General features: G+C 47.0%; 2 protein-coding genes and 1 long non-coding RNA gene across 6 annotated transcripts in view; 1 reads left to right on the plus strand and 2 right to left on the minus strand.

The window, feature by feature from the left end:
• Positions 1–3280, plus strand: part of LOC127033839 (tudor domain-containing protein 6-like) — a 6861-nt gene extending 3581 nt beyond the window's left edge. The window contains 2 exon segments of the mRNA XM_050922109.1: positions 506–551; positions 3121–3280. Coding sequence (XP_050778066.1) covers positions 506–551; positions 3121–3200 — 126 coding nt within the window. The 3' untranslated portion in view covers positions 3201–3280.
• Positions 3281–9430: 6150 nt separating this feature from the next.
• Positions 9431–19769, minus strand: LOC127033843 (uncharacterized). Its single transcript, XR_007769230.1, has 4 exons — positions 19171–19769; positions 11940–12023; positions 10271–10314; positions 9431–9640 (listed from the first exon to the last, which is right to left on the minus strand). It is a non-coding gene; the product is annotated as an uncharacterized LOC127033843 (long non-coding RNA).
• A 4506-nt stretch (positions 19770–24275) lies between these two features.
• On the minus strand, positions 24276–55026 carry LOC127033841 (gametocyte-specific factor 1-like). Of its 4 annotated transcripts, XM_050922115.1 has the most exons (8): positions 54988–55026; positions 54163–54277; positions 47765–47865; positions 44475–44601; positions 43014–43100; positions 42499–42562; positions 36905–36999; positions 24276–24638 (listed from the first exon to the last, which is right to left on the minus strand). In XM_050922115.1, exons 2-8 carry the CDS (start codon positions 54182–54184, stop codon positions 24535–24537), a joined length of 600 nt encoding a protein of 199 aa, XP_050778072.1. In that variant the 5' UTR covers positions 54185–54277; positions 54988–55026; the 3' UTR covers positions 24276–24534. The 4 variants fall into 4 exon arrangements, with proteins under 4 accessions (XP_050778072.1, XP_050778071.1, XP_050778074.1 ...); XM_050922114.1 differs by lacking the exons at positions 54163–54277; positions 54988–55026 and having other exon boundaries at positions 47765–48795; XM_050922116.1 differs by lacking the exons at positions 24276–24638; positions 54163–54277; positions 54988–55026 and adding an exon at positions 32798–32880 and having other exon boundaries at positions 47765–48795.
• Positions 55027–71142: the final 16116 nt, after the last annotated feature.

The following is a 71142-nucleotide window of genomic DNA, read 5'->3' on the forward strand; positions in this document are numbered from 1 at the left end:
GTCAGACTTGGCCATTTTGAATAATGCTATTGGTGCATCAGTTCTGACAATATAGTGCTAAGAAAGAACTTAAAGAAACATTGCACAAGGAACAATGTGAAATATTTCACAACTATTTAGTAATAGAAATGATCTTAAAGAGGTCTTGCATTTGTATTTTGCTTTGAGGACAGTGCTGTTATGGCATTACGTCCAGGAACCTAATCTTGAATTATGCCAGAGTCATTTGTCACAGATGCTGATTATTATGAAGACGGTGGTGGAATCAATTTTCTTCTTCTTCATTCCTGCAATAGAAGCCTGGCTTGAAGAAATAAGATGGACACAAAGCCAATTCTAGTGGGTTGAGATAGGAAAATAATTTTCATACCTCAGCATGAGTGAATACCTGAATGTTAATGTAAAAATGAGTCTTCTTTTAAATCAGATGCAGATACAAGAAGTCTTTCAGCAGTTGTGCTTTTGTTCCTTTCAACAGAACCTGTGTTTTTTGTTTTTGTTTTAGGCAGATAGCTTGCACTCCTTATCAGCGGAGGGCTCAGAGTTGAAAGGTAGAACTTCAATTTTACTTTCTAAACTCCTGCCATATGAAGAGTTCATTGTTAGTTGGATGTTAAGTACCTGTCTTTAGATTCAAAAGGCTAAAAGCATGATATTCTAGTATATTATAAACAGAATAATTTCCAGCTGTGAAGTGCAATTGGACTAACCGGTAACAATAGAATAATTTTTTGGGTTCTTCACTAGCAGGTACAGCACGGGCAGTAACAGTGCAAGACTCCCCATATTGCCTTGTCTGGAAGGACTATCCCTAAAGGGAAATAATAGTTCTGTTTTCATGCCTGGTCAAATCCTTGGCCTTTCTGCTGAGTTGTACCAGTTGTGACTTATCTCTTCAGTACTTTTCCACTTGGAGAGTTGAACTGTGATCACCAAGTCAGGTCTTGTAGGCCCCCAAATCTTTGTAAGGTGGTAGTGACTGTCACATGAAAGTCTTTGTATCCATTACTGATCACCTGAGGCATGTGGTCTCTTTGTAGCTCTTCTCTTATTTTTGTTCGTTCTTACAAAAAGACGTACAATAAAACTTATGTTCTGTTTTTTCTCTGAGATGATGGCGTTTAACTTGCTAACCTGTAGACTGATACTAGAAATTAAAAGCTTAGCTGGTGATACTTTCTTCCTGCCTTTTTACAGTTCCTGAAAAAGCTATTAGCTAATCTGCTTTTCGCATTTGAGTCAAAAGTAATAGACCTTCCTACAACAAGCACTGGTTTACTTAAGTTTGTCTGGTTTATTGCCAGGATTCTTTTTTTCAGTACTGTAATGTACACATAGAGGATGGCAACCTACTACTGCTATCAGGCACTCCATTAGTTCAAGTGACAGAGATCTGTGGTGGATTGAAAGGTTCCAACACTGCTTATTGACACCTAGATGGATCACATGCCATGTGAAGGCATTTCTGCTTTTTTTTTTTTTTTAGTTTGTTTTCTGAAAACCCAAGAAATTACACATACAGCTACATTGAAAAAATTATTGAGGCTGCAGTGTCAAGCCCCCAAAAGTGAGCAAATGCCACGATTAAGGTGCAACCTTAATTTGCCCCCCTTGTGCATATGCATTCTGACAGTCTTTAATTACATGATCACAAATTATTTTTTCCACAGGTCCTTTGCCTCATTCAGTGTACAGGATGGTGTTGCTCTGGGGATGAATTAGGATTTTGTAGTAAAGGAGACTGTTGTCTGTAAGGTCCTGCATTATTTGTTGCAGAAGTTGAAAGGTGTGTAGTGAGAAGCAATGCATTGCAGGAAGAGAAAGTGGGTCTGGTGATCGAGGGAAGTGAATGCTACCCTAAAGAACCGGATTCTATCTTTGCCTGTGCCATAGATTTCCTATGTGATGCTGGTATTACACTGGGATGCTCTTAAATCAAACTTTCTGCAGGTAGTCACTAATTGTGGTCCTCATTTTCTGGGTGCCCAAACTGAGGCCCTGGTTTCTCATGTGTTGATTTCAGTAGGAGATGTGAATGCTCAATAGGAGCTGTGCTTTCAACTTGTAGAGTGCTATATAATGCAAAGTATTCTGAAAAATCAGAACCTAGGTGGCTGAGGGCACCCAAAGCTAGCTGACACCTTTGACCTTATTTTCTGTCTCAACTCCCCATGTGTAAAATGGGGATATTACCACCTCCCCGAGAGTGCCATAGAGGAATTAATAATCCTGTCTTCGGAGCAGGATATGAATAGTGTGCATTATATAAGGATAAAATAAAATATTGAATATCCGATCTTTGAGCACCATCCATCCTGTGCATAGAAAGAAGCAAAGGTCCTGTTATCATGTAATTAGATGGTCGGAATGCGTATGCACAAGGCGTGCACAGGTAACCATCATGCTGGCATTTCCTGACTCTCGAGTGCTTGATTTTGTAACTGTAATATTCTATTAATCATTTTTCTGTGTTTACAAAAAAATTGTGTGTGTGCATATGAGAGAGCAAGCAAGCTCTCATCAGGATATCTTAGAGTCAGATGTGTATAAGTCTGCAAATGGTGGCCGATTCCCTTTCACTCAGTCCTGTTAATGACTGTTTTAACTTCAAAAAACCTTCACATACAAACTGATCAATCCACAGAGTGTCAGAGTATCTGCATGTCTGCTACAAACTGTACATGTTACCAGAATCAACATTTTATCGATAAAACACTATCTTAAACTACATTTTAAAAGATCCACTATGACTATCATGTTCCACCTGCAGGTGGAATGGATTAGCTCTTAAACTGAACAATACAACACAAAAGTGGAGACTGTCTTGTAAGCATTGCACACTTGCGTCCAGCTGAATCACTTCACCTTTGACTAAAGTTCCAGCTGCCTTAGTTAATAGTTATTCATTGTACACAATAGTCTTTCAAATGTGTAATCATTGGGGTAAACTTAGTACAGGACCATGAAGTAGACAAAGTTGGTCTGAAATTGTACTACAGTCTTTCAGACTACCAAAAAACATACAGGTCACACTCTTTAGTGACTGTTACTGCGAAAGTATATTTTTGGATCTTCATGGTGCTATTCTTACCTCTGTCTTTCTTTTTCCTCTTTTCCTAGAAAGAAGGGCTAGTTGTGGCTCTGATGTCATGGTTGATCCATATATGTTGTCCAGCAGTCCTGAAAATGCCACTGAGTAAGGCTTCTAGTTCACAAGCATCACGTGTTGGAGAAGCAAAGTCTTATGAACATGACTTTCCCGAGATTACGGAGTTGTACATTGTAGAAGTATTTTGAGCATGGTTTTCAAGCAGCTGAGCAAATAATGTCTAACTTGTATGCCATATTTCTATAATAGCACCTCACACTTGTGTAAGACAACAAAATACCTACATGGAATCTGTAGATGTTTTCATAGTGCTGGCATCTAGCTTCTTAAAATTGTGATACCTTCATGTCAGTGAGTATTTGGGCTGCCCTTGACCAGTGGAGTTTCTGGTATTGAATGTTTTAGTCTGTTGCACCAAGAGTTGTAATAACTAGATTGTTAAACTTTTTGCATATGTAGATTGCTTACGCTCTTTATTTCTATTGGAACTATACTTGATTTAAATTTTTGGGTTTGCTTAAATGAAGCTTATTCAGATGTATACAAACGGCTGTACATTGTGCAACCCTGCTTTCTGATGAACACTGAGATTTCTTTGTTAGGAAAGCTCTTCTAAAAAAAAAAATTAGAAGATATTTTGCACCAGTTGCTTTGAATGTTTTTTCCTCCTTTATGGTAAATAATATTTACTTCAGTTTGAACTCTGCATTTATACTACTATGCTAACTATGGAACAAGCTGGAATAAAGCTGATGCTGGTGCATTGTTATCTTGTTTTGATCTTTTAGATTTTTCCACTATATTACTCTAGTGTATAAGGGACACTTCCTTCATCTATAATTAATTGACTACAATCTGTTGGAGGAACACCCTTTTTAAAAACAGGGCCAATAAGTACAGAGCACCCCAGAAATATTAAACATAAGAGCATAAGAATGGCCATATACTGGGTCAGATGAATGGGTCCATCTATACTCCTGCGGCAATGCTGCACCACTGCGCGAATACAGAATTCATGTCCTCTGCAGATTTCTTTGCTTCCCCACAGAAAATGACAGGGAAGCCAAAAGAGTGGTCATGCAACCCTCCCCAGCAGTGCAGGCATGTTGTTTTGGGCACCTGGAGCAATTAGCGGAGAGGTAAATCACCTTGGGAAGGGGGTGGGCACACCCCAGCTGTTGGCTCCTACCTTGTGCCGGGCTCAGCTGCTAGTCCTGGCTGGGCTGAGGAGGGGAGGCCAGAACTTCCTCTTCCCTTACAAGGTGCCGCTGGGGCCAGGTCAGACTTACCCCCAGAAACTTCCTCTTACTGACTGCAGGAAATTCTGCACCCCCTCTTACTGCTTGGCCCTATTGCTCATCCCACATGCATGCAGACCCATCCCTACCTAGAATCCCCCTCCCCAGAATCCCCTGCACTCAACCCCCCACCTGTTGAGCCTCATCCCCTGCATCTAGAGCCCTCTTGCACCAGAACCCTCTTTCGCCTCTACTGAGCCTCACTCCCTACACTTGGACCCTGCCATCAAGGTCCCTCCCCCCTGCATCCAGACCCCCACGCTCTGCATCCAGACTATCTTCATTTTCCCCCTGCACCCAGATTATCTCCATTTCCCCCCTGCACCCAGATGCCCACCCCATTGAGCCCAACCAGCTGCACCTGGACCTCCACCACACTAAACCCCACTCCTCCAGCATCACCTGCAGAGTCCCATTCCCCTTGCACTCAGAACCGCTCAACAAGCCCCTGTGTATCCAGATCCCCCACCAAGCCACCCACACCCAGATTACCCCGCACCTGCATCCTCTCACACTAAACCCCTCCATATTTGGATCCTGCCAGACTGAGCCTGCTTGCCCCACACCTGGATCAGGGGCCAGGGCTGGGCATGTGTGAGAGACTCTCCCTCTTACTTACTATTTTGGTGCACCTGGCTTGGAGGGACAGGGCCCTAGGGTGTTTGTGGGGCAGGCCTGGCCCCTGCACTGTCAGAGTTGGGTCAACCTCATGGCCAAATCTGTGTTGGGGGTGGGGTGGAGGCAGCACTGCAGGTTGATCTTCTACTTCCATGCAGCACAGTGGACTGTGCTCTGCACTGCCATGCTGGAGCCTCCATGAATGTTTGTTCACAAATAAAATATGCAGAATTTTAAAATATTGTGCACAGAATTTTTAACTTTTTGGCGCAGAATTCCTTCAGTATATCTAGCTCAGTATCCTCTTCCAACAGTGGCCGGTGCCAGATGCTGCAGAGGGAGTGAACAGAACAGGACAATTTGGGTGATCCATCCCCCATTATCCAGTTCCAACATCTGGCACTGTTCTAAATGTTTCCAAACACTGCAAATGTGTATGCAAAAGTACTGACTTGCTTGTTCTCACTTTACAAGTAGGAACAAAACCTTCAAATAGAATTGTAAGCACAGTGAGTGAAATAAACTTTTTCTGTTGCATGTGTGGAAATTGCTATGGAACAGAGCAAGTTTCATTAGATATTACCATTTTCTCCTAAAGGCAAAGGCATGCTGCCATGCTATGAGTAATTTGTCAGAATTCTCACAAGTTTGGTAAGATTAAGATGAAAACATGTTTTGTGCCATAATCAGGTAAGGTAGATTCTCCACAAAGCTGTTGGATTTTTCCATGGAATTGTGATTTAGGAACACAAATCCCATTGACAGTCACATGATACTGGTATCCATTTTAAACCTGGTGCTTTTCCATTTAGGAGGAGGGGTGGGAACCCAGAAAGACAAAGGATTCCCGCCTTGGGCCAATGCTATAAAAGAGAGTGGTGGAGAACAAGGGAAGCTGCCAGTCATGAGAAATCCCCTAGTTACCACCTGAGCAGAAACTAACAAGAACTGTGCCTGGGGAAAGGATTGTGCCCAGACTAGGAAGGAGTCTAGTCTATTAGAGAATCTTATTGGAACATCTTTAAGGGTGAGATTTACCTGTATTCAGTTTCCAAATGTATTAGGCTTTGATTTGTGTGTTTTTGTTTTATATTTCTTGGTAACTTACTTTGTTCTATTAATACTTGAAACCACTTAAATCCTATTTTTATACTTAATAAAATCACTTTTGTTTATTAATTAACCCAGCATCAGTGATTAATACTTTGCAGGGAGCAAACAGCTGTGCATATCTATCAGTGGTATAGAGAGTGGACAATTTATGCATTTACCCTGTATAAGCTTTAGACAGAGTAAAACAGATTTATTTGGGGTTTGGATCACATTGGGAGCTGGGTGTCTGCATGCTGGAGACAAGAGTACCTGCTGAGCTGTTTCCAGTTCAGTCTGCAGCTTTGAGGTGTGTTGCAGCAGGGCAGTGTGTCTGACTCAACAAGACAGGGTTCTGGAGTCCCAAGCCATCAGGGAAAACTGGCTCAAAGGCAGTTTCAGCACATCAGTTGACAGTTCCAAGGGGGTCTCTGTGACCGAACCCATCACACTCTCCTACTAGCAAAGAGCAGCTTCATGGGAGACCTTACAGCAACACAGCTGTAGCGGTACAGCAGTGCTGCTGTAAGGTCTGTAGTGTGGACATAGCCTATGAGTACTATAGCTACTCCTTGCCACAGCTATGAAAACAAATCTGTCAGATGATGCCTTCTAGAGAAGATAGAAGGGAAAGGACAGATGGTATTATAGCTATAGCTATCATAACTCTAGTCCCAGATTTGGACCTTAGTGTCCAAAATATGGGGGTTAGCATGAAAACCTCCAAGCTTAGTTACCAGCTTGGACCTGGTAAAGCTGCCACCACCCAAAAAATTAGAGTGTTTTGGGGCACTCTGGTCCCCACAAAAAAACCTTCCCTGGGGACCCCAAGACCCAAATCCCTTGAGTCTCACAACAAAGGGAAATAAACCTTTTCCCTTCCCCCCCTCCAGGTGTTCCTGGAGAGATACACAGAAGCAACCTCCGTGAATCTAAGCCGAGGGATTTCACCCTCCCCCGTTTCCAGCCTGGAAACACAAGCACTTCCCTCTTCACCCAGAGGGAATGCAAAGTCAGGCTAGTAAATCTAACACACACAGATTTCCCCCTGACTTCTTCCTCCCACCAATTCCCTGATGAGCTGCAGACTCAATTTCCTGGAGTTCCCCACTAAAGAAAAACTCCAACAGGTCTTAAAAAGAAAGCTTTATATAAAAAGAAAGAAAAATACATAAAAATGGTCTCTCTGTATCAAGGTGACAAATACAGGGTCAATTGCTTAAAAGAAATATGAATAAACAGCCTTATTCAACAAGAATACAATTCAAAGCACTCCAGCAACTATAGACATGTAAATACAAAACAACAAACCATTTTTGTACGCACAACTTGGAAACAGAAGATTAGAAAGCAGGAAATAGAAATCCCCTCATAGCTGAGAGAGCATATAGGCAGAAGAACCAGAACAAAAGACTCACACCCAAACTTCCCTCCACCCAGAGTTGAAAAAATCCTGTTTCCTGATTGGTCCTCTGGTCAGGTGCTTCAGATACTTATTTCCAGGTGAAAGAGACGTTAACCCTTAGCTATCTGTTTATGACATAGCATTCTAAATGTATCAACCAGGAAGTATGTGGGCCAATTACTTGTGCCAAATAGCAGGGTGGGAGCAAGGGGAAGGTGACAATGCCATGGGCAGAACTGGGAATAGACCATCTCTAGTAGGTGGTAATGTAGCTGGGGAACTCGTGTACATAACAAAAATAATGACTGCTTGGCAGTCTCAAAAATGAAATTTTATCACAGCAGCAGGGCTAATGGCCTACCCTAGGTCACTCCACAGATTCTCTACTGAGGGGGAACAGTACTCTATCTGTGCAATAGACATGGTCTTAAAGCTCTCTTCCTCTGACTGCTAACGTCTCTATGAAAGGAGTTCAGTTGTCCTTTGCCAGAATAGTGATTCTGTGAGGGGGGAAGATGTTTATTTGGAGGGAATTAAAAAGGAGAGCTCTTTAGGTCTAACAGACACAGAATAACCCCTTGAGGGGAAGGAAGCACACTTTTAAGTTGGAGATAAAGTAGCTTAAAAATAAACTTTTCTATTTTCCTTTGTACAGCAAATTCCAATTCAAGAGCTTGTTTATGGTTGAAAACAGATTTGTATTGGAGTGGCGTGCACAATATCAGAAAACTGCAACTTGTCCTGAAACTAGGCTACAGTTTTCTTATAACATGTAAAAAACCATCCCTAATAGTAATAGTGCATGTCACAATATGGTGAGATGACATTTTTACAAAGCAGGAAAATGTATATAAACACAAAAGAATTACTCTTAAAAATGAAGAGTATGCTGCCTCGAGAGTTGAGTTTTCTCTCCAGGATCAGCCTCATCCCCAAATGATGATTACAAAGGAGGCAAAAGCTGGATGGAGAAGGTGCACAAGTCCCATTGACTTTTAGAGGACTTGTGCTCGTGTCACTAAGCTGCTTTGGAAAATCCAACCCAAGTGCTCCATGTGCTTTGTAATCTTGACAAGAAATTCTACTAGTCTTCCATTGTCCCTCATTGAGGGAAAACATTTCAGCTAATTTGTGTGCAGTTTTGGTTTCCTAGATCATGGCAGGAATGCTTAAGCATGTGCAGTGTGGCTTCTAAAAAACAGAATCAGTTATTAAAGTATATAATTACTAAACATACCATATGTGGCACCTACAATCCAAACTGGTTTGAATTTTGGGAGGCAGGACTGTGATTCATGTCCCTAGATCCCAATCTGTCCTGGCAATTTTGGTTCTGGGTCAAATCCAAAACTAGAAAGAGCCTTCCTTCAGTTTGCAGTTCAGATGGAACTGAAACTTCACAAGAAGAGCCAAACTTCCAAAAATCTTACAGGAACTCTCCCAGGAACAATTGCTCTCAGGAGGCATCCAGTGGTGCTGGTGGCCGGTGGAAATGGATTTTACAACGTATCTCCATTTGGGATCAGAATCTTAAGAAACTGAATCTGGGCTTCCCATTTGATATTCTTGAAGTCAAGTTAACGTAGGCCTACTAATTTTTTTTTTCAGTATTTATGTAGCACTCTACAGCTGGAGAGCTCAGAGCATTTGATATGCTGGTTAGGCATTGCCTCCATGTTAAAGATGGAGATGCTGAAGAGCAGAGAGGTTAAACATTTTGCCCAAACTCTTGCCAGAACAAAAGTTGCCTGATGTAAACACTAGGTAGCACTGCTTCTTTCCTAATTTAGAGCCAGACATCCATCCAATAGCTGATTTAATATTTAATGGGTAGAAAGCAAAAGTTTATTACAGTATTTTAAAGAATAAGTTTATAGGCTGGTATGAACTTAACCCCCTGCAACACTTTTATCAATGTGCAACGAGACTGCCAAGAGAAAGAAAAACGCTAGAGCTGTGGGAAGTAGATGACCAGCAGTACTACTAAGGCACAGTATTATCAGTTTCTTCATTCTAGTGATTCAGGCTGAGTTGAGGGTAGATCAGTGTTGGTTCCAGGAATGACATTATGTCCTTCGCCATCTACAAGAGCGTCCCACTGATCAAAATCTTTCTTCAGACCTGTAGAATGTAGAAGCAAAACAAATGTGACCAAAACAACTACTGTCGGAAGGAGACAAATGCAAAAATGATTAATTAAAATTAAACTACCAGATAATGAGCTAAATCCTTTCCAATTTCATCTTTTAAATCAAACTGGTTTGGAAGATGTTGGAACAAAATGAAGTAGGAAGTGGGGAAACCTTAAATGATTTACATATCTCAAATTAGAAATGAACAAAATGAAAAAAAATTAAATGTTCCTAACTTGAGGCACTTTAACCCAATCTTGCAGCTGGGAGAAACTTTTTACAGTCATGTTACAAATCCAGGAAAAAAAAGTCAACTATCGAAGTATTCACACATTTTCAGCAAGAGGCAGGTCAGCAAATACTGAGATAATTCACATTTTGATTTTTGGCTTAAAGGAAATAGTGGGTTAGTTTGAGGAGCTGCATAGGAATAAAGAGTTAACACTTATTCGTACAGAACTTAATAGTCACCCGAGCCTTTTCAACAAAACTACTTTTTAATACTGCTACTTACCTAAATGTTTCTGCATGAAGGCTAAGGAAGCTCTGTTGCTAATATCTATAGCTATGTTTGGGTCTATTTCTCCCTCTCATTTGAAAATCTTTCCAACAAACTTACCACTCAGGAAAGTAAAATCTGGAAAACTCTGATGTACTGATCCCCTGTAACATAAAAGAGACAGTTTTAAATAAGTTAATAGGAAGGCAGTTTTGCAATAAAAGGTAATGCGTGTAAATCAAGTGATTTGCAAAGATAATCATGGATTATATATTTAATTGGGATAGGAGACTTCTATTCCTCTATTGCTACTGCTGCTTCAGAGCTTATCTATACTCTGTTATTTGGGAATAGCTATTGTGTGTTAAATTCAAATCCTGCCTTAATCGGAATAACTTTCAAATGTAGAAAAATCCAAAGGGTAAATTCTGTCTTGAAGTACGTATCTACATGAGCAGCCTTGAAGTCAAGGACAGCAATTCTGTCTATAAATCTAATATCCTTAGGGCTGCAATAATCCTTTGCCCCTAACAGCTCTTGCCTAGTTGGTTGGGATGTGTTATCAAATGGATCCAAATAAATAATCATATTCATTGGATTTGCTCCCCACACTCTCCAAATGCCCCTGAAGGACCCTTGAAACTGTTAATAAAGTCACAGATTCCTGGGCCAGAAGGGATCATATAGTCTGACCTCCAGTATAACACAGGCCATAGAACTTCCCGCCAAAATATCCTAGAGCATATCTTTAGAAAAAACACCCAATCTTGATTTAAATGCTAGTGATGGAGTATCCATGACCCGTAGTAAATTGTTCCAAAGGTTAATTACCCCTGTTGAAAATGTATGCCTTATTTCCAGTCCAAATTTGTCTAGCTTCAACTTCCAGCCACTGGATCATGTTTTATCTTTCTCTGCTGGACTGAAGATCCCATTATCAAATATTTGTTCTGCATGTAGATATTTATAGACTGTGATCAAGTTACCTCTTAGCCTTTGTTACGCTAAACAGATTGAGCTCCTTGAGTAGTGGTGGGCAACCTCCAGCCCATCAGCATAAGCTGATTGTGGGCTGTGAGACATTTTCCAGATGTTGACTGTCCGCAGGCACAGCCCCCTGCAGCTCTTAGTGGCCACGGTTTGCCGTTCACTACTTACTGTCCTTGAGCCTATCGCTATAAGGCATGTTTTCTAATCTAATCAGTCTTGTGGATCTTCTTTGAACCCTCTCCAGTTTATCAACATCCTTGTTGTGTGTGTCACTGAAGGAATACAAACCCCTTGTGTGGGCTTCTTATGTTCTTCTCCACCCCATCACATTCAGGGCCTTCTGTGCGAGTGGATGGGTCAGGAATTTTTAGAATTTGTCCTAACTACTGGCTACAGAGGTGTTCTCTGCTTAGGAGAGATGAAGTTCTCAAAAAGGACTCTCTTTTTATGGTCTTGGGCAAGTCACATGACTCAGCTCCACAGAAGTATTTAAGCACCTATCTTCAATTGAAATGATTTGTTAGTAGTCCGGGGAAGTGGCTGGGGTATGCAGATCCACTGGTCACAAATCCCACCGGGGTGTTGCATAGTGGGCTGCAGTTGTTACTCTAGCTCCCAGTCTCACAGCCAGGTTACACAGATACTATGGTGATGGCCACAGCATAAGAACCTGAATACAATAGAATAAATATCTTGCATCTTTGGTTGGATTACATGGGAAGTCTGTATTGATTCTGTGCACAAAGCCCTTTGCTATGAGGCCAGACTTTTATATGAAGAGATTTGAAAACGAAAATACCTTGCATGGTAAATACTTCTGGTGAAGTTGTAATAACTGGCACCGCTAGATTCCTACAGGTAAATGACCAACTCTGGTTAGAAGCTGTCATAAACAGATAGTTAAGAGTTAATAGAACAGAAGTACTTTATATCTCTTTTGCCTGTAAAGGGTTAACAAGATCAGTGAGCCTGGCTGTCACCTGACCATAGGACCAATCAGGGAAAAAGGATACTTTCAAATCTTGAGGGAGGGAAGTTTTTGTGCGTGCTGTTAGATTTTGGTTGTTGTTCTCTCTGGGTTCTGAGAGTGACCAGACGTGCAACCAGGTTTCTCTCCAATCTCTCCAATACAGGCTCTTATAAGTTCAGAATAGTGAGTACTAGGTAGGTAAGGCAAGTTAGGCTTATGTTTCTTTTCTTTATTTGCAAATGTGTATTTGGCTGGGAGGAGGTCAAATTGGTATTTTGCTGAAAAGATTTTAATTTGTACTTGTATACTTAGGCTGGGAGGGTGTTCCCAGTGTCTATAGCTGAAAGACCCCGTACCTATTCAATTTTAAATTTCCAAAGATAATTTTTACTGTTTTTTGCTCTTTAATTAAAAGTTTTTCTGGTTTAAGAACCTGATTGTTTTTGTATTCTGGTGTGAGACCTCAGGGGACGGGGTCTGGATTCACCAGGGAATTGGTGGGGAGAAAGGAGGGAAGGGGGAGAGAGAGAGGCTAATTTCTCTCTGTGTCAGGATTACTTTCTCTCTCAGGAAGAGTCTGGGAGGGGGAAAGAGAAGCGGGGGGGAAGATGCATTTTCCTCTCTGTTTTGTGATTCAAGGAGTTTGAATCACACACTGATCTTCCAGGGTAACCCAGGGAGGGGAAGCCTGGAAGAGGCAACGGTGGGGGAAAGGGTTTACTTTCCTTGTGTTGAGATCCAGAGGGTCTGGGTCTTGGGGGTCCCCAGGCAAGGTTTTGGGGGGACCAGAGTGTACCAGGCACTGGAATTCCTGGTTGGTGGCAGCGCTACAGGTTCTAAGCTGGGATTGAGCTTAGAGGAATTCATGCTGGTACCCCATCTTTTGGACGCTAAGGTTCAGAGTGGGGATTGTACCATGACATGTTAGGCAGCGTGTGGGATAATATAGAATCCAAAAGCCAGTGAGGTTTTTATTTCTCTCCCTGCTAGCTATCTGCAGGCAGACTGAGAGGTTTGGGTTTAAAAGCAAAAGTCGGTAGGATTTTTTCTTTCTCTTCCCCTGCTAGCTGTGTGTAAAGCAGGCTAGAGGAGATTGTGTTAAAAGCAAAGGTCTGCAAGTTTTTTTGGTCTCTCCCTTCTGAGTACTCTGAAGGCAGAGGCACTAGGGTTTAACAAGGATCTTTTTTTAAACAAAGGGTCTCCAGTTGTGAGTCACCATATACCAGCAAATCACATTTGCAAATGAATGGTTTTTTTTCTTTCTAACTCTGTCGAGAATAGCTAGGTGGAAGGAGTTTAAAAACGACTCTGTTGCTAAGCAACCCTGAGGCAACGGAGAAGCAGCATTTCAGGCAGTAAACAGCAGAGGGACCCCAATACAAGAAAACAGAAACCATGACTACCAAGAATGCCCTGAAACAGGAACGAGCAAGACTAGAGGCAGAAGAACAAATCAAAGATGCAGACCACAGGCGAGACATGGAAAAAAAACTACAAGAGATGGAGCTGAGAGAAAGAGAAAGAGAGGCCACCCATAGGAGACAGCTGGAGATAAAAGAGAAAGAGTTGGAACTCCAGAGGGAGGCCCACCGGCAGGCCCTGGAATTAGCGCAGGCTAGGCAGCATGCTCCAGCCAACCCTAACAACCCTTCGCCAGTTATTGTTCCATATCCCAAGAGATTTCCCACCTACAAGTCAGGTGATGACACTGAAGCCTTCTTAGAGAATTCTGAAAGAGCCTGCCTTGGGTACAACATCCCTGAAGACCAGTACATGATAGAACTGAGGCCACAGCTCATTGGACCCTTAGCAGAGGTGGCGGCTGAAATGCCTAAGGAGAAAATGAACGATTATAAACTTTTTCAAACCAAGGCCAGATACAGAATGGGGATAACACCTGAACATGCCCGTCGGCGGTTCAGAGCCCTAAAATGGAAACCAGATGTGTCATTCCCCCGACACGCCTACCACATTGCAAAGAATTATGAAGCCTGGATATCAGGAACAAAGGTTAACAATCTGAACGAGCTGCACCTCCTGATACAAATGGAGCAGTTCTTAGATGGTGTTCCTGAAGAAATAGAAAGGTACATCCTAGATGGGAAGCCCAAAACGGTAACTGAGGCGGGGGAGATTGGAGCCAAATGGATGGAAGTGGCAGAGAAGAAAAAAGCTACTGTCAAGGGGAGCGACTACCCCAGGGGGCACACCGACAACAAACCCTATCACAGAGGGCAACCCAGGACCCCACTTACAACCCAAGGAAAGCCGCTGATGCCCTATTCTCTCACCTCACCAATCTCCAGTAACCCACCTCGGCCCAGTGACCAGTCAGCTGGGCGATGCTTCAAGTGTAATGAACTGGGACATATAAAGGCCAACTGCCCCAAGAACCCCAACTGAGTGCAGTTCATTGTATCTCCATCACTCCAAAGATTCCCAGGCCCAGATGCCTCTCAAATACCCTGAGAGCGAAGGTAAATTTTGGGAGTGGGCGGAAAGAATGTTATCGCGTGAAGAGACACGGGGGCACAAGTGTCAGCTATCCACCAGTCCTTGGTGGACCCCAAATTCATCAACCCAAAGGCTCAAGTGACAATTTTCCCCTTCATGTCACAAGCGGTAAACTTGCCTACAGCTAAACTACCTGTCCAATACAAAGGCTGGTTAGGAATGTGGAATTTGCAGTCTACGACAATTATCACATCCCCATGCTACTGGGGGAAGACTTGGCCAACCAGGTAAAGTGGGCCAAGACGGTGGGAATGATTACATGCGGCCAAGCCCGGCAAGCTTCCAGATCCATCCCTGTTCCTGAACCGTCCACAGAGGCCCCGTCTGTGTTGGCAGAGACCCAGACAAAGGTAGTGGACCCGGATTCCCTGCCAACGACTGCAACAGCCACATTACTTCCAGACCCAGACCCAGACCTGGAAACGCAACCAGCACCAGAACTATTGCCAGCACTGATGCCAGCGCTTGCAAACACATCTTCAACCCCAACGCCAGAGGGCGCCAGCGAGCCTGAACTGGCAGAAGCAGCAAACAACCAGACCCAAGAGGCTCAGCCAGAGCCTGAAATACCACCTGGTGCACCAGCGGAGAGCGGTTCACCAGCGACGAAAACAACCCGATCACCTACATCGCTTCCCGAAGGACCAAGCCGAAGTCCACAGTCTGAGGAGGAACTGGTGTCTCCAGCCTCCAGGAAACAGTTCCAGACTGAGCAGGAAGCAGATGACAGCCTTCAGAAAGCTTGGGCGGCGGCATGGAGCACCTCACCGCCTCTCAGTTCTTCTAACAGATCTCGGTTTGTTATAGAACAAGGACTTTTATATAGGGAGACTCTTTCTGGTGGACACCGGGAAGACTGGCATCCACAAAAACAGTTGCTGGTTCCAACTAAGTACCGGGGGAAGCTCTTAAGCTTAGCCCATGATCATCCCAGTGGCCATGCTGGGGTGAACAGTACCAAGGACAGGTTGGGGAAGTCCTTCCACTGGGAGGGGATGGGCAAGGATGTTGCCAAGTATGTCCGGTCTTGTGAGGTATGCCAAAGAGTGGGAAAGCCCCAAGACTAGGTCAAGGCCCCTCTCCAGCCACTCCCCATAATAGAGGTCCCATTTCAGGAAGTAGCTGTGGATATTGTGGGTCCTTTCCCTAAAAAGACCCCCAGAGGAAAGCAGTACATATTAACTTTCATGGACTTTGCTACCCGATGGCCGGAAGCAGTAGCTCTAGGCAACATTAGGGCTAAAACTGTGTGCCAGGCTCTAATAGACATTTTTGCCAGAGTAGGTTGGCCCTCCGATATCCTTACGAATTCAGGGACAAATTTCCTGGCAGGGACCATGAAAGAACTTGGGAAACTCATGGGGTGAATCACTTGGTTGCCACCCCGTACCACCATCAAACCAATGGCCTGGCAGAAAGGTTTAATGGAACTTTGGGGGCCATGATCCGTAAATTCGTGAATGAACATTCCAATGACCGGGACCTATTGTTGCAGCAGTTGCTGTTTGCTTACAGGGCTGTACCACATCCCGGTTTAGGGTTCTCACCATTTGAACTTGTGTATGGCCACGAGGTTAAGGAGCCATTACAGTTGGTGAAGCAGCAATGGGAGGGGTTTACACCCTCTCCAGGAACTAACATTTTGGACTTTGTAAGCAACCTACAAAACATCCTTCGACACTCTTTAGCCCTCGCTAAAGAAAACCTAAAAGATGCTCAAAAAGAGCAAAAGGCCTGGTATGATAGACATACCAGAGAGCGTTCCTTCAATGTAGGAGACCAGGTTATGGTCTGAAAGGCGCAACAGGCCCATAAAACGGAAGCATCATGGGAAGGGCCATTCAAGGTCCAAGAGCGCCTGGGAGCTGTTAACTACCTCATAGCATTTCCCAATTCCTCCCTAAAGCCCAGAGTGTACCACATTAATTCTCTCAAGCCCTTTTATTACAGAGACTTCCAGGTTTGTCAGTTTACAGCCCAGGAAGGAGATGATGCTGAGTGGCCTGACGGTGTCTACAATGAAGGGAAAAGCGACGGTGGCGTGGAAGAGGTGAACCTCTCCGCAACCCGGAAACGTCTGCAGCGGCAACAGATCAAGAAGTTGATGCACTCTCCTGTAAAAGTTCCCTAACATCAACTGGTTAAAAATTGTCCTTGCAATGTGAAGAATCTTGTAGTTTTACATAATTAGTGGCATATGTAAGGATGCATGTGTTTATTGATCTATTTTAAAGTTCTACGGAGAAATCACTGCCAGTGTGGTTCCACACTGTCAGCGATTTGGGGGGCGTGTCATAAACAGATAAGAAAAGTTAATAGCACAGAAGTACTTTATATCTCTTTGACTATAAAGGGTTAACAAGTTCAGTAAGCCTGGCTGTCACCTGACCAGAGGACCAATCAGGAGACAGGATACTTTCAAATCTTGAGGGAGGGAAGTTTTTGTGCTGTGCTGTTAGTGTTTGGTTGTTGTTCACTCTGGGGGCTCAGAGTGACCAGATGTGTAACCAGGTTTCTCTCCAATCTCCCTGATACAGGCTCTTATAAGTTCAAAGTAGTGAGTACTAGATAGATAAAGCAAGTTAGGCTTATGTTTGATTTCTTTATTTGCAAATGTGCATTTGGCTGGAAGGAGTTCAGATTGGTATTTTGCTGAAAAGATTTTAATTTGTACTTATATACTTAGGCTGGGAGGGTGTTCCCAGTGTCTATAGCTGAAAAACCCTGTACCTATTCCATCTTAAATTTACAAGATCATTTTTACTGTTTTTCTCTCTTTAATTAAAAGTTTCTTGTTTAAGAACCTGATTGCTTTTTTATTCTGGTGTGAGACACCAGGGGACGGGGTCTGGATTCACCAGGGAATTGGTGGGGAGAAAGGAGGGAAGGGGGAGAGAGAGGCTAATTTCTCTCTGTGTCAGGATTACTTTCTCTCTCAGGAAGAGTCTGGGAGGGGGAAAGAGAAGGAGGGAGGAAGGTGAATTGTCCTCTCTGTTTTGTGATTCAAGGAGTTTGAATCACACAGTGATCTTCCAGGGTAACCCAGGGAGGGGAAGCCTGGGAGAGGCAACGGTGGGGGAAAGGGTTTACTTTCCTTGTGTTGAGATCCAGAGGGTCTGGGTCTTGGGGGTCCCCAGGCAAGGTTTTGGGGGGACCAGAGTGTACCAGGCACTGGAATTCCTGGTTGGTGGCAGCGCTACAGGTTCTAAGCTGGGATTGAGCTTGGAGGAATTCATGCTGGTACCCCATCTTTTGGACGCTAAGGTTCAGAGTGGGGATTGTACCATGACAGGTTTCCTCCCTCATGCACATGGGGAGAAGTTAACAGGAACAGAGAAGTGTATTTCTAACAGGATTGCTGCCTCTAGAGCACCTGCTTCTGGCATGGCCAGCTTCCATTTCCCTGTCCTCAGGGCTCCTCAGTGGTTTCACAGAGGCTCTCACAGCCTGTTATGCCCTTACTAAGGCTGACTTAGCACAAACGGCTCCAAAACAGAGTCCTCCAAGTCCCAATCAAGAGTGTATATATTTTAAGATTTGTATCTTCATTCTTTCCACTCAGAGGCCTGCCTGCCTGGAGCCTTACCTGCCTTGGCAGGCCACTCCCAGTCCTACCCAGCTAGAGCCGCCTTCTTCTCTGCAGCTTCCCCAGGACTTTTCCTTACCTATCACAGAGACCTGACTGGGGGCTGGGGCACATAATCCTGTCATGTGATCTTCATTTTCCCCATTTGGGGAAAAACAGGTCACAGATGGGACCAAGACCTATGGGGCCAGCTGCCCTGTGACAGTATCCACATTATCTGAGAGACCGGGGCACATCAGTTCTTTCCTACCTCTGCAAACTCAGGCAGGAGTCTCCAAGTAGCTCTCTTGGCTCCATTTATGCCCTGCAGACCCATGTACTGACCCAGTTCTGACCTCGGTTATACCCATGCAATCTGCAGCCCTTAGTCAGGCTGTACAGGTGTAACATGAGCAGGAGCAGGCCTTTACAGCTTTGGGTACTGCAGGGGTGTGTCTAGGGAAGTTCCGTTAGATTTCTGGCTGCCCAACTAGAACAGCATCTTCCAAGAGTGACTCTTGCAGGAGTGCACAGAGCTGTTGGAGGGGCAAGAGCCCAGCTGGCCAGAAGGTGAGGCCAGCCCCAAGTGTCAAACATAAACCAACCTAAAAGTCAGGCCCCAAAACCCCATGAAATCTTAGGAGTTGGTTTCTTTTTGCCTGATGGTTACAGAGCATATAGGATTACACAGTCCATGTTTTCAACCTTTCCTCTCAACCAGGGGAGGGCACATCTAGACACGTGTTTGAAATCATTCTTAGCTTCCCAGCTGCTCGGGCTTTACAAAAAACGCCACCAAGGATCATGAGACTTGCACTAAAGTTACCAGTGCCATAGCTCTTGACAATAACACAGCTACCCCTCTGATAGTAGAGCTGGGACATTCACACCAGTGGGGGACCCAGCCTGATCTGTGGCCCTCTTTTCCCAAAGGGGTGCAGAGTGGCTGCTAGAAGACGCGAGAGGAGAGTTAGCTCTTACCTTTGACTTGCGCTTAAGGTACAGTTTGCCTTGAAGCCAAGAACAAAAGGAGAAGTGGCAGCAGGCTCATCTGCATCTCAGGAGGAAAAGCCTAGTGTGAGTGCACAATGAAAGGCTTCTGGACCGATTTGAACACACCAAGACTCTACACTCTCAGATCACATGAACAGGAGGCCATTGGCCCTGCTCTTTCCCCAGACCACTTACTTGAAACAGATCCCATTCCAGAGTTCTCCTGAGCTGTGTTTCAGAAGGAAGATGGAACTCCATGCTCTGGGTGTCCTAAGCCTCTAACTGCTAGAAGCTGGGAGTGGACCACTTGGAAGTTGACCTGTTCTGTCCACTCCCTCTAAAGCAGCTAGTGCTGGCCGCTGTCAGAAGACCAGATACTGGACTAGACGGACCAATGGTCTGACCCAGTATGGCCATTCTTATGGGTGCTCACTGTGCTAGCCCTGCTCCTGCTGCCCTCCCGGGTTATATGGGGCATGGGCCTGCAGAGGAATCACAATGCCCGGGGTGCTAGCCGGTCTGTTGGAAGGGGTTCTCTCTTGGGATTTGGGAGCACTGCCAACACCCTGTGCGGTACATGCTCAGGCCCTCAGTAACAGCCCAGAGGTTTTATACCTGCACAACAGTTAAGCTTGTAATTGACAGGCAGGGGCCTGGCACAGAGGGTTGGAGCAGGATATAGACTTGCAAGAGACTTCTTGCCCACACTGCTGACAACTCATGAGATGTTTGCAGTGTTGGTGCAGCAGCGCCCATCCCAGGAGGAGAGAGGCAGGGTAAGGGAGGCCAGATCTTTTATTGGATCAAAGCCAGTTGGAGATGCAAGCTTTGGAGCCATGAAGAGCTGATCTTCAGGGCTGGGAAAGGAACTCAGAGCATCACAGCTAAAGAGAAGGTGGAGCAGATTTGCCAGCACATATTCTAAACACTGACAGGAAGGGACCATGGAAGGTGAAGTGACTTGTTAAAACCCCTCCAGTCAGAGGGGAAAAGCAGCTGATGTACTTAATGGGTTTTTTGCCCATCTTCATGAACAAGGTCAGCTCCCAGACTACAGCACTGGGCAGCACGGTAGGGGAAGGAGGTGACCAGTCCTCTGTGCAGAAAGAAGTGGTTCGAGACTATTTAGAAAAGCTGGACGAGCACAAGTCCCTGGGGCCGGATGTGCTGCATCCGAGGGTGCTAAAGGAGCTGAAAGATGTGATTGCAGAGCCATTGGCCATTATCTTTGAAAACTCATGGCGATCGAGGGAGGTCCCGGATGACTGGAAAAAGACTAATGTAGTGCTCATCTTTAAGATAAGGGCAGGAGAAGGATCTGGGGAATTACAGGCCAATCAGCCTCACCTCAGTCCCTGGAAAAATTCTGAAGCATGGAACAGTCAGCATGGATTCACTAAGGGCAAGTCATGCCTGACTAACCTAATCGCCTTCTATGAAGAGGGAACTGGCTCTCTGAATGAGGGGAAAGTAGTAATCTGTTATTCCTTGACCTTAGCAAAGCTTCTGATACAGTCTCCCACAGTATTCTTGCCATAAGGTGGCTAGAAAGCAGGCTAGATTGTCAGGCTCAATGGCTCCATGTCCAGTTAGCAGCTGGTATCAAGCGGAGTGCCCCAAAGGTCAGTCCTGGTGCTGATTTCGTTCAATATCTTCATTAATGATCTGCAGGACTGCACCCTCAGCAAGTTTGCAGACGACATTAAACTGGGAGGAGTGGTAGATACACTGGAGCGTAGGGATAGTATAGAGGGACCTAAACAAATTAGAGGATTGGACCAGAAGAAATCTGATGAGGTTCAACAAGGACAAGCGCACAGAGTCCTGCACTTAGGATGGAAGAATCCCATACACTGTTACAGACTGAGACTGAATGGCTAGGCAGCAGTTCTGCAGAAAAGGACCTAGAGGTTACTGGACAAGAAGCTGGATAGGAGCCAGCGTGCCCTTATTGCCAGGAAGGCTAACAGCATTTTGGGCTATATAGGTAGAGGCACTGCCAGCAAATCGAGGGATGTGATCATTCACCTCTATCCGGCCGGCATTGGTGAGGCCTCATCTGGAGTACTGTGTCCAGTTTTGGACCCCACACTACAAAAAGGATGTGGAAAAATTGGAAAGAATCTAGCAGATGGCAACAAAAATTATTAGGGGGCTGGAGTACATGACTTATGGGGAGAGGCTGAGGGAACTGGGATTATTTAGTCTGCAGAGGAGAAGAGTGAGCGGGGATTTGATAGCTGCTTTCAACTACCTGAAAGAGGGTTCCAAAAAGGATGCATCTAGACTGTTCTCAGTGGTACCAGATGACAGAACAAGGAGTAATGGTCTCAAGTTGCAGTGGGGGGAGGTTTAGGTTGGATATTGGGGAAAAAACTTTCACTAGGAGTGTGGTGAAGCACTGGAATGAGTTACGTAGGGAGGTGGTGGAATCTCCTTCCTTAGAGGTTTTTAAGGTCGAGCTTCTCAAAGCTCTGGCTGGGATGATTTAGTTGGGAATCGGTCCTGCTTTGAGCAGGGGGTTGGACTAGATACCTCCTGAGGTCCCTTCCAACCCTGATATTCTAGGATAAGAAGCAATGGGCTGAAATAGCAGTAAGGGAGATTTAGGTTAGCCATACGGAGAGAACTTCCTGTCAGGGCAGTTAAGCACTGGAATAAATTGTCCAATGAGGTTGTGGACTCCCCATCATTGGACATTCTTAAAAGCAAGTTAGACAAATACCTGTCAGGGATGGTCTACATCAGAGGTGGCCAATCTGTGGCTCCAGAGCCACATGCGGCTCTTCAGAAGTTAATATGTGGTTCCTTGTATAGGCACCAACTCTGGGGCTGAGCTACAGGCACCAACTTTCCAATGTGCCGGGAGGTGCTCACTGCTCAACAGCTGGCTCTGCCACACAGGGCTGGCGCCAGCATTTTTTGCCACCCCATGTGGCAAAGAAACACACACCAACACCTGATTGAGCTGCCGCCGAATTCGAGGAGAGGGAGCAAAAGGTCCCTGCTGAATTGCCTAAGTTCCCAGACATGCCGCCCCTTTCTATTGGCCACGGCAGGTAACTGCTTCCTTCTCTGGTGCCTGGAGCCAGCCCTGCTGCTCCTACTTCACTCCTTCCAAGCCCCTTGCTCCTCCCCCCAACCCCGAGAGCCTCCTGCATGCCACTAAACAGCTCATTGGGAAGTGTGTGGAAGGAGGGGGAGGCCCTGATCAGCAGGGCTGCTGATTTATTACTGGTTTCTGAGTAGCAGCCATGTTAGTCTGTATCCACAAAAAGAACAGGAGTACTTGTGGCACCTCAGAGATTATTACTGTGGCTCTTTGGCAATGTACATTGGTAGATTCTGGCTCCTTTTCTGGCTCAGTCTGGCCACCCCTAGTCTAGATAATACTTACTCCTGCCTTGAATGCAAGGGACTGCACTAGAGGACCTTGAGGTCTCTTCCACTCCTGCAATTCTATGGGTTGTAGTTAGACTCACACTCAGTGGGGACCTCGCCAGGAAAGATTTTTCCTGAACTCACTTTTCTCATCTTCACTCCCCAGCCTCTCCAAGATCATCAGAAGCAAGCTCCTCACAGACCAGGACACCAACTCAAAGCAGCACCGCACCCTGCCCAAACAGTTGCAAACCCCACCCCCCCACAGCCCCGCTTTCGAGATCCATGGGTCCTAGATGTGCGCAGGATCTGATAGGCATTAAACACCACCACCACCAACGTGGGTGAAGCCAGCCAGCCAGTCATGAGGCTGTCAAATGAACTCGCAGGAAAATAAGCTAAGAACACTCTGGGCTGGTCTACACTGGCACTTCACAGCACTGCAACTTTCTTGCTTGGAGTGTGAAAAAACACTTCTCCCCTCCCCTTTCCTCCCCCCGGGCACTGCATGGGTCAGCACCGTAACATGCTAGTACAGCCTATGCACCAGCACTGGTAGCCACACCCCTCAGGGAGGTGGGTTTTTTTAGAGCATTGGGAGAGCTCTCTCCCAGCGCTCTTCTGTGACTACACAAGCTGTAGACAAGTCCTCGGTATCCAGCCTCTCAGTCCTTGTCCTCAGAGGAAGCCTGCACAACCCCTGCAAAAGATGAGCCTGAAAGCTGAAATTCCTAACTCTGCTAGACACCAAAAATCATGGACTGGAGAGAGAGACTGGAGCTATAATCCACTAACAACTCTCCCTGCCCCACAGCTGCCTTCCCCCTTATGATTGGAGGGGTGTTAACAGGCCACTTCACCATGAATGGTCCCTTGAAATGCGTTAACTACTTATGCAAGATCCAGCAGGAAGGCTCAGTCCTGTCCCGGAGGAGCCAGTGGTTGCTCTCACTGATTTGAGTAGCAGGGGATCTGGCCTTGTCCATGCTATGGGGGTTCAGGGAAGAGATTCCCACTGCTTTGGATAAGCCAACAGGCACAGGAGAAACCTCAGCTCCTGGAACAAAGTGCCACCATATTAAACCTGCAGCCCCAAAGCCCTGATGTCAAATTCCAACAATATTGAATCTGTGGGAGCTCAGTGGGACAAAGGAGCTCAGCAGGGGGTAAGCCTGCCAGTGTCCCCCAAGTGCACACACAGCCTTGCCAGCTACAGCATACTTTGGCCATAGTAGGATTTGACATGTTAACCACACCTCCTCAGACCCCTGCCCACTGGACACCAAGTTTAGAATTTAAAGCTGGTAAGTGTTGCATTATACAGCTTAGTTTAATAAACGAGTCAAGACAAAGCAGTCATACTCTAGCATGTGTTAAACTGGTCGAGTGAAACACTAGCCACCACAAACACCAAACCTTTAATCCTATTTAAAACAAAAGCCCACAGTGGTCTAAACGGAGTTATCTACAGGGGGAGTTGACCAGAGTAGCTATTCTGGGATAGTGGCCCAATGAGGTGGGGGCTATTTCAGAACAAGCATCATTGTATTCCAGGATTTCTTCACTTATGAAGCACATGAATTATTCTGGAATTGAAGTCACGGATTCTGAAGTACTCAGGGAAGGATCACTGAATGCCAGTCAGCTTCCATGTGTAGACAAGGTATAGTAGTGACAGGTAACGCTAAAGGCAGCATGGTGTGTGTTTTCACACTCTAAGGCCTGGTCTACACTAAAACTTATGCCGACCTCACAATGTCCCTTCGGAATGTGAAACATTCATCCCTCGAGAGATGTAGTTAAGCCAATTTAAGCCCTGGTATAGACACTGGCAGGTCAATGAAAGACCTCTTCCACTGACCTAGCTACATCCTCGAGGGGGTGGATTACACCTACACTATAGTACCACAGCTTCAGTCAAGTCCTGTAAGCCATAGGTGCCACATGCCAGTGACCGAGACAAGAGTTTCTTCATGGATACTCATCTGCTTCCCAGTTCTCCTGGCAGGGGGGACACTGCCAGGATCTTGGGGTCTCTTTCACTTCCATCTTGGGACTGAAGGTCATTGATGTCCCTGCAAGCAAGCAGAGATGACACGTTACAGGATTTGGAAGGAAGAGGAGAAGCAGGGTAGCGTGTCTAGGAGTGAAACATAGTTGTCTACATGGATCAGGGCTCAGTTCTGTTAGCCAGAGGCCCAGAATTACAAGGGGTCAGAGGCCACATTTAATTGGAGATGCTCCTTAGTGGAGCAGATTTTAGCCAGACTCAGGTCAGACTGAAGTGTGTCCAGGGTCTTTGCTCTCCTGCGCTGGGCGCACCTCACTCCAGCCAGCTGGACAGCCTTCATTCCCCAGGGCACAAGCTCATCTTCCCCCAAGTTCCTTCCATGCACAGAATGGAGAAGCTTTTTAAAACCAAACAGCTTGACATGCTGAGAAGCATTTGCTCCTACAGCCCTAGCTTGGAAGACCAGAGAACTTCCCACAATCACCCTGACCTTACACAATGGGGCCAATATGGTTCCACTGCTATAAATGGGTCTCACGCAGAGCTGATGCCATCAGTCCTACAGTGCTCAGTACAGACACTGATGTCCAGAGTTCTCAGTACAGCCGTGGGGCCAGATTCTCATCACAGCCAATTCCTGCCCAAGGAAATGTGAGTTTCCTGTCCCAAAGCAGGACAAAATAAAAGCCAAACAAAAACAAAAAATCCACCAGGTTTATCAACCCTCTCCCAATTTGGTTCAGGTGAAAATGTTTTGTTTGACTATTTTGTTTAACTATGGATTAGTTTCAAACAGTCATTTTGAACAAGCCCCCGAACAAAAAAGAAGAGTTCCACCCCACCGTCCCACCACCATGCCACCTGAAGCCCCCGCCCCCCCATCCGAGCGCCACACCTCCCAAAGACTCCACCTCCCTCGAGTGCCGCACCAAGCTCCCGCCCCCCCCCCCAAGCACCGTGCGGCACAAGCGCCCCCCCTCCGAGCGCTGTACAGCCCAAAGCCCCTGCCCCTCCAAGCGACACACTGCCGAAAAAACAAAAAAAACCTGAACACCGCCCCTCCCCAAGGTGCTGCTCCAAGCATGTGCTTGGTTGTCTGGTGTCTGGAGCTGACCTTGATTTTGAACCAGAAAACTGGATTTTCTGGTTTCAAGAGCCAAAAGGATGGGACTCAGATTTTCCAAGTTGCCGTGTGTGTCAAAGCCCAAAGAACCCTTTCCCATGAGGTGTTCACGGAGATCAGCGTTTTGACAAAAATGTTTCACTGACGTTCCCCACTGGCTTTGCTCAGTACCTACTTAGCCATTCAGCAGAGCCCGACATCCTGAGCCCAGCAGCAGCCTCAGGCTCTAGGTGGCAGAACCCTTCCTTCTTCCCAGCATCACCCCCAATCAGGGCCAGCTTTAGGCCGATTCAGCCGATTCCCGGGAATCGGGCCCCACGGCTAAGAGGGCCCCGTGCCTTAGGCGCCTTTTTAATTTTTTTTTTTTTACTGACCCTGGCTGAGGTCTGCTCCGGGGTCTTCCATGGCCCCGCTCCTCTGACCAAAGCGCTTGCTGGAGCACGGCTGCCCCGCAGCCCCGCTCTCTCGGCTTGAGCTCCGGTCGGAGCACGGAAAGCTGCCCCGCAGCCCCGCTCTCCTGGCTGGAGCTCCAGTCGGAGCGCAGCAAGCCCCATTCTCCCAGTTGGAGCTCTGGCCAGAGCGGGGCAAGCCCCGCTCTCCTGGCTGGAGCTCCAACTGGAGTACGGCAAGCCCCGCTCTCCCAGCTGGAGCTCCAGCTGGAGTGCGGCAAGCCCTACCCTGCAGCCCCACTCTCCCAGCTGGAGCTCCAGGTCCTTTAAATAGCCCCCAGAGCCCTGGGATAGTGGGGGGCTCCGGGGGCTATTTAAAGGGCCAGGGCTCCAGCTGCCTCTGCCACCCTGTCCTTTAAATAGCCACTGGAGACCCGCCGCCCCCATGCATTCCCCAGAGCTCCCATGGCTATTTAAAAGGTCCGAGGCGGGGCAGAAGCAGGGGAGCCCCGGGCCCTTTAAATAGCCCCCAGAGCCCTGGGATAGCGGGAGGCTTGGGGGCAATTTAAAGGGCCGGGGCTCCAGCTGCCTCTGCTGCACCCCCTGCCCTGCCCGCATCAGCCGCCCCCCCACCCCGCCTGCAGCCACCTCTGCACCCCGTGCCCACAGCCAGCCCCTGCCAAACCCCCTGCCCTGTCTCCAACCCCCCAACCTGTCAGGGTTACAATCCCCCTACAAGTCTGGCCTGCAGAGCCTCTTGGCTGAGGCATCTCCCTGTGCAGGGCAAACTGCCCAGAGTCCCCCCTTGCTCTCCCCAGCTGCACACCACACCTGGCTCCAGACTGCTCCAGCCCCAGCTCCATCACTCTGCCTCAGCCTGGCTGCTGCTCTGCCTCCAGCTCCCTAGGCTGCTTTTCTGGCCTCTGTGCAGGGCTAGCTCTACATTTTTTGCTGCCCCAAGCAAAGAAAATATTTAGCTGCCCTCCTTCCCCGTTTTTTTATTTTATTTTGGTGGCTTTTACACATGTTTACACAGCATGTACACATACTTGTTTCACACCGTTGGTGATGTTGAAGGGGGCTGATGTGACTCCATCAGACAACACTTCGCCTGTCATGAAAAAGGAGTATAAACTGCTTGTGTACAGAGCTATTCTCTCATCTTTTGTACAGGTGCGTAAAAGGGACAGTATATCGGTGCCACATCAAGCAGCTCAAAGCATTCCACATGCGCTGCGTCCACTACATCATGAAGACCTGCGGCAAGACAAAGTGCCCAATCTCGAGGTTCTCAAGAGAGCCCAGATGATAAGCATCGAAATGATGATCATGAAGTCGCAGCTACGTTGGACCGGTCATGTCAGCCACAGGGATGCCAACAGATTTCCCCGTCAGCTTCTGTATGGTGAGCTCTCCCAGGGCATCTGGCATATAGGTCATTCACAGAAATATTACAAGGACTCCATCAAAGCCAATCTGCAGTACAGCAGTATCAAACCTAGGGACACTGTGTTCTGTCGCTGGTGGCATCCTCAGTGTCGTGCAACAGTCAGAAATACCTGCATCGCCTTTGAGGAAGGCCGCTGCCGGCGTCTACAAGAGGCACACGAACGACGTCACAGAGCATCAGCAGTGCACAATCCACTGACTGCAAACTTCCCATGCACCATCTGCAGCAAAATATGCACCTCTAGAATTGGCTTGCACAGTCATCAGAGGGCACACCATGAGACCAACAATAGATGATCTGCACAGATTTGTCACCATCGGGTGAATGGACTACCAAGTACACAGCACGTAATTTGTGTTGTTTTCCACTCTGCTCAGCAATGGCTGCTGAAAGCTCTTTAACCTCTTTCCGGCTGCCCAGAGAATCCAGGGGGCCTGGGGCCAAGCAATTTCGGGGGCCCCTTCCATAAAAAAGTTGCAATACTATAGAATACTATACTCTTGTGGGGGCCCCTGCAGGACCCAGGGCAAATTGCCCCACTTGCCCCACCTCTGGGTGGCCCTGCCTCATTCCAGGACATCTCTTAGATTCAAGAGGAAGATGGGGCTTGTATTCATCACTTAGTTTACTGGGGGCATCTTGTCTTATTAAAGAGGACTCTCTTTTGCATTTGCTCTTCTTTCAGTGCAGAACTTCACTTCCCACCCAGACTGGAAGCGAGATCAGAGAGTTTCACTCCTTAAAGTCTAAACACCAAGCGTGTTTCTTTCCCCCACTTTTCTCCTTTTGGTAAAAGGCTCCTGGTGTCTTTCTCTTTCACCTTAATTGGAAGGAATGTCCCCTGACCCCCACCCCTGCCCGGTCCCCGCTTTCCCATCACCACCCTCCTTCCAGTGACCTGCTCCTGTAGCAAATGCCTCACATGTCTAGGGTCGGAAAATATCCTCCAGATCAAAAAGGAAGTGTGTGTGAGGGGAGGGAATTAGGACAACGGGGTCTGGGGGTGCCATTCAGTCTGTCCCAGGGCCATGAAAAACCTCACCTGGACAGTTTAGCTCCTAAATCTCTCTCTCCTCTTCCCCAACACTAGCAGGGTTTGCATCCAAGCAGCTGTGAATTACACTTACTGATGGGGATGGTTTCCTGTTTGTTGTTTTACTGCAGCTAGACAATCTGCACGAGTTACTGGATGCTCTTTTGCAAGCAGGGCTGCACTTTAAGGCACTTGGGTTTGGGAACCCCCCGACCCTTTGCAGCTCAGATCGCTCTGCAAAAAGACCAAAGGAAAGCAGTGGTCGATCCTCAGCTGCTGTGAATTGACACTGATTTCAGCTCTGATCATTCCCACCATCTGAGGAGCTGCCCCCAAAGGTGTTTCTCAGCTACGTCTAGCAAGAGTGACACGGGTCCGGGACTCTTTCCACCACCTGAGGCCCCAATCCTGCTCTCATGAGAGAGAAATCAGCACAGATCCTTGTCGATCCCTGCATGACACTGTCGGACTGGGTTCCTGAGCACGACTGGCTAGCCGGGGGAGCAATAACAGTTGTAAACAGCAGCCTGCGCCAGGACAACACTGAGTTTTCTCTCCTTTGACCTCCAATCAGCTCTTCCCACGGTGACATCCCCGCTGGGTGAGCTGCGGTTGCTTCGCACACCACTTCCATAATGGTGAACAGGGCAATTGTTTGCAGGATCAAATGACCTGCTCCTGAAACCCCCATAGACCACATTCAATTACACAACCTGCCTTCCCTAGACTCTGCCCTGTGGATGCACAGGGGAGGACAAAACCCTGCATTAGCGGAGTCGGTAATTGTGAGAATGGGAAATGTGACCATGGGTGTCTGTTGCCCTGGAAAGTTATGATGACGGCTCATATCCATATCAACTGCACTGATGGCAAGGAGCAGAACAGAGATATCCACAGCCATGCACCCGGACATCTCCTATCCCAAATGGGACAACTCTGAGCAGGTGGAACTGACAGTGCAGGGAGTGAGCAGCACACCTGGGAAACGCAGTAAAGGTGAGCTGGCCTGAGGAAGGGTGGGCTTGTGATTAAGGAGCTGCCCTGGGAGTCAGGAGGCCTGTGTCCGATTCCTGGCTTCGCTAATTTGAAGTTGGTCGGTGCCAACAATCAGGACTGTTTCTTTCTCTCTCCCAAGTAGTGTCTTGGTTAAGTCTGGATATTTCAGTCATTCATATAAACTCCTTTCTTATCATGGGGCAAACTCATCGCTGGGTCAGTCCAGTGTCTTTAGTGTTGCCATTCGAGGGATGAAACTGGTCCTGTGGGTAGGGTGACCAGACAGCAAGTGTGAAAAATCGGGATGGGTTGGGGATAATAGGAACCTATATAAGAGAGACACAAAAATTGGGTCTGTCCCTATAAAATCAGGACATCTGGTCACCCTACCACCTGTGAGCCTGCCCATATCTTCCCGTTAGAGCCTGAGAGGATTCTCATGCTCCCTTGAAGGCAGGGGCTTCTCAATTTGGGGGTCACACTCACTTTCCCTCCCCATATTGCCAAAAGCGAGAAGGACTCCCAACATGGAAAATGGAACACAGACAAGGCTGAGAACTACCTCAAGGTATTTACCCTACTGTGAATCCCTCACCTCCCTTTGTCCAGTCATCTTCTCTTGTAGGGAACTATGTTCAGTCTCTCCGAAAAGGGAATGTAGAAGGGGATGATCCCGCATTGAGAGATCTAACCAGTGTTGCTCCCCACAACTCTTTGCCTCTCCAGCTCCACCCAAGGAAAGGCCATTGCGATCCTGTATATCCTGCTGGTGATTTGCATTGCAGTGGCCACAGTTTTCATCGTGGTGAACCTTGGGAAATGTAAGTCTCCTGTTCATTTCTACCTCGGCCTCAGATCTCACCTGCCAAGAATGAGGCTGTTTTGACTAGTTTTTGGTGGATTTTAGCAGTAGGGCACAAAATTGGGCAGAGAATGGAGGCTCAGCTGTGATGTTAATTATGGAGCACTTGCCCGTGCTAGGTAACTTTCACCCAACTCTGAGATAAGGTGACAGGATTCTCAAAGGGATGGGATGTCTTTAGAATAACTCCCGCTAGCTTTCCATAAGATTTGTGCTTCGAAATCTCAGAAAAATACCACCCAAAATCAGTAACTAGGCCATGTTTGTGGTAACAATTTCAAGGTTGTTAAAATATTCATACAACATTTTTCTTTTTTCAACTGTGTGCTGGGACCAGTGCAAAGGATTGGCTGCGGCTCCTGCTAGCAGAGAGGGAATGTAGGGAGTGAGAACAATGCAATGTGGGCAAGGCACAGTGCACTGCCACAGTTGCCTCTTCCACATTAACACAAGGAGAGCTTGGGCCTGACAAATGCATTCCTTTCCTTTTTAACTTTGCAACGAGCTAACCACACACAAACCGAGGCAGGCTCCTCGTAGAAGTAGCCAACTTTCTGCTCTGCACAGCAGTCAGAGCCCTGCACTGCTCTGCGAAGGCTGAACCTTTCCACTCTCGGCTTTGTTATGCTCCTTTGAGCTCTCTAGTCACATTCCGCACCCGTGTGTAACAGTGGCAGCTGCACTGCACATCTTGGGGCCACTGGCAGCTCAGTGTAACATAGAGCAGCCCTAATACACCTCTACATTGTACCAAGCTGATATCCAGAATAATGAATCCCTGTGTTGAGCACAGTGCGCCTGTAGCGGAGGATCACAGCTGGCATAAGGGAATGGACATCAGCAATCTTGGGTGGTAACTGGGAGGAAAATGCACTTTACAGCAGCACTAATATCCCCACAGATATGGGTTTCCCTTGCTCACACATTTTAATCTGCTATCAAAAGTTTCATGTTTACAGTGTCCCAGGGTCTTGCTGAAGCCCAGCTGGATCGAGATACGATTAGAAGAGATTCCAAGAGAAATCTGTCACATCACCAGGATTATCTAGGTGAGAGGATAAAGCAAATGTTTCTATTCCTCGTTGGACTTGGTGAATCTTTTTTGTTCTCTACATCTCAAGGGTGCGGAGAGTCTGACCCAAGGGGTCTGTTGCATGGCTGGTGGAAGTTGATGTAGCTTATTCAAATTTAGCAGAGCTGAGCAGACATACATCTGCTGGGGATCTGACCATAGCTCAGACAGGTCTGTAGATTATTGTTGGGAATAGGACAACCAGACGAGTTGGAAGCAGCTCTTAGAAGTTGTTGGATAACATTGTTCTCTTCCTAGGATCACTGATTGTCCAATGAGATTTTGTTCTGATGAAGTCACATTTCTCCCAATGTCTCATTGGCTGAGATATTGATGCTGCTGGGCAAGCCTTGGCGTAGATGCAATTGGTCCGTCCCAGGAGTAGGCATGTGCCTGGGGCTCCCATAAACAGCCACTGATTGGATGAATGGGAAGCGAGACCTCTGTCCTCCAGCACAGACCCCAACTCAAACAAAGTATGGAAGCAGTCATCTGAACAGGGGAGAAGTGTGGTGGTGAGTCTCCACTCATCCAGCAGGTGGTCCATGCCAATCCACCTAAGCTTGGGACCATTGTACAGGGGCAGGACCTGATGCCCCTGGATTGCCTCAATGCAGTCCTGGGTCTGACCTGTTCTTTCCACCACAATCCCCCTCAGGGGGTCATTGGCTGGATCTCCCTGAATAAACATTGTTGTTAACTTCCCAATTTTCCTCTGGGAGCCTCAACACTGTAACAAGCCTGCACCCACCTGGACTGCGTGGGTGTCACTGTGCATGACATCATGGGCACTGAGAACATCACAGTAACAGTGAGTTGGTACTCAGACCCTGCTCCTCCAAATGGAGTCTGAGCCCCAGCTGATAGGTGTTGGCTGGTGTTGGCTAGTGTTGTGGCTAAGGCATGGGCTAGACCTCAGGAGATCTGGCTTCAATTCCCAGTTTTGCTGCTGACTTGAAAGAGTCACTTCATTTCCCTGTGCCTCAGTTTCATTACCTGTGAAATGGGTAACATTCCTTGTCTAATTGTATTGTAAGATCTTCAGCACAGAGACAAGTGCGTGTCTCTCATTTTGTCACTGTGCAGTGCCCAGAACAACAGGGAGTCAGTATCAGTTGGGGTCTGTGCAGCATCTGGAACAAGAAGGCCTCAATCTCATCTGGGGCTTCTAGGCAATAAATATTGAAATAGTAGTAAGTGAAACCCATTTACAACCTTACCACTTGCTGCCTGTAATGGGGGGACAATCACCTCTTGACTGACTCCTGCTGCTGCATCTGGTACTGAAGTACTTCCTGCTCCTGGCACCCCCTGTAGGTTGTCACCTTCAGCGGCTCTGCCCTCTGGCCAAGTCACACAGTCAAAAATGGATGAACACCTTCTGAAGTAGGAAAGAGTTCAACAACTGTCACCCCCCTCTAGATGCTTCAATCCCATCTCTGGGCCCTTTGAATCCTGCTCTTCGGAACAAGCCTTGTCCCCTTCCTGGGGCTTAGTCTACTTTGTTAGTGAAAGCGGGGACAACAGCCTGCCCACTGCTCTAGATCCCATCCCATGAACCCTATAAACAGCAACTCTGTATGGCCTCCTTTAATTGGTTGTTGCTGCATTCGCTGGGCCTCTTCCCACCTGGTCTCTCTATCTCCGTCCGTTGACTTAGTCCTAGAGCTGTGAGCTCCTAGGTTTCGCAGATGCAGCATGTTGAGCAACTTTGGCCAGAGCACAGTCCTCCTCCTCACCACTCTGGCCCCAGCCAGGGACTGACCTGCAGTCTGCCTCTGCACCTTCTTGTATCTGAGCCTGCTGGGCTCTGATTGGCTGGTTCTCTGCAGCCTTACTAGGCAGACCTGCAGGACCCACCTTTGCTGCTCCTTTTTGGGTTGTGATATAGTAGGACCTCAGGGCCTCAAGCAGGGGGCCACAAAGTGCCAGGTACACCTTGTCAACCTGCCATTGCTGCATAATTTTCACACACTTCTGGATGAATGACCATGATTCAGGGCTCCCCATGGGCAGGCATAGGGGAGAGGCAGCATGAGGGCCTGTGTTGTTGTTGTTTAAAATTGAAACTCCCCATTCTTTCATCTTCCTTTTAGAGTTGAAGATGTCAAAAGAATTCAGCACATTTACCAGACAACTGGTTCTGCTGGTGTTTCTCAAGAGATCGTGGCATAACCGAAGAGTATCGCCAACCCCGATGTTCAAAAATCAGGAGTCAGGCCCATGAGATTGGCTTAATAATCATGAGCTTTTTAAAAATATTGACCGTATGTTATTCATCTGCTGGTTTCTGAGATGTTAGGGTCTTGGTCAGATCTCATTTTAAAGCTTTTCTCCACAACCATGAGGGCCATAGACTTACCTTTTTTAAATGAAAGCTGAGATTCTTTCCTAGTGACCTGCATCTATGAACTGCCACTTGAAGAAACTGATCAAATATTGTGAGAACTGTCAAAAAATCATGGGAGTTGGCAACATTGCATGGCCCCATGCATTGAGGTGGGCATAGGCGCTGCCTCCATGGGTGCTCTGGGGCTGGAGTCCCTGGTCTTACATTTTTCTTGTTGACCAGCCATGATCTAAACCACACTCTTTGAATTCTATCAAGAGGAGGTTACAAAACGAGGGGGTTAGTTAAACAAAAGTTAAAAGGTACAGTGATTGAAGTGAAATCCCTGCAAGTTGCATGGGCCCTTTTTAAAAGACACTATAATGGAGGCCCAACTTCAATGTATACCCCAAATTAAGAAACACAGTAAAAGAACTAAAAGAGCCACTGTGGCTTAACCACCATGTAAAAGAAGCAGTGAGATAGAAAGACTTCCTTTAAAAAGTGGAAGTCAAATCCTAGTGAGGCAAATAGAAAGGAGCACAAACACTGCCAGCTTAAGTGCAAGAGCGTAATAAGAAAAGCCAAAAAGGAGTTTGAAGAACGGCTAGCCAAAAACTCAAAAGGTAATAACAAAATGTTTTTTTAAGTACATCAGAAGCAGGAAGCCTGCTAAACACCCAGTGGGGCCCTGTCATAAACAGATAGCTAAGGGTTAATGTCTCTTTCACCTGGAAAGAAGTAATCTGAACCACCTGACCAGAGGACCAATCAGGAAACAAGACTTTTTCAAATCGGGGTGGAGGGTTTGTTGTGTGTGAAGTCTTTGTCTGCCTGCCTGTACGCTCTCTCGGATGAGGAGTGATTTCTATTTTTTGCTTTCTAATCTTCTGTTTCCAAGTTGTGAGTACCAAAGGGTTTGTTGTTTTTGTATTTACATGTCTATAGTTTCTGGAGTGCTTTGAATTGTATTCTTTTGAATAAGGCTGTTTATTCAATATTCTTTTAAGCAATTGACCCTGTATTTGTCACCTTAATACAGAGAGACCATTTTTATGTATTTTTCTTTTTATATAAAGCTTTCTTTTTAAGACCTGTTGGAGTTTTTCTTTAGTGGGAAATTCCAGGGAATTGGGTCTGCAGCTCACCAGGGAATTGGTGGGAGGAAGAAGTCAGAGGGAGATCTGTGTGTGTTAGATTGACTAGCCTGAATTTGCATTCCCTCTGGGTGAAGAGGGAGGTAATTCTGTTTTCCAGGACTGGGAACGGGGAGGGGGAGTCCCTCTGTTTAGACTCACGGAGTTTGCTTCTGTTTAGCTCTCCAGGAGCACCTGGAGGGGGGAAGGGAAAAAGAATTATTTCCCTTTGTTGTGAGACTCAAGGGATTTGGGTCTTTGGGTCCCAAGAGAAGGTTTTTGGGGGGACCAGAGTGCACCAAAACACTCTAATTTTTTGGGTGGTGGCAGCAGTACCAGGTCCAAGCTGGTAACTAAGCTTGGAGGTTTTCATGCTAACCCCCATATTTTGGACGCTAAGGTCCAAATCTGGGATTAGGTTATTTGACAGGCCCCTTGACGATCGAAATACAAAAGGAGAGCTTAAAGACGATAAAGTCATTGTGGAGAAACTAAATGGATCTTTGCTTCAGTCTTCATGGCTGAGGATGTCAGGGAGATTCCCAAACCTGAACTGGCTTTTGTAGGTGACAAATCTGAGGAACTGTCACAGACTGAAGTATCACTAGAGGAGGTTTTGGAATTAATTGATAAACTCAACATTAACAAGTCACCAGGACCCGATGGCATTCACCCAAAAGTTCTGAAAGAACTCAAATATGAAGTTGCGGAACTATTAACTAAGATTTGTAATCTGTCCTTTAAATCAGCTTCGGTACCCAATGACTGGAAGTTAGCTAATGTAACACCAATATTTAAAAAGGGGTCTAGAAGTGATCCCGGCAATTACAGACCAGTAAGTCTAACATCGGTACTGGGCAAATTAGTCGAAACAATAGTTAAGAATAAAATTGTCAAACACATAGAAAAACAAACTGTTGAGCAATAGTCAACATGGTTTCTGTAAAGGAAAATCGTGTCTTACTAATCTATTAGAGTTCTTTGAAGGGGTCAACAAACATGTTGACAAGGGGGATCCAGTGGACATAGTATACTTAGATTTCCAGAAAGCCTTGACAAGGTCCCTCACCAAAGGCTCTTACATAAATTAAGCTGTCATGGGATAAAAGGGAAGGTCCTTTCATGGACTGAGAACTGGCTAAAAGACAGGGAACAAAGGGTAGGAATTAATGGTACATTCTCAGAACGGAGAGGGGTAACTAGTGGTGTTCCCCAGGGGTCAGTCCTAGGACCAATCCTATTCAATTTATTCATAAATGATCTGGAGAAAGGGGTAAACAGTGAGGTGGCAAAGTTTGCAGATGATACTAAACTACTCAAGATAGTTAAGACCAAAGCAGACTGTGAAGCACTTCAAAAAGATTTCACAAAACTAAGTGATTGGGCAACAAAATGGCAAACGACATTTAATGTGTATAAATTGTGACAAAGTTCCTCCTCTACCTTGGTGGGTCCTGCGCTTATTTGGCAGATTTGCTCACCTCAGTGAGCCCTGCTCCCGTAGCAGCTATACCTGAAGAACTAGAACTGTGTTGAGCTCCACTGTGCCAAACTCAGACCTGTTTTTAAGCCTTGACTTTTGTTCAACCAATAGCAGTGAATAATAATCTAACATTTAGATGTCAGATGCCATAGTAATGGGGGCAATACAGGGAGCCAGACAACCTTTGCCACAATACCGCCTACAGTGAAATAAAACCTGGACACAGAGGATACTCCACCCATCACAGAAATGCACCTGCTTCTAGGGAGGACCGTGTTACAGAGCTCTCCATCTCCACTTGCTGATGGTAGGAATAAGAGCATTTCGGTTTATGTAGGAGAATGCTGACACACAGAATACAAACACAGAGAAAAAAGTTAGCCCGTTCCACTTTCAGCTAACATGTAGGCCAGGCCCCAGCTTACAGAATGGGGAGACCACCTGCCTTTACACTTACTGCTTTTCCAGGATAGGCTATATGGCAAGGACCTGGGTGCTCTCATGCCTGGCATTAGCTTATTCTTTGGTTCCATCATTACGCTGGACCCAGGGCTGAAAGAGATCAAATAAGAATTATCCTACACACGTGTACTACTTCTAGCCAAGTATCTTTTACTATAAATATGAGTATTTTTCTAACACTGAAGAAGACAGAGTATGTCACTTTAAACAAACCTTCATGCAATCAGAACAGTTACTTCTCCTCACAAAGGCTAGACAAAAGAGTGTAGAATATGTTGATGCCATTTACTTTTTGACTAAAATCCCCAATGAATCAGTTATCCAAACAAGAAATAAATAAGTCAAAGACAGCAAGAAAAATCAGAGTTAAAGCTTGATTATAAATATTGCACTGCCCTCAACTGTAAATGGCATCTCAGCACACATGCCCTAGTAGTCTCTATATACGCAGACTTCATGCAGATGTCGAACAGTAAATGCCAGTGAAAATGAGGTAGGATCAGAGGCTAAAATAGGGAAAGAAAAAGTTAAAAATTACTTAGACAAGTTGAATGTCTTCAAGTTGGCAGGGCTTGATGAAATACATCCTAAAATACACAAGGTGCTGACTGAGGAGATATCTGAGCCACAAGCGATTATCTTTGAAAAGTCATGGAAGACAGGAGAGATTCCAGAGGATTGGAAAAGGGGCAAATATAGTGCCAATCTAGAAAAATGGGAATAAGGACAATCTGGGGAATTACAGACCAGTCATCTTAACATCAGTACTTGGGAAGATAATGGAGAAAATAATTACGCAATCAAATTGCAGAATACTAGAAAATAAAGCGATAAGTAACAGTCAGCATGGATTTGCCAAGAACAAACCATGTCAAACCAACCTAATAGCTTTCTTTGACAGGGTAACAAGCCTTGTGGATGGGGGAGGGGAGTGGTAGATGTGGTGCATCTTAAGTTTAATAAGGCTTTTGATTCTGACTTGCATGACCTCCTCGTAAACAAACTAGGGAAATACAACCTAGATTGAGCTACTATAAGGTGGGTGAATAACTGGTTGGAAAATCATTCACAGAGAGTAGGTGGTTCACTGTCAAGCTAGAAGGGCATATTGAGTGGGGTCCCACAGGTATCTGTCCTGGGTTCAGTTCTGTTCAATATCTTCATCAGTGATTTAGATAATGGCACAGAGCACATTCATAAAATTTGCAGACGATACCAAGCTGCAAGGGGTTGAAAGTGCCTTGGAGAATACGATTAAAATTCAAAGTTATCTGGACAAACTGGAGAAATGGTCTGAAGTAAATAGGATGTGACACACTACACTCCATATTCATCATAGTAATATTATTAGGATATGATCATGGCATAATTATGAAGCATTTTGTACAAGATGGGTCATGTAAGGAGTCATTGGGAAAATTATGATTTGCTGAATACAATTATCCTATTTGTATGTATGTATCATTTTTGTATCTGAAGTTATGAATATTGACTAGGTATCTATATTTCAAATGGGCTTACTCTAGAAAACACCCACAGCCAGCCTTTCAGATACAACAATGAAAAAGCCAAAGAGAGCTACTGGCTCATCAACAACGACAATGGGCTGTGGAATAGCTTAGCCTTCCTGGAAGGCCAGCCTGTAAGTTATGGCTGCTACGATTCCACAAGGGCGTGTGACCAGATCACATGTCTCTGGACTCCATTTTGGATACCTGAATTTTTCCAAAAACTGGTCTGGAAACCAAGTTTGAAACAGAGTTCCTGCCATATGAAAAAGCTATATAAGGCAGAGTGTGACATCATCGGTTGTTCTTCATTCCCCTACAACTCAACAGACAGAAGCTCTGAAAGAAAAAGTCTTGGAATGGAGTACGAGACCCCAAGCTCTAAAACAAATGCAACTTGTCCCTTAAGGATCTGCAAGCCTGCTTATATTGTCAGCCAGTGTGAGAATTTGCTAATTCATATCCAATCTTCCTAGAATTTTAGGCTTAGTTTTCAGTTCTGTTTATTTACTAGGTAATCCGCTTTGGTCTGTGTTCTATCATTTATAATCACTTAAAGCAAAAAACAAGTTTATTAACTACACAAGATGGATTTTATCTAAACCCGTGTGCCTGTGACCAAAGTGTCTTGGGAAAAATCTCAGCCTGGTTAACACGAGTATGCATGGTCCTCTCCACATTGAGGGAGTGGCAAACTGGGTAATAAATTCATACTGGTCAATGTTTTGATCGGGGCAGGATGGTACAACTCTGGGGTCTCAGGCTGGGGGTTATTTTGGCTGTAGCTTCTCTATTGTTGGTTCATGCAGTGGCTGTCCAAAGCCTGTATGCAACTGCAGCTGGGTGTGCCTTGCCTCTGTGAATGCTGGTGGGAGTGGTCTATACCCTGTCACAGCAGTGCAGTGCAGTGCTAAGAGAGATCCCAGGCTGGTGAGCCATAGTGGAACCCCAGTTCCAGGTGGCACCCCCAAGGGAACCCATGACAGGATGAAATTCAGTAAGGACAAATCCAGAATACTCCACTATCAATTGAACACATACAAAATGGGAAATGACTGCCCAGGACGGAGTACTGAAGAACGAGATCTGGGGATCATAGTGGATCATAAGCTAAATATGAGTCAACATAATTTTGAGATGCATTAGCAGGAGTGTTGTAAGCAAGATCCGAGAAATAATTCTTCAGTTGACATGTAAGCAGCATGGAGTAGAGCAGGGGAATTCAGTCCAATTCTGGATGCCACATTTCAGGAAAGATGTGGACAAATTGAAAAAAGTCCAGAGAAAAGCAACAAAAATGATTCAAGGCCTAGAAAACATGACCTATGAGGAAAGATTGAAAAAAATGGGCTTGTTTAGTCTGGAGAAGAGCAGCTAAAGAGAAGAGAAGACTGAGAAGGGACGTGATAACAGTTTTCAAGTAGATAAAAGGTTGTTACAAGGAAAAGGGAGAAAAATTGTTCTCTTTAACATCTGAGAATAGGTCAAGAAACAATGGGCTTAAATTTCAGCATGGTTTAGGTTGGACATTAGGAAAACCTTCCTGTCAGGGTGGTTAAGCACTGGACTAAATTGCCTAGGAAGGTTGTGGAATCTCCATCACTGGAGATTTTTAAGAGCAGGTTAGACAGACAGCTGTGAGGGATGGCCTAGATCAGTGATTTTCAAACTTTTTTTCTGGCGAATAGTTGATCCAAGAGAGCTGGGGATGAGGGATTCAAGGTGTGGGGGTGTCATAAACAAAGAGTTAAGGGTTAATGTCTCTTTTACCTGTAAAGGGTTAACAAACAGGGACCCAAACACCTGACCAGAGGACCAATCAGGAAACAAGATACTTTCAAATCTAGATGGGGGAAGCCTTTGTTTGTGGGTTTTGTTTTTGTGCGTTGTTCTCTCTGGGTCCTGGACGGGACTAGAGGTGCAATCAGGTTTCTGCCAATCTCCCTGCTACAGTCTCTTATCTATTCAGAATAGTGAGTAAGTAAAAAGGCGGTTATAGTCTTTTAACTTGCTTTTCTTTATTTGCAGATGTGTACTTGCTGGAAGTAGCTTAAATTGTGTTTCTGCTGGAGAAAGCTTCTTTCTATTGTCTATAAGCTATAAAAACCCTGTATACTTACCATCTTGATTACAGAGACAATTTTTATGTTTTTCCTTCTTTATTAAAGTTTTCCTCTTTATTTTAGAATCTAATTAATTTTTTGGTTATCTTTTGTAAGACTCCAGGGAAGGGAGTCTGCACTCACCACGGAATTGGTGGGAGAAAGGAAAGGGAGGAGGAAAGAAAAACCTACTCTCTGCATTTCTCTCTCTCTCTCCAGGGAAGAAGGGAGGGGGGAGGTAACATTCCTCTTGGTGTAGTGATTCAAGGAATTGAATCATGGTGGTCTCGTAGTGTACCCAGAGATGGAAAGAGCTGGGAGCAAGAAAGGAGGGGGAAGGGAAATGGTTTATTCCCCTTTGTTGTGAGACTCAAGGAATCTGGGTCTTGGGGGTCCCCAGGGAAGGGTTTGGGGGGATCATAGGGTATCAGGCCCTGAAATTCCTGATTGGTGGCAGCGCTACAGAATCTAAGCTGGTAATTAAGCTTAGAAGACTTTAGGCTAGTACCCATATCCTGGACGCTAAGGTCCCGAGTTGGAAATTATACTATGATGGGAGGGGGGCTCTGGGCTGGGACAGAGAGTTGGGGTGTGGGGGTTAGGGCTGCGGGTTAGGGCCAGGAATGAGAGATTCAGGGTGTGGGAGCGGGCTCTGGGCTAGGGCAAGAGGTTGGGGTGCAGGAGGGGGGGTCAAGGCTCTGGGCTGGGGCCAGGGATAAGGAGTTGGGGTGCAAGAGAGCTCTGAGTTTGGGGGGCTCAGGCGGAGGAACGGGGTTACCTCCGGTGGCTCCCAGTCAGTGGCACAGCAGTGGGTGAAGAGGAAGGCTTCCTTCATGTCCTGGCACCACGGACCACACTGTGCCCCGGAGGCAGACAGCAGCAGGTCTGGCTCCTAGGCAGAGGCATGCAAGTGACTCCATGTGGCTGTCGCCCACAGGCACTGTCCCCCACCAGCACCCAGCGCAGAGCCAGTGCTCGGGGCAGGGGTAGCACATGGTGCCCCGTGCCTCCCCCTCATCCCGCCACCTAGGAGACAGGCCTGCTGCTGGGCGCTTCGAGGGTGCAGCACAATGTCGGAACACGTAGAGACTAGCCTGCTTTAGCTGCGCAGCACCGCTGACAGGACTTTTAACAGCCCGGTCAGCAGTGCTGACCAGAGTCACCACAACCCAGTGCCTTCTGTTTCGTGATCCACTTCTGGGCCACAACCTCCAGATTGAAAAGCACTTGTCTAGATAATACTTAGTCCTGCCATGGGTGCACGGGCCCGGACTAAATGACCTCTCGAGGTTACTTTCAGTCCTTCACTTCTGTGTCACTGTTACAGGCTGTAGAAGGCCGAACGTTGATGACCTTTGATTAGACAGGTAAGGCATAGTACAATGATTTGGTTGTTCAGGGGTGAGACAGATAATGACCAGACACATTATGCTTTATTTTCCAAACCTGCACTGTGATTACACTTCAAAAATAAAATTATTTCTGACTCAGGGCTCTAACTGCCTGTAAAATCTCCTGGCTGTTAAAAGTTACTTGTAGCAGGTCATGAAAGATCAGATTAGTGTCAGAAGTTTAAGCCTAAATTGCCTAAGAGTTGACATCAGTCTGCATTTCTATCATGCCCAGCATAACAGTTTAGTGTTTAGTAACCCCCCAATAAATATATAACCAGTGGGGATTGAATCCAGGACCATCAGCACTAATAGTACTACAGCAGAACTAGAAGAGTAACCATTATCTGGTAGCAATAATATGTTCTTATACTCTCATATGGATCTCCAACTAAAAGGAGACAGAAAACACTGACCAAGAGGCATAGGAATGTTGATTCATGCCAGTGGCAACTTCCCCACCATCACTCCAAAAGTAGGATTCATAAAGTGAACTGCACCTGCCCATCAACATAGCAGCATGAGTTAAAAGTAGTTTGAAAGCACATCTATGAAAAGCATTGTCACAAGAAATACACCTTTTGTTACCTGTTGTTTATGCCACTATTGAACGTGCCCCAAACGAACACAGAATTTGATTGCTCCTGTAGCTCTGCCGAAGGAAACAGACATCATTGTGGCTCAGTATTGAGTAACTTCTGCAAGCACCATAGCAACACAAAATGAGAAATATGGCACAGATGCTGCTAGGTTTACAAAATGGAATGAGAATTGAGCTAAGACTTGGCATAAGTGACAGCAAAGCAGGCATTTAATTGAGAAACGTAAAGCGTAAAGATCATCATCATTTTCATCAAAGCACAGATGGTGCAACAGACTACATGGAAAACAACAGATGTTTTGTAGCGAATAGCAGGCATGTGGTAGAGCCTGTGAAGCAGGAGAACTTAATTTGTTCAGAGACAGTATAATTGGATGTCCCAACATATGATCTGTGCAGAAGGATCTATGGGACCTCTCTCTCAGTCCATGTCACTTCTTTGGGGGCAAGAAGAAGGGAATAGCAGGGGCTGAGAGCCACCTTGTGTCATCAACCTCCTCACCTTCATCCCAGTCTTCGTCGCATGGGGGCGGCTGCCACATGCTGACAGTATTCATCATCTCTCTGTGGCAGGTATTTGACTGACTCACTTAAAGCAAAGAAAATGCTTAGTGAGAAAATCTTTTCGGATAAAATACAATCCTATTTTAGGGACATTAATCATTTTTTGAACTAGCTGAAGAACAGCTCTAAGCTTTGGAGAGGAGCAGCATATGCTGGAAGCTGATCAGTACTCCCCTATTCTTAGGAGCAAAAAACTCTTTAGGCCAGGGATGGGCACCTTGAAGGTAGCACAGGGACACAAAATCCATGAGACCCTTTTGGTGGGCCATACCTTAAGAGGCTATATACTGACTAACTCTGAAAGTTTGCTACAACTAACTCTGAATGTTTGGCAGGCCAAATCAAATCTGGCAGGACTGTTGCAGCCCCTGCATTTGCCAATCCCTGTTTTAAGCCTTTTCTAATGCAAAACAATTCTGCACACATTTTTCAGCAATGGTGCAACTGCTCCGACATACACATTGGGAGAGGGTTCAGGTGTGTTTCTATTGTCACGTCACAAAAATCTGCTGAGGGTTTTTTCACTACTGTCATGCTCTAAGCCCTGTCTACATTAACATGCGCATCATTGCTACCTTCAGTACAACTCTACTTTTGCCAGAGAACAGATACGTTTTCCAGTGTAGTGATAGACACATAGATATCAGTGGGGGGAGACACTGGAACATGACCCACATAACCAAGTGATTTAGGTGCTGGGGTGACAGACCTGGACAGTGAACTCCTCATCAGAGCCGACAGCATGGGCAGTGGTAGGAAAGCTTCCCCATAGTCCCCTCCCCAAATTCCCCCACTCTGAACTGGAGGAACCCACCTTCAACTGGGAAAGTTATTCAGCCGCCCTGGCCCAGTCACGGCTCTTCTGCTAAGACAGTCAAGTAGGATGTAACAGAAGTGAGGATTGTTATGATCTAGACACTTGTCCATTAAGAACTGAACTGAGACCAATTTATTTCACATAAGCCACTAGACAGGCTATGAAGATTTTTGGTCACTATCAGATCAGATCTGCATTGGAGACATACCTATCTCATGGCCGCTATCTTTCTCCTCTAAGCGGTCCAGATTACCAACTTGATCTCATTTCCACGCACACAGTTTAGGGCACAATGTACAGTTCCCATTTTAATGCTAAAATCTCTGGCAGATAACACATGTAATGCAAGCCAGTTGCCTCTCAGATGCTTAGGAGAATTTGCATGGACACAGAATGAATGAAACTCAAGTCTCCAAGGGCTCCTGCTGCTTCTGTATCACATAGCACTACAGGTAAAGGGTTGCTTATGGAATAATAGAGTATTAAAACAATCTTTAACAGCAAAAATTAAGTTAGAATGCTGTTAGCCCAAGAGTTCCAGCAGTGACTTTACACAGCCAAAGGAGTCTAATATTTTCTCACCAATCTCTTGCTCAATGCAGCTTTTGTCATCACAGCTTGATATGTGATGGCTGATCTCAGCTCTGGGAACCTGATGGCGGGCATTAAAGGGGCATGTGGCTAGCTGCTCGGCAATATCAGGGTGGTTCTAGAGAAACAGAAAAAGTACTCTCTCACTGAATTCATCCTAACCCTTGTATTTTCTAGTCACTAGTGGAGGGTTTGTGCAATCTGCATCCTGAAATAGATTGAAAACATTTAAACCAGGGGTCAGCTATCTTTCAGAAGCGGTGTGCCGAGTCTTCATTTATTCACTCTAATTTAAGGTTTCGCGTGCCAGTAATACATTTTAATGTTTTTTAGAAGATCTCTCTCTATAAGTCTATATATTATATAACTAAACTAGTGTTGTATTGTAAAATAAACAATGTTTTCAAAACGTTTAAGAAGCTTCATTTAAAATGAAATTAAAATGTTGATCTTACGCTGCCGGCCCGCTCAGCCCGCTGCTGGTCTGGGGCTCTGTTCACATAGGTCAGCAGCGGGCTGAGCGAGGCCTGCGGCCAGGACCCCGGCTGGCAAGGGTCCATCAGCCAGAACCCTAGACAAGCAGCGGGTTGTGCAGGGCTGGCGGCCAGGACCCAGAGGGCTGGAGTCAGGGCTAGAGGCTGGGCATGGGGGTGTGTTTAGGTGTCAGGGCAGGGGGGGGCTGGGTATGGGTGGGTGTGCCAGAGTCAGGGCTATGGTTCGGGGAGGATGAAGGAGTCAAGCAGGGGGCTGGGTGTGTATGAAGGAGGTACAGGGCTCAGGGCAGGGGCCTGGGGGGTGTGCGGGTCTCAGCACAGAGGGCATGGTGTGTGTGTGTGGGGAGGTCAGGGCTCAGGGGAGAGGGCTGGGTGACTGCCCCCCAAAGAACTCCCAACCCTGCTGCTTCTTGTCCCCTGACTAACCCCTCCTGGGACCTCTCCCCCTCAGGATCCCACACACTATCTAAGCCTCCGTGTTCCTTGTCCCCCGACCAGACCCTACCTGTCCCCTGACTGCCCCAACCCTTATTCACACCCCCGTCCCCAGCCAGACCCCAGGGAGGCCCATGCCCCATCCAACCACTCCTCGCCTCCTGACAGGACTCCCAGAACTCCCAACCCATCCAAACCACCCCCAACTCCCTGCCTGCTCCAACCCCTCTCCACACCCCTGCCTCCTGACAGGACCCCCAGAATCCCAACTCATACAACCCTGAGTTCCTTGTCCCCTGACCTCCCCCTCCAGAGACCCCCCCACTCTAACTGCCTCCCCAGGACCCTCCTTGCTCCTGGTCCCCTGACTCCTATCCACCCCCTGCCCCCTCACAAACCCTGGGACTCCCATGCCCCATCCAACCCCCCCTGCTCCTTGACTGGCCCTTCCAGAGACCTCTACCCCTAGCCACCCCCCGGGATCCCACCCTGCTCCCTGTCCACTGACTGCTCCCACCCCTTATCCAACCCCTCCAGCCCTGGGCCCCTTACCATGAGGCCCCATGCACAGCCAGAGTCGCTGCCTCGCAGCAGCACACAGTCCTGCCCCTCAGAGCACTGCGCGCGCGTCAGCAGAGCTCCGGGTGAGTGGGAGGCGTGTCTGCCTCCCCGCGGAGCCAAACGCTGCCCCATGGCAGTGCGCAGCCCCGACCCCCAGAGTGCTGCGTGCAGCGGCAGGGCTCCACGGGAAGGGAGAAGGCGGGGGAGGGGCCGGCAGCTTGCTGAGCTCGGCCCGGTGCTCCGGCCCAGAAGCGTGGACCCCACAGCTTGCTGTGCAGGGAGAGTGGGGCCATTTGCCCTCCCCATGTGCACGGCTATGCTTCTGCTTCCTGCCCCCGTCGGGGGAGCAAAGGGCAGAGGAGAACGGGTCGGGCTGGCCAGGATTTTTAATGGCACGCTGGAGCCCCGGCAGGCTCCAGCGTGCCATTAAAAATTGGCTTGCGTGCCATCTTTGGCACGCGTGCCACAGGTTGCCGACTCCTGATTTAAACAAAGGAAAGCCAAAACTTAGCTCAGGTCCTGAGCACAAATGCAGTGTAGAAACAGTGAAGCATATGCATCCTTTATGATACAGGCTATGTTTGTTCACTTTTACATTTAAACACCACCCTGAATTTATCTGATTGAAGATCAGTCCCAGAACAAACACAGCGAAACTGTTGCAGTGTCATCACTTGCATGGTTTGATGCACAGATGAAACTGCCCTAAAAAGCCTACATGGGGAGTAAGTGCCTTGAAACCCTAAATAATTCAGCCTTTATTTTTAAATTAAGTAAGCGACAGACTAGAGAACAAGTTCCTGCCTGCACTAGAGCTTACGTCTTTGCAGTTAATTTAACTCTCCTGAAACAGTGGGGAAGTTACTCAATGTTCCACCTGAGGCCACATCTATATTCAAAGCACTTTGCCAGTATAGGCAAACTAGTGTGGACACAGAAGAGCACTACTACCCCCCACTGAATGAAGAACCTTTACCCTTAGAAAAGAGCAAGAAGACAGAGGAAGAACACACACTGCTCTGGCTTGCTCTGCATGGCTTTTATATTACTATAGCTATGTTGGCTAGGGGTGTGATTCCTAACCAATACAGTTATACAGTACATCATCTTAACATGTGGATGCAGTTATACCTGTATACGTGTGCTTATATCAGTACAACTAATATACACTAGCACTGGAGAGGTTAAAATAAGATCCTGACTGAGAGGACAAAAGAAAGGAGCAGCTTCTCCTGTTAAATATATAGCATTCTAGCCCAGAATAGAAGACTGAGGAGATGAAAAGTTTCAGACAGATGTAAAGTGACTAGAGTTATTAGCCATATAAAAAAAGATGGTTTAGCAGCTGCACTGCTCTGATTGCAAAGTAAAGAATTAGCTGCAACATCAGATCATTTTTGCTTTGGCCAGCCAGAAGGCATCCATATAACACTGGCTGCATTTGCTCCATGGCCTCAAGTGGGAAGCAAACACGCTGGTCCCATGAGTGAATTGCTGGAAGAGAACAGGATCCCGTCACTAACCTAGGTATTCTGAAGAACCCGTATCATCTTTCTTCAGGGTAAATGCATTGATCTGAAGTGCATTACTAAATATGAACTGAATGCTTTTACTAAGTGGTAAATGGATGACAGATATAAATATGAAATAAAGACAGCTTCTTCCAGTCTAATAGCAAGCGAATGCATCCTTCTAGCAAAAAGCAACAAAGTATACTGAGCTCACCATGCATTAGCATTTACAAAAATATGATTTCCCAAGTGCATTAGAGATCTTAACACCCTGTCCTACCTTCCTGCACTTTATAAGATGATAGGGAAAGCGACAGGCTCGGATTTGATGATAACGATCATATGGACATTGTATTAACTTCTCTGGATCCAAAGCATCAACTGGAGGAGAAGGAATAAAAAGACGAGAAAACATTCTGTAAAACAATATCTAAGAATGTCATCAACACAATTAATAAGTATGGAAAAATACTAGGTACTGGAGCTTTCCTCTAATGGGGTTAAGCCATCAATTTTTAACAGCCTAGACAAAAAATTAAAATTGCTATGTTGGCACTCGTGTACACTCAACCAAATTCACTTTGGATTTTTGGTGAGTGGAATATTAAATTAAAAATGAGGAAAGAGTAGTCAGTAGTGCAGAGTGCCCGTACATATCAATGAGGACACTTATGCAGAACAGTGAGGTGGAAATACACACATTACTATAAAAACCTTTGAAGCTACCAAATTAGCTAGTTGTACAGTAGTGACATGCTAAGGGTCAGCAGAAGCATGGCATTCTGAAGTAAATCCTTTTTAGCATTTACCTTCAATGCTCAAAGGCCATCTCTGCTGGAGTAAGAAAAAAATCAAACTAAAACAAACATGGCTGGAGTTACGGCTGCAATTTGCACTACAGTGCACTTGGCCCTATAAAGTGCAGAGGTTGGCAGGTGCTTAAGCGCCCAACACCCACTGAATATAGTGAGGGCCTAAGTCACAGGCACTTTTTGAAAATGTTCCCTCCTAGTTCACATTAGGACTCAGAGAAGCACGAGTTACTTTAAATAACTTAAAAGTTACATAGAAGGGACAAGGTAGGTGCGGACCAACTTCGGATGGTGAGAGACACAAGCTTTCAAGCATACACAGATCTCTTCTTCAGGATTCAGTTTGTGTTCGTCCAGCAGCTTTCCTGCCACTACAAATGTGTCTCCCCTCACACCTTCCATGCTATTTACCCACATTTCCATCGGTGTACAGAGGCCATGCACACAAAGGAACAAGGGACAACAGACTGTGGGATGTTCTCTAGAGAGCTGGAAGTAAGGGGACAGGCCAGATTGATTACATAAATCAGTGTTCTTCAATTTTTTTGATACCAGGGACCAGCTTGCAGCCTTTCTAAACAGTGTCAGAGATCAGCAGGACAGGCCACTGAGAAAGACTGACACAGGTAATTAGGACAAAAGGCTACTTGTGACAAAGTGGGAATTGTCGTGTTTGTATGAATACTGTGTGTGCCTCAGATTTCCCTATGTGTTGCACAAGTATCTAAGCAGTGGGATAAGGGTGAGAGAGCTTTGCAGATACCCCAAGAGAAGGTAGAAGTGCCACCTAGCTACCTGGGCCCAGACAATGGTTGGACATTCTGTACCCTGGCAAGTGATGGCTGGGGCCCATCCTCTGCAAGAGCCAGTCGGACGAATTAGAGAACAAAGAGGTGGAGGCCAGGTGACTGGTTTGCATGGGCAACAGCATACAGGATGGAGGAGGGGCAACTGGGTATGACTGAGAGTGAGCTGCTGAAAGCTGGTCAGTCTCCTAGTTTGGGACTCAGGGAGGAGAACCCAGGGCTCTGAGTCTCCTCAAGATGGACTTTGCTTTAACTTCCTGCCTTCTGTGCTAACAAGATTCTACTCTACGATTTGTTTCAGACGACTAATAAACCCTTCTGTTTTCCACTGTCGGGGGTGCATGGCCCCTTAGGGGGGCATGCAAGGTTTCCCCAGGCATAGGGGTGAGATATATGGGCTCGCGGTGCCCAGGCTCCAGAAATATTCAGGGCTGGGTGCCCTGCTCCAGCAACCCCGGCCCCGCCTGGATCGGACCCCGGCCGCCCCCCCACGAGTCTCCCTCCACCGCCCCGTCCCGCCGCGTCCCTACCTGGATCAGGTCCCGGCCTCCGCCTTCCACCCCTCCCTCCTGCGTCCGCGCTCTGCCGTTTCCCTGCCTGTTCCAAACCTGCTGTCAGAAAACAGCTTCCAGCAGAACTTGTGTGTGCTGTCCCAGGGTCCTAGCGCCTGCCAACCGCTAATGGCAAGGCAGGCTGCCCTTACCTTGCTCTTCTGCCCTATCCCTGAGCCACTCCAACACCCCAAACTCTTCATTCTCAGCCAGAGCCCTCATCCCCTTGCACCCTGATCCTCATCCCCAGCCAGAGCCCTCATCCCCTCGCGCCCTGATCCTCATTGCCAGCCAGAGCCCTCATCCCCCTGCACCCTATTCCTCATCGCCAGCCAGAGCCCTCATCCCTCTGCACCCAAATCCTCTGCCCCAGCCAAGAGCCCTCATCCCCAGCCAAAGCCCTCATCCCCCCGCACCCTGATCCTCATCCCCAACCAGAGCCCTCATCCCCCGGCACCCTGAGCCTATGCCCTAGCTCTGAGCCCCCCCCCCACATCATGAACCCTTCATCCTCAGTCCCAACCCTCATTCCCCTGCAGCCTGATCCTCTGCCCTGGCGTGCACCACCTCCCCCTTCCTACACTCCCACCCAAGCCTGCACCCGAACTCCATCCCAAAGCCTGCACCCCTCACCCCTCCTGCACACCCACCCCCTGCTCCAGCCCGGAGCCTGCACCCAGCACCCAAACTCCCTCCCAGAGCCTGCACCCCTCACCCCTTCCTACACCTCCACCACCAGCCCGGAGCCTGCACCAGTCACCACTTCCTACACTCCCACCACCAGCCTGGAGCCTGCACCCAAACTCCGTCTCAAAGCCTGCAGCCCTCACCCCCTCCTGCACACCCACCCCGTGTCCTAGCCCGGAGCCTGCACCCAAACTCCTTCCCAAAGCCTGCACCCCAGACCTCCCCCTGAAACTCCACCCAGAGCCTTAGGCAAGTGGAGGCAGCGTTTGAGGGGGTGGAGTTGGGGGGGCGGGTGGGTCTAGGCACCACCAAAATTTCTACAAAACTTGCCTGCCATGTCCCCAGGTGTTCTATTCAGGGGGACTCGCTGCAGGGAGCTTAGGGCGTGAAACAGGGATGCTGAATGCTCAGAGGTCAGACCCAGGAGGAGCTGAAGCCCAGGAGGCTTGTCCTAGTGAGTGTGCGCCTCGAGGGGTAGTCACACTACAAGAGGGTCTGTCCAAGGGCCAGTCTACACAACTGCACTGCCCTAGTGAGTCTGGTGAAAAAGCACTATGCTGACCAGAGAGCGCTCTCCCATCACCATAATTACTCCACCGCACCAAGAAGAGGAAGTTATGAAAGCAAGAGTGTCTCCCCCACTGACTTAGGGCTGGTGTGGACAACTCAGATGGTGCACTGCTCAGAGGGGTGGCTTTTTCATACCTATGACCAACATAAATCATATCACCTTAAGTGGTAGTGTAGACAAGCCCTGAACTTCATCCAATGGTTCCAGAGCACCAAGCCTGTGTACCCATGAATAACAGTGGGGGGGGGGGAGAGGGGGGAAGAAGGAGTCTCCAATGCATCAAGCCAGCGCCATATGCCAAGCTAGGCCTCTGAAGAGGGCAGCTCCCTTACCTGACCATGGTATAACCAGGGCTGTATATTAATCACAATTAACTCATCCAATTAACTAAAATCACAATTAAAAAATTAGTCATGTTTAATCATAGTTTTAATCATTGCATTGTTACACAATAGTATACCAACTGAAGTATAAAATATTTTTGCACGTTTTCTACATTTTCAAATATATTGATTTCAATTACAACACAGAATACAAAAAGAACAGTGCTCACTATTGTTTTTATTACAAATATTTGCACTGTAAAAATGATATAGTATTTTTCAATTCACCTCATACAAGTAGTGTAGTACAATCTCTTTATTGTGAAAGTGAAACTTACAAATGTAGATGTGTTACATAACTGCACTCAAAAACAAAACAATGTAAAACTTTAGAGCCCACAAGTCCACTGAGTCCTACTTCTTGTTCAGCCAAATCGCTAAGAGAAATAAGTTTGTTTACATTTATGAGAGATATTGCTGCTTGCTTCTCATTTACAATGTCATCTGAAACTCAGAACAGGAGTTTGTATGGCACATTTGTAGCCAGCATCGCAAGGTATTTACATGCCACATATGCTAAGCATTCATATGACCCTTCATGCTTCAGCCACCATTCCAGAGGTCATGCTCCCACGGCGATGACACTTGTTAAAGAAATAATGCGTTAAATAATTTGAGACTGAATTCCTTGGGGGAGAATTGTTAGGTCTCCTTCTCTGTTTTACCCACATATTGCCATATATTTCATGTTCTAGCAGTCTTGGATGATGACCCAGCACATGATGTTCATTTTAAGAACACTTTTTAACTGCAGATTTGACAAAATGCAAAGAAGGTACAAATGTGAGATTTCTAAAAAACAGCTACAGCACTCGACCCAAGATTTAAGAATCTGAAGTGCCTTCGAAAATCTGAGAGGGATGAGGTGTGGAGCATGCTTTCAGAAGTATTAAAAGAACAATACTCCAATGTGTAAACTACAGAACCCAAACCACCAAAAAAGAAATTCAATCTTCTGCTGATGGCATCTGCCTTAGATTATGAAAGCAGACATGCATTGGGCCACACTGCTTTGGATCGTTATTGAGCAGAACTTGTCAGCAGCATGGACACACGTCCTCTGGAATGGTTGCTGAAGCACGAAGGGACATATGAATCTTTAGCATAGGGATCACCAAACTTTCAGAAGTGGTGTGCCAAGTCTCCATTTATTCACTCTAATTTAAGGTTTTGCATGCCAATAACATGTTTTAATGTTTTTAGAAGGTCTCTTTCTATAAGTCTATAATATATAACTGAACTATTGTTGTATGTAGAGTAAATACTGTTTTTAAAATGTTTAAGAAGCTTCATTTAAAATTAAATTAAAATGCTTTCTTCCCTGGACCAGTGGCCAAGACCTGGGCAGTGTGAATGCCACTGGAAAAAATCAGCGTGCGTGCCGCTTTTGGCGCACGTGCCATAGGTTTCCTACCCCTGCTTTAGGGCATCTGGCCGTAAGTATCTTGCGACGCTGGCTACAACACTGCCACGTGAAAGCCTGTTCTCACTTCCAGGTGACATTGTAAACAAGAAGTGGGCAGCATTATCTCCTGCAAACGTAAACAAACTGGTTCATCTTAGCAATTGGCTGAACAAGTAGTAAGACTGACTGTACTTGTAGACTCTAAAGGTATACAATGTTTTGTTTTAGGATGCAATTTTTTTGGTACATAGTTCAACATTTGTAAGTTCAACTTTCCTGATAAAGAGATTGCACTATATTACTTATATTACATGAATGGAAAAATACTTTTTTTAACAGTACAAACGTTTGTAATAAAAAATATAAGTGAGCACTGTATACTTTGTATTCTGTGCTGTAATTGAAATCAATATATTTGAAACTGTAGAAAACATCCACAAATATTTAAATAAATGGTATTCTATTACTGTTTAATCGTTTGACAGCCCTAGCACTAACAGGATATTAACCATGGTGCATCTGTAGCCAAACACGTTTTGGAGCCAGCCACTGCAAATAAAGTCAATTATGAATTGTGGCATAGATAGGGCCTTAAGAACTGTCACTTTATTGGGATGATCCCCAGGAAACTGATTTAGACCCTGTCTGCACCAGACATGACTGTAGTTTTGTAACCAGTTTGTACCCCACACAACAAATCTGATCTGCTAGTTGGATCGTCCATTTCTCCAGACAGCAGACATGCTGCAGCCGGTGGACATAGTCCACTAGGTCAATGTGGGAACCCACAAACATGGTGGAGGACTGCAAAATGACAACTTCTTGGAAGCCTTCATGCCTTGAACATTATTGATAAGAACACTGTGGCTTAGCCAGATTGCATATGGTAAATAAATAAAATGAACCACACACAGCTGAGCTACGCCCCCACTCCAGCCTTCCTGACTCACAAAGGTTGGGGTATGGTGTTGCGTGTCTGCACCCAATATGCTGCCTAGAAGTGTTTGTCTCAGTACACCCAGTCACTCACCCAGCAACTACATATTACCCAATCAATCTCACACTCAACTTGCAAAACCTAGGTTGTTTTTTATTTTGCTGTGATATTGACCCACATCATCCTTTATTGCCTCTAAAGTTTGCGTGGTTTTGAACTGCAAGAAGACCATGAATTCTTTCATTCTGGGACCCAAAATCAGGTGCAGTGAACCGCTGCTCTAATACACACAGGCATATATCCACCAAACTTAATGCCTAGAGGGGAAAGTTACTTCCCTAGAAGCCACTCCCTCCTTTAACCGACTTTAAGATACTTTAATACTTTCAAAGATCTAAGCGGTCTCTCACTGTATCTTTGCAGGAACCATGACTAGAATCAGAACTGTAGGACTGGAAGGGACCTCCAGAGGTCTTCTAGTCCAGGCCTCTGCATGAATGTTACAAGCCAGCAAAGAAACACTTACCATAGTTGTCTTCTAACTCCATTTTACTGATGCTAAAAGAATGCTGACTTAAGTTTTGCTGGAGGACTCTTTGAGTCAGTCTCTGAGTGTCAATCTCCTCCTTAAAATATCCACCCTATAGACCAAAAATGAGGAGAGTCAGATTTCTATGGCCAGAAGAGACAATTATGATCATCTAGGAGTTTTCAACCTGTGATCCGCAGATCCATAGGGGTCCACAGATTATACCTAGGATTTCCAAAGGAGTCCTGCACCTCCAGTTAAAATTTTTTAAGAGTCCGCAAATGAAAAAAGTTGAAAGCTACTGATCTAGGCTGACCTTCTGTACAACACAAGGCACAGGACAGCCCTGAATTAATTCCTGTTTGACCTAGTGCAGATTCTTTAGAAAGGCATCCAATCTTAATTTCAAAAAAATGATGGAAAAATTACCATCTGTTGTGGTAGATTCTCCAGTGGTTAATTCCCCTCACTGTTAAAAATAAACCTTATTTCCATTCTGAATTTTTCTAGCTTCAACTTCCAAGCACTGGAAATAACTTGAAAGTTATTTCAATTTATTCATCACAGCGACTAAGGGTCAAAGATCAACCGCATGACAGCAGCCAGTAGACTTTATATCTATACTACGTATGCTTAGGACACAAGCTTATTCTTAGCCGCCCACATATAATATAGGATACAGAGAACCCCATATTCTTCTGCTCCACAGAGAAAGGTTTCCTCCAAGATGCTAAAATCCAAAGATTTTTGTCTGAAACATCCTCTTTGCTCAATACATGTAAAAGGGTTAAAAGAAACAGTTCCCAACAAAAATTAAGCCACCTATTTTGGCAGTTCAGTTATCTCTTCTTATACACGCTTTAGTGCTCCATCCCGAGCCACTCCACCTGCCTGACAGGTCAACACTTTTACACTTACCTTGTGCTTTATGATCTGCATGAAAGAAAAAAAAAGGCAAAGAGTCAGATTCTCTCCTGTCTTCACTGCAATTCATACAATTTGAATGGATCACTCATCTAAAAAATCCTTCCTCACAAGATTGTAAATCTAAATAAGACAATTTAAAGGACTGCACACATTCTAGAGACAACCTGAATCTCAGATTTGGTTGCCCACCAGAAAATATGGTTGTTGCTTTTAAAAAAAGCCAAAAAGGAGATGCCTAATAAAACTGGCACACATGGGCCGTGGGTGTCAGCTGCGTATCCCTCTCTAAATTGTGAGCTGCAGATCTGACCCAGAACCAGTATTTCAGAGGTGCCTTTGACAAACTGGTATGGTCTGACCTAGGACACCCCAGTAAGGAGACTGGTATGTCCTAACCCACCTGCCCCCGGCCCACAGGGCACTATGGGGGACATGCACCAGCCAAAGGATGCTGCAGGGGGGGCAAGGCCCACAGCCTGACGGTGGCGCCGTGTGAGGTTGAGGCACAGGCAGCCAAGGACCCGCACTCCGCCATCCCCGGTGGCTTGGGCCATTCCGGCTACACCGTGAGCCGGGGCGCTGGGCAACACAATCTCCCCGGCCTTGCGCAGGCTCGCAGCACCCCGCACAGCCGGGACCAGGCGGGGCACGGCAGCCGCTGTCAGCCCAGGGACCGGCAGCAAGGCCCGAGCCCAGGCCTGCCTACATGGGACAGCTCGCCCCAATCACCCGCACCTAGCGAGACAGAGGCGAGAAGAGCCCCCCGCCCCTCCCCAACCACCTGCACCTAGCAAGAGAGCCCCCTGCCCCTCCCCAACCACTCGCACCTAGCGAGAGAGGTGAGAAGAGCCCCTCCCCTCCCCCAACCACCCGCACCTAGCGAGAGAGAGGCGAGAAGAGCCCCTCCCCTCCAACCACCTGCACCTAGCTAGAGGCGAGAAGAGCCCCCCGCCCCTCCCCCCACCCAACCACCCGCACCTAGCAAGACACGAGAAGAGCCCCCCCTCTCCTCCCCTCCCCCAACCACCCGCACCTAGGGAGAGACGCGAGAAGAGCCCCCCCTCCCCTCCCCCTCCAACCACCCGCACCTAGGGAGAGATGTGAGAAGAGCCCCCCCTCCCCTCCCCTCCCCTCCCAACCACCCGCACCTAGGGAGAGACGCGAGAAGAGTCCCCCCTCCCCTCCCAACCACCCGCACCTAGGGAGAGACACAAGAAGAGCCCCCCTTCCCCTCCCCCCCAACCACCCGCACCTAGGGAGAGATGCAATAAGAGCCCCCCCTCCCCTCGTCTCCCCCCCTCCCCCAACCACCCGCACCTAGGGAGAGACGCGAGAAGAGCCCCCCGCCCCTCCCCCAACCACCCGCCCCTAGCGAGAGACACGAGAAGAGCCCCCCGCCCCTCCCCCAACCACCCGCACCTAGCGAGAGACACGAGAAGAGCCCCCCGCCCCTCCCCCCACCCAACCACCCACACCTAGTGAGACGCGAGAAGAGCCCCCCCGTCCCCTCCCCCTCCAACCACCCGCACCTAGCGAGACACGAGAAGAGCCCCCCCGTCCCCTCCCCCTCCAACCACCCGCACCTAGGGAGAGACGCGAGAAGAGCCCCCCCGTCCCCTCCCCCTCCAACCACCCGCACCTAGGGAGAGACGCGAGAAGAGCCCCCCCGTCCCCTCCCCTCCCCCAACCACCCGCACCTAGGGAGAGACGCGAGAAGAGCCCCCCGCCCCTCCCCCTCCAACCACCCGCACCTAGGGAGAGACGCGAGAAGTGCCCCCCCTCCCCCCCCAACCACCCGCACCTAGGGAGAGACGCGAGTAGAGCCCCCCCCCGTCCCCTCCAACCACCCGCACCTAGGGAGAGACGCGAGAAGTGCCCCCCTCCCCTCCAACCACCCGCACCTAGGGAGAGACGCAATAAGAGCCCCCCCTCCCCCAACCACCCGCACCTAGGGAGAGATGCAATAAGAGCCCCCCCTCCCCTCGTCTCCCCCCCCTCCCCCAACCACCCGCACCTAGCGAGAGACGCGAGAAGAGCCCCCCGCCCCTAGGGAGAGACACGAGAAGAGTCCCCCCTCCCCCAACCAGCCACACCTAGCGAGAGGCGAGAAGAGCCTCCCGCCCCGCCCCCAACCACCCGCCCCTAGGGAGAGACGCGAGAAGAGCCCCCCGCCCCTAGCGAGAGACGCGAGAAGAGCCCCCCCGCCCCTCCCTCTACACGGCCCGAGGCACCTGAAGAAAGGGGGAGAAAGCTCCCAGACCGGACGCGCCAGCCGTTACCCACCAGGCTTGCGCCGAACCAGCGCGTGGCCTTAATGCGAAGGCGGCTCCTTCGGCTCCGGAGCAGCCAGTGGGAAACTCCTGCCCCCTCGCCGCTCTGAGACCACGGTGAGGCTCTAACCCCCGCCCCGTCGGGCACCATAACGAGGCTGCTCAATTCACCCCTCCCAGCTGAAGGGGCGGGGCTAGGCGGGCAGGGCAGGGAGGGGAGGGCAGTGAGGGAGGTGCCTGACCACGCTGCGCTGGGGTTAGCGGCAGCGCCCCCTGGGGTTGGGGTTGGAATGGAGCAGGGCGTAGTGGGAGCGCGGGGTGGCAGTGTGGCTCAGGGGCCGCGGTGGATGCTGGGACAGTGGTGGTGGAGGGACTCCAATGCAGCCTGCATGGGAGAGCAGTGCATGATGGGACCGTGCCCTGAATGGGAACAGGGCATGCTGGGAACAGGGCTCAAGGTGGAGCAGTGTAGGCTGGGACAGCAGCTGAGGGGGAAGCAGTGCACTCCGGGAGTGCAGTTTGTGGGCCAGGGAACTGTATATGTGTTGGGTTGCCAATTTTCTAATTACACGAAACCAAACACCCTAGCCCTGCCCTTTCCCTGAGACTCTGCCCCCCCAATCACTACATTCCCCCCTCCCTTGGTGGCTCACTCTTCCCCATCCTTTCTCACGTTCACTCCGCTATGGCAGGGGATTGGGATGCGGGAGAGGGTGAGGGCTTTTACTAGGGTGCAGGCTCCAGGTTGGGGCCAGAAATAATGGGTTTAGGGCATGGGAGGGGCCTCCAGGCTGGGGCTAAGGGGTTCAGTTTGCGGGAGGGGGCTGCATCTTGAGACAAAGGGTTGGGGTGCAGGGAGCATGAGGGCTCCAACTGGCAGTGCAGGTTCTGGGGTGGGGCCAGGGATGAGGAGGTTGGGGGTAGAAGGGGGCTCTGGGTTTGTGGGCAGTGCTCAGGGCTGGGGTTGAGGCACAGGTTTACCTCAAGTGGCTCCCAGTAAGTGGCACAGCAGGACTAAGACAAGCTGCCTTCCTGCCTACCTGTCCTGGCTCTGTGCTGCACCCGGAAGTAGCCACCAGAAGGTTCAGCTCTTAGGCCAGTGCCAAGGCCTCTGTGCACTGCTCTCACATGCAGGCACTGCCCCACCAGCTCCATTGGCCATGGTTCCCGACCAATGGGAGGGTGGAGCTGGTACTTGGAGTGGGGGCAACACACAGAGCCCCATGGCCCCCCTGTCTAGGAGCTGGACCTGCTGGTCACAGCGCAGTGCCAGGACATGTAGGGACTAGCCTGCTTTAGGCCTGCAGCACTGCCGACTGGACTTTTAATAGCCTGGTTGGCAGTGCTCACTGTAGCTGCCAGGGTCCTTTTTTGACTGAGTGTTTTGGTCAAAAACTGGATGTCTGGCAACCCGCTGTATGCTGGGAGCATGGTCAAGTAGGGAGGGCTGCCCCCCTTAGACTAAGCTGCCCAGCACACGCTGGGGCCTCTGGAAGATGTCACTTCAGTACTATGACGTGCTTTTGCTCTGAAACATGACTGTCTAAAAATGGTCTCTCCTTAGCTGGCCTGCTCTCTCTGTGTATTGGAATAAGAGCTGTGACAAAAATGAGAAGGGGAAGGATTTGTTGCATTTTGATCCTCTCCACTCTGCAGAGCCAGCCCAGGTACAGGAGGAAGAGCTTGGGTCTATTTTGCATCATCATTGTTATTATTTGTCTTAGCATAGTGCCCAGGAGCCCTAGTCATGGACAAGGATCTGTTGTGCGGGGCACTGTATAGTGACTAATCAAATGCAACATTAACAGAATTAATATCATATTGCCTCTATATAAATCCATAATACATCCCTATCTTGAATACTGTATGCAGCTGGATTTGCCCCATATCAAAAAAGATACATTGGAAATGGAAAAAGTGCAAAAAAAGGCAACAAAAATGATTAGGGGCATGGAACAACTTCCATATAAGGAGAGATTTATAAGACTGGGAATTTTCAGCTTGGAAAAGAGATGACTCGGGGGGGGGATATGATAGAGGTCTATAAAATCATGACTGATGTGAAGAAAATAAATAAGGAAGGGTTATTTAAGCCCCTAGACTCACCGCCACAGCACCTCCTGCTGGTGACTTCTAGGAAATAGCTTATTCCAGCTCCAGAGTGCCCTCTGCAGGCCCGTGATCCACCTTACCTGTGACCCTCCCAGTACCTCAGTGCCCCTTTTACCTGGGGTGCTGCTCCCTGGCAGTAACCCCTCACAGCCTCAGGGTCTCCCCATCCTAAGGGAACCCCCACCCACTATCCCCACTTCACCTCAGTATTTGTCTACTGCCAGTCCCCATCTAGTCCCCTGCTCACTGGGGCAGACTGCACTGTAAGCCACTCATCGTAGGCAAAGGGGGTTCGGACCTGCTGCCCCTGCCTACCCATGGGCTGCCCTCTGCAACCCAGTACCTGAGGGGCCTTATCAGGCTTCAGCCTGGGGCTTTCCTAGGCTGGAGCTCCCAGGGCCTTTCCCCAGCCCTGCTCCACTCTAGGTTCCCTTCTTGACACCTTGCAGACAAACCCTTCTCCCTCTACAGACAGAGGAAGACTGCCTAGGCTGCTGGCTCACAGCCTTTTATAGGGAACAGATGGACCTGAGTGGGGCATGACCCCAGCTGAGCCTACTTTCCTCCAATCAGCCCAGGCTTCTTGCCCCTGCCACAGCCCTCTCCTGGGCTGTTTCAAGCCCTGCAGGGCAGGAGCAGGAATCACTCTGTTACACCTTCTCATAACACAAGAACTAGGGGTCACCAAATGAAATTAATGGACAGCAGGTTTAAAACAACAAAAGGAATTATTTCTTCACACAATGCACTCAACTTGTGGAATTCCTTGCCAGGGGATGTTGTGAAGGCCAAGGCTATAACAAGGTTTAAAAAAGAACTGGATACATTCATGAATGGCTATTAGTCAGGATGAGCAGGGATGCAAAACCATGCTCTGAAGTGTCTCTAGCCTCTGTTTGCCAGAAGCTGGGAATGGGTGACAGGAGATGGATCATTTGATGATTATCTGTTCTGTTCAGTCCCTCTGAAGCACTGGGTATTAGCCCCTGTCAGAAGACAGGATATTGGGCTAGATGGACCATTGGTCTGATCCAGTATGGCCATTTTTATGTTCTGATTGCTCATAAACTTAATCAGTTACTACTGTGCCAACTAAGTGCATGTGTCATTGAAATTGACCTACAGAACAGTTATTACAGTCAATGATGCATGAGGAGAAAAGCCCAGGTTAACTCTTTGATCCTGGCATTGCTTTGCAGGGTGAGTAGAAGAAAACCTCTGCTTGCTTGCACTGTGAGCACATTTACTATGGCATCTCAGAGAGATAATGGACATGGGCCCCCTTGATGAAATTGAGAGAGTCTCTCTTTTCAGAGTCAAAAGCACTTTGAAGACAATAGTTCCTGCAGTATGGTTCATTTGATGCAAATTAGTTGCTTTCTGCTGGCTCTGCTCGTGTCTCTTGTAGCTTTGTTTAAAGTTGCCGTGGAAAATGTAAAGTTCCCAAATGGCTGTCTGCTGGCTAATTACAACCCCTTTCATGCAGGCTGTGCATGGAGCATCTTCCCCATGTCTCCATCAGACGCATCTAAATACGACGTTCCATCTTCAGTCTGTATGCTGCAATAATCGCAATGAAATTGTTCATACTGATCTTCGCTGACCCATAAATATTATTTGTTTAGATCTCAAACAGATTGGAATTTCTATAGAAGGAGATATAGGGCCTCCTAAACAAACACACCAATGTCAGGCTTCATTACATTCAGTAATGGCTGTCTCAAAGCAGTGGTGCCTGACTAATCTGCTCCTTTGTGCACTCGGCAAACAAGTCTGATGAGTGTTCAACAGCCCAGAAATGAGTGACATTCTCTTGGACTTTCAGTAGAGGTTAAAATATTGGACCTGATTCTGATCACAATTGTACTGGCATGATCAAGTTTAGCCCCTTTGAGCTAGATGCAGTGTCCCATTTTCATTGAGTTCCTCACTTAATTTTTAACATAAGAACGGCCATACTGGGTCAGACCAGAGGTTCACCTAGCCCAGTATCCTGTCTTCGGACAGTGGCCAATGCCAAGTGCCCCAAAGGGAATAAACAGAACAGGTAATCACCAAGTGATCCATCCCCTGTCACATTCCCCGCTTCTGGCAAACAGAGGCTAGGGACGCCGTCCCTGCCCATCCTAATAGCCACTGATGGACCTAATGGACCTAATTAATTTTAAATTAAATTATTTTCTAGTTGCCTTTAATAAGATGAAGAAAATTCAAGGCCTGGCCCCTATGAAGCATTGGCTCAGCCAGGGTCATGTCTTGGGAATCTTCCACAGCTGTAATCACAGCACCCAAATTGCAAAGGGGTTGCTGAGCATCTGCATCAGCCTCAACTGAAGCCAGAGAGGTCCAGCATTTTGAAGGTCATTGGCCATTCATTAGAATTTGACCAAGGGACGGGTATTTGGACCAATCTGTTCCCATTTGGGTGCTTTCAAGTTTGGTACCTACATCCCTATTTAGGCACTTAAATAAGTGGGCTGATTTTTCAGAGTTGCTGAAATCAGCAGGAGTCCAGTGTCTCCAAATAATCAAGCTGCTTCTCAAGGTGCCTAGATCTGGCTTTAGATACTGGACGTTAGATTCTTTGAAAGCTTTAGCCATAGTTTTTCACCCCAATGCTGGGTTTTGGCTAGTGGGTCTGCCGCATTCAGCCCCCTTTCTTATATGTCCACTGGGGCTTCAGGTTTAGAGCACCAAATTCATGTACAGCATGGGCAGCTGGATGGCTCCCAAAACTAAGCGCAGGTAGTTGGGGCAGGATTCCCTCTTAGCATGGAACAAGCTGGAGATCACAATGGATGAAGTGGTCACAGACCCATTGGACTGGCAGCAAAGGACAAAAACCCTGGAAAAGTGGTTCAGTGTTGCTGCGTGGTGTGTGATTTGCACTCTGTTAGCACCCTTGCTGTGCTTAGCACTGCCTGCACCTATAGAGATGAGGGTCCCTGCCCCAAAGAGTTTACATTCTGTGGAAAAGACCAAGAGTGGAGTGAGAGGGATAAAATATAGAGTCAAGTGTGTCTCGGCTCTTCCCCTTGGGGCCCCTACTTGGCCAGGGCTAATTCCTTGTTGTGGGGGGCCTGGAAGAAGGATGTGAAGGAAAGTCGACTGGCTTTATGGATGAGTTCTTGTAGGACATTCTATGCATAAGGACAGCCTAAGTCAATTGGAATATACCTATTGTACTTACATTTCAGTGTAGAGTCTATAGAGCAGTATAAACACGTCATTGCCTCTATGAAATTTTAGTTTGTACTAACTTTGCTAGTACTTTTTATGTAGCCTGTTGTAAAACTGGGCAAATATCTAGATGAGTTAATGTATCCGCTGAAAGACCTCTGTGTGCCCCTAGGGATTCGCGTCTCCCTGGTTGAGAACCATTTGGCTCCTGGCTGAGAGGAAGTGGTCACCATTGAAGGGAAAGTTGAAAGGTGACTTGAACTCAAGTACCTACACAGGGAGGAGATTTCCAATTGGCAGAATAATCCTCAATGGAGCTGACAAATGCAGAATGAGAGCCAATGGTTGGAAGCAGAAATTAGAGAGATTCAGACTAGAAATAAGGTGCAATTTCTTAACAGTGAGAGTAATTAACTACTGGAACAACTCACCTAGGGTCATAGTGAATTCCTCATCCCCTGAAGCCTTTAAATCAAGACTAAAAAAGTATCTTTCTAAAAGATTTAAAAGTGATGGGTGTGATGCAGGAATCACTGGGTGAGGTTCTCTCTGACCTGTGCTAGGAGGTCAGACCAAATGGTCACAATGGTCCCTTGGACCTTAAAATCTATGACTGAGACTCCTCCTTGCTACCACAGTACAAATAACAAGCTTTCCTACTATTTGTATTTGCTTATACTAGGCAGCTGCCAGGTGAACCCTATCCATAAGGTGCCTCATATACACAGAGGCCAGGTGAATTAGTCCACATAGTGGCCATTAACACCTGCCAAAATGCTTAGGACTTACAACTGCCAAATTCACAGACTGGAAACTCTCTGGGGCAGGGGCCATCTTTTTGTTCTGTGTTTGTACAGCACCTAGCACTATGGGCTCCTGATCCAGGACTGGAGCTCCGAAGCACTACAGCAATACAATCAATCATATTTGTATTTAGGTCTATTGCACTAGTACCCAGGACTGTTAGGCTTGAAGCAGGTATCACAGAATCACCAGGCGATGCTCTGGAACTGCTCCCCACAAAGCCAGGCAGGACTTTGGGGAACCTCCTCTCCCTTGGAGCAGACTCTCTTCAGGGCAAGAAGCTCACACGGCTTCACCTCCTGAGTCTCTCCTTGGAGCATTCGGCATATGCCCCTCCATGAACTTTCCGCAGCGAGTCCACCCAGGCGGGATCCTGAGGAAGCCAGAGGGTCCTGCACACACACCCACTTCGCAGTCAGACGTGACTCTCAGCCAGCCAGTAAAACAGAGGTTTATTAGATGACAGGAACATGGTCTAACACAGAGCTTGTAGGTACTGAGAACGGGACCTTCGGTCGGGTCTATTCTGAGGCTCAGCGAGCCAGACAACCCTGTCTGCCTTCACTTCCCGTCCCCAGCCAACTCCAAACTGAAACTCCCTCCAGCCCCTCCTTCTCTGTTGACTTCCTTTCCCGGGCCAGGAGGTCACCTGACCTCTTTCTTCTCCCAAACCTTTAGCATCCCCTTGCAGAGGGGAAGGGCCCAGGCCATTTGTTGCCAGGAGACAGAGTGTCAGCCATTTATGCATGCTGGAGACTTAAGAAATGCATAGGGGACACTGAGGCACCAACACAGTATTCAGAGGAAACATTAAGAACAGTCCCACTTCGTCGCAGCAGGACCCCACTGTGCTAGCCCCTGTACAAAGCCAGAACAGAAAGACAGTCCATGTCCTAAAAAGCTTCCAATCTAAGGACAAGACAACAGATGGATGCTGACAGTGGAGGACAAGGAAACAATGAAACAAATATTGGTAGAGCTTTAAAAAAAATTGCCAGTTTAAAACAACTAATCATGCATTTGTTTTGCAATTGCCAGTCTAACACAAGTGAAATTGGTTATCCTGGTTGGTTTCTGACCTTGATTTGACCTTCCAAATGCATCACACCTCAAGAGCTGGACAAATACTATGAATAAAGAACTGGCCTTGACATAAAGAGATTTGCTCTCTGCTGTTCTGCATTTAGACTCTGATATATATTGCAATTCAATAAAACCTAAAGCTGGAGAAAAGAAACCTGACAGTTTTGTGTCAAAATAAAATTAGAGGGCCCACTGCCCTATGCATGGTAATCTTCCTCTTTTTGCATCAGTGGGTTTCAAAATATTCAATCTCGCTCCATGACACCTGCTGCTCCAGTAATTTCAAAATACAAATGATAAACAAGTGCTAAGACTTTCAAGAAGAATCATGTTTAAATATGGAACTAGGACTCTGCTTAAATTTAGTACATCATCAGGACTTTTCTTTCTGCCACATGGTGGGAGTGTTTGTCCAGTGATTACAGCACAGTGCCAGGCCGCTCAGCATGACTACTGCCTCATGAGGCGTTTGTGTTAAAAACACACCTGGACTTTCTGTATGTCTCCCCTTCTGTCAAATGGGACACTAAGTCTCCTGTACCACTCTGGGACAACGGTGGGCCATTCACTAGAGTCTGAAGAATGTTCAGATCCTTGGAGGAAAGGTATGAAACAAAGGCAAAGAGAACACTGAGGTGGCACATGATAAGTCTTCAAATATGTAAAAGGTTGATGGTGATCAATGATTCTCCATGTCCCCCAAGGGCAGGACAAGATGTAATGAGCTTAGTTTGCAATAGGGGAAACTGAGGTTGGAAAAAACTCTGAGCATAAGGCTAGTTAAGCACTGAAACAGGTTACCTTGGGAAATGATCATTGGAGGGTTTTAAAAACAGGTTAGACAATCACCTCTCAGGGATGATTTAGGTGTATTTAATCCTGCCTCTACATGGGAGAAGGACTAGATGACCTCTTGAGGTCCCTTCCAGCCCTACATTTCTATGATTAGATTTGTCAAGCTGTCTGGAGTGGCTCACAGGCAGGGTAATAACTTTCTCTTATCAAGAGAAGTTGGTCCAATAAAAGATCTTACCTCACCCACCTTGTCTCTCTTCCGATCTTGGGCAGACTGTGAAGAAGCAGGGCACAAACCCAGACTGGTTGTGTGTTCTAGACTGAGATTTCACCAACCAAGTATCCCATGTGAAATCCTCAGCCGCTACAACAGCCTTCACGTGACAGTCCCCTGAGGGACTCAGATCTATCTTGTCATCCAGGCAAACTTGCCTTTGTCATAGGTGGGTCCTCACACCAAAAAAAATCACAACAATATTCAGGTTACTCCCAGTCCCAAAAGGCCAGTCACTTACCCCAGGTCAACTGAATTTCCAATTCTTTATCAAAGAATGTTTGTAGCCAATCCTATAAAAATGTGTTAAAGATTTATTAGTTAAGAAAAAGAAATGAGAGTTATTTTCAGGCTTAAAGCAGGTAAACATATACGAGTTACAGTCTTAGGTTCTAAAGGTCACAAAGCCTGCGTATTATAGAAGCTTCTGTGTATCCTTTAGGGCTAACTGAAGCTAAACAGCTGGGAACCTCTTGCTTATGTTTAGAAGTCTTTGTGTCTCCGAGTTCGAACAGCATAGAGATAAAGTTCCTTCTGGTCAGGCATTTTTATTCCCTTTCCCCACAGTTCAAACTAATGTGACAAGTGTTTGTGCATATCTCCTCTTCATGGATGTAAGAGGAACAATCAACCAAGTTTTGTCCACAGCTGTTCCATAATGGCTTGTCTGATGGCTGTTGGATTGGAGATGACACCTCTTGTGGTAAACTAGTATCTCACACTTTGTAGTCTTCTCTCCTGACTGAGGGTTTCCAGTTTCATAGCAAACACTTTCATAGTTACAGAGCAAATACTTACATATTACCTTATAACATGGGATACAGATAAGTGAAATTAGTGCAAGCAGCAACTTACAAGCATTTCATACAGTCCAAACACTGAACACATCTCTATAAACCTAATACCTATTTTAAGAATACTAACACAGATAAGCCAGACTGGTTTCCAGCTGTGCATTTGATGCTTAGGAGCCTTGGAATGAGCTGGCACCTGGTTTGCCAGCATCACAAGAATGTAGTGCTTTGGGTCAGGGAGTGTCTCTTTGTAGTGTTTGTACAGCCCCGGCACAGCAGTGGGAGAGATACCTTAGTGCAGGGATAGGCAACCTATGGCACGTGTGCCAAAGGTGGCACACAAGCTGATTTTCAGAGGCACTCACACTGCCTGGATCCTGGACACCGGTCTGGGGGTCTCTGCATTTTAATTTAATTTTAAATGAAGCTTCTTAAACATTTTTAAATCCTTGTTTACTTTACATACAACAATAGTTTAGTTATATATTATAGACTAGACATAGAAAGAAACCTTCTAAAAATGTTAAAATGTATCACTGGCACATGAAACCTTACATTAGAATGAATAAATGAAGACTTGGCGCACCACTCCTAAAAAGTTGCTGACCCCTAGCTTAGTGGTTTGTGCATTAGTCTATTAAACTTAGCATTACAAGTTCAATCCTTCAGGTGGCCATTTAGGGATCTGGGGCAAAGATTAGGGATTGGTCCTGCTTTGAGCAGGGGGTTGGATTAGATAACCTCCTGAGGTCCCTTCCAACCCTGATATTCTATGATGAGGGGTCCTAGGTACTACAAATAAATGCTCTTTTTTTCCAGTGGAGAAAAAAAAGTAGAAAAGGGAAAGATCATACTTCCTCCAGTTTAAGTTCTTTACCTCCTTCCTTTCCCCCCCTTTTTTTTCCAGTGGAGAAAAAGGAGAAAATAGAGAGCGGGAGGAAGGAAAACAAGAATTAAAAAAAAAATCTAGCTTTGTCAGGTTTCAAAAACCAAAATGGAAAATACAATTAAAAATGGAACAAAAATTGGGAAATTTTAAAACTAAACCAGTGACTGTCAAGAAGCTGTCAAAATGTGACATTTTCCCACAAAAGCACCATTTTTTGGTGGGAACCTTTTTCTAATAAAAGATGTTACACACATACCCATCTCTTGCTCCAGTGCCATACCCTTCCCACAAGGAGACAAACCCTGGTGAAAACTGGGGCTTAGGTTGTAGATGGGGGATTTTTTTGGTGAGCATCAGAGGGGGAATCTTCATATTTTATATGAAGGTTCCATAATAGTACCCTCAGTGGTGGGCTCAGTACCAGGGTTCTTGGATGAAATGCCCCAGCCTGTGTTATCCGGAGGTCAGACTAGATGACATAAACCGGGTCCCTTCTGTCTTTAAAATCTGTGAAGGGGAGTAGGGGGCTGCGTCAGCTCTGAAATCCCACTTCCTCTGCCTAGCTGAGCGCTCCCTATGACTGTTCTTCGCAGGGGTGCTTGAGAGGCTTCAAGGCCTTTGCCTTGCCCTAAGCTTCCAGCTGAAGGAGGCTGTGCTTGTCTCATACATCTTTGCACATCCCACTTCTGGGCAGTTCCTACGCTCAATTTACACTGGGTGAGGATCCGCCCCTTAAAAGGAGCATTAGAGGCCTGGCTTGTAGCTGCCTTCACAGAGCTTTTGATGCCAGTCACTTCATACGATTTCTCCGTCTCTACTTATATTTATACCTGCTTACTGTATTTTCCACTCCATGCATCTCATGAAGTGGGTTATAGCCCAGAACAGCTAATGCCCAAATAAATGTGTTAGTCTCTAAGGCGCCACAAGGACTCCTCGTTCTTTTTACAGATACAGACTAACACGGCTACAACTCTGAAATCTGCCTCTACTGTTTTTTTTCTTAAATGCTGCCTTTCCCTACCTCGTTTTGAGACAGGCTCATTTCCTTGAGGCCTGTTCTGCCTGAGAATTGCCCTGTTGATGACAGTAGTGCCTAAAGTGCTGTACACACACAGGAGAGCTCATGCTCTAATCAGACCAGACAGACACAGTGTGGGGAAGGGGTAGAATGCACAAGGCGATGGGAGCAAATGGCATGTTAGTGCCAGGCTGTTTTTTCTCCTGGGAGGGGGAGTTACTGAGGAGAAGAGCAGCTCCCTGGAAAGGACAGGGCAGAAGAGAAGGGGGTAGGCGGAGGAGGGGGAAGGACAGCCGTGGAGTGCAGCTGAGGTGAACAGAGTGGGGAGGTGGGTGGAAGCATTTGGAGCAAACAGCCAATTAGCACAATGCGAAGGGTCCTTGCTTAGTTGCCTTGGCCCCTACTGGCTACCACCTCACTGCAATTTGAGGCATTTGTGATAGTGCTGAACATAGTAAAAACCAAAAGATTGAGCTAGAGAAGAACCTGCTGCAGGGTGTGGCCAAGTGAGAATTTTCAGTTATATTTTCATGAATGGGGGCAGGGCAAGGACTTACTTGAGTAGGAGTTGCTACCCAGTGGGTACAGAAGGGTCAAAATGCTCCTGCTGGAGAGCAGGAGACATGCGGTGCTTGGGTCACAAGTGCCTGGAGTGACATGAATAGATTAAGGACTGGCTGAAACCCAGACAGACAATAGGATGCCCCAGGGACCTGTGGCAGGTGGAACATGTAAGCTCAGCGTGAGCTGCAAGAGGAAGACAATGGAAAAGGGCTGACAGCAGGCTAGGATCTAAGCTGGCCTTGGAGAGAGATGCTAATTGCCACAGGGAACTGACAAAGGGACACAGAGAGAGGAGCTTGGCTAGGTACCACCATGACAGCAGCCCCTCTGAATTCTGACCTGTCTTTACCACTGCTTCGCTGTGCTACCATAAGTCCTTCCTGCTGTTGTCTTCCAGGGGGTTAATAAGCTCTAACCTCTTTTGAAAAGGCTGCCTGGTGTTACTACAAGCATATGCTGAGGTGCAATGATCCCTGCCAAGGGCAAAGTCTGAGCAGGAGTCTATCTCACTTGGATTCCTTGGGCAGAGCTCATGGTGTGAAGCAGGCGTGCTGGAGCCCAGATGCTCAGTCTGAGGCACTGAGGCCACAGAACTTACCTTTGAGGAAGAGTGGGAGCTTGTGACCTTTTCTTGGTGTTATCTGGACCAGTGATCTGCTAGGTCACTCCAGTCCTTGACTCTGGGAGCCAGCCTTATCCTGCTCTGCTGTGAGAACCCCCACTCCGGGGCTGTTCAGGCACAGCCTCTGGCATGTAAGCTGCTCCTTGGATTATGCAACCGAATGGCACTAGCCAATATGTCTGGTCCTAGACACAACCCTAGGATCCTCCGTCTTGCAGTGTCCAGTTATGCCTGCTGGACACTGCAAGCTTATAGGAGTTCGTCAATTTAACAAAGAAATTGATATGTACCAGGCTTGTTCTCCCAAGGGGAGTCTCTGACACGCTTCAAATCAAATGCACTGCTTCAAGTAGAATAAACAAACAGATTTATTTACAAAGATAGATTTTAAGTGATTATAAGTCAAAACATAAGTCAGATTTGGTCAAATGAAATAAAAGCAAAATGCATTCTAAACCGATCCCACTTTCAATCTCCTTACAAACTTAGATGCGTCTCACCACAGGCTGGCTGGTTGCCCTTTCAGCCAGGCTCTCCTCTTTGATCAGTGCTTCAGTCGCTTAGTGGTGATGTCTGTAGATGTAGTTGGAATAGACAGGAAGAGCATGGCAAATGTCTCTCCTTTTTATCATGTTTCTTCCCTCTTCACTTTGTTTCCCCATCCCCTTCAGAGTCAGGTGAGCATTACCTCAGCGCTGTGCCAAACTGACCAAAGGAAGAGGGGTGACTCACTTGAGAGTCCAACAGATCCTTTGTTGCTGCCTAGGCAAGTGTCCTCCGTTCCTGTGAGACTGGGCTGGGTTTGTCCCATACATGCCCTAATGAGGTATGAACTGCCCCTCTGCTCTTGGGGAGTTTTTGCCTGGGCTTGTTTTAAGCCACGAGGACACATTTTCAGCCTCATAACTATATACATGAAATTACAACCTATAACAATTACTATAACATTACCGTAGCAACAATGCTCAGTATATCATGAGCCTTCTGAAGACACACAACATGACAAACTTTGCATTAGATACCACAGAATCATATTAAAAGGATGAAAGTGGGACTGTAGGGTGTTCCCACAAGGTACAGAACATCACAGTCCCCTTTGGGTCAGGCACATGGAGGGGTTCTCTAGTGCATAGCACATGGTTCCAAGGATCTGACATAGGGGAAGCTAAGTAATCCGCTAAAGGAACAATGATAGTGTGGAGAAGAATCAAATTAGATGAAACAGCAATACTCTCCCATTCACTTGAGATGCCAAAGCAAGATTGCACCGCTCTGCCCAGCCACGGCTGCTTTTACAGCCAGTTTCCTTCCCTGTTTATGTAAGATCTGCCCCCTCAAGAGGGAGCCCTGTGATGCTGATCATTGCTAGAGGAACCCACCCTTTTGACAGGCTAGAATTTTACCTATAGCTAAAGCAACAGAAGAGTGATTTTTGGCCCAGTTTGCAAGGCCTTACATGCAAGGTGGTGAGTCAAGAGACAAGCTTTCCCCAGCAGAAGTTGGTCCAGTAAGAGAGATCACCTCATCCATCTTCTCTCTAATATCCTAGGACCAACATGGCTACAACACTGCACTCAACTTCATGGCATCTGTTTGGAGAGAGCACAATTTCTGAATGCAATTGGGAGGGGAGGAGCATGCG

This window comes from Gopherus flavomarginatus, chromosome 13, assembly GCF_025201925.1.
Source record: "Gopherus flavomarginatus isolate rGopFla2 chromosome 13, rGopFla2.mat.asm, whole genome shotgun sequence".
Classification (NCBI taxonomy): Eukaryota; Metazoa; Chordata; order Testudines; family Testudinidae; genus Gopherus; species Gopherus flavomarginatus.

Bases quoted from the DNA above. Each gene is read 5' to 3' on its own strand.
- LOC127033841 (XM_050922114.1), bottom strand. From the start codon at position 47,899: ATGTTTTCTCGTCTTTTTATTCCTTCTCCTCCAGTTGATGCTTTGGAT. The intron at 43,101-44,474 runs GTGAGAAAATAT...CTTTGCTTTAAG, and splicing joins CTGCATTGAGCAAGAGATTG to TGAGTCAGTCAAATACCTGC. The intron at 37,000-42,498 runs GTAACAAAAGGT...GATCTCTTTCAG, and splicing joins AATAGTGGCATAAACAACAG to CCCTGGGTCCAGCGTAATGA.